Here is a 72,089-nt window from a genome sequence, read left to right on the forward strand (position 1 = left end):
TATCAAACCCAGTGTCCTGCACGGCTGCTTTTAATTAGTGAAAATGTGTGAGGGTGATGGATTGATCTCCCTCCCAAATAGAAATATTATAGGCAATAACTTCTAACTTATTTGGGTCAGCTATTGGTTGTCGTAAATCAATAAGTCCAAAGGTCAGAGAGGGGAAAGGAGCAAAATTAAAGTGAGAGATCAAGAGAAACACTTTAAAGGCAAAAGGCAAACCTACTGTACGTTCTGTGGGCAAGAAGTATGTTGATTTCCTCTGTGTGCTCTCTTTTCTCCTCTCCTCTCCTCTCCTCTGCTGTCTCTCCCTCTCCTTCAATCCTTCTCTCCCCGAGCCCTCGGCGTGCCTGACAGCCAGCGCTGCACCAAACTGACAGGCCCTCAAACCGTGGCCAAGAAAGCGAGCATTAATTAAGTCATTGCCGGACTGTAATTTCCTTGAGAAGTAAAAAATTTCCTCACACGCGAAAAGGTTACCGAGACCTTTTCTGTGTCAAAATTACCATGCGTCATGAATATTAATGCACTTAATGAAGACAACCTTTGGTTCATCAAGAATGTTCCAGTAGCAGGTGCCAAGCTGATAAACTCACTCTGTGAAGGCTGTGTTTTCTCGCTCTCTCTCTCTCACTCTGTCTCTCTCTTTCTCTCTCTCTCTCTCTTTTTCTCTGTCTTTCTTCTTTTTTTTCAGTTTTATGTCAGGCCCTTGGAAAATAGAGATTCATTCATTTAAATCAGCATCCTCCAATCAGAATTTACTGACTCATACACCAACAGTCTCTCCGTCTCTCTCTTTCTCTCACTCTCACACACATACACACACACACACACTTTTAACCACCATTTCCTCTTATTCGTTCATTTTTTTGGGATCCATGTCCTTGGGTTCGTCTCTCAGGCCTGCTGACTCGGTCATCAGGTTTCCAAAAACCTGTCTGAGAAAAGAAGTGTTGATTTGACATGTTTTTCTCGCGCTGGATGTAAGAGAAAACACTTTTACACGTGCCCTTTGCTTTTGGCAAATTTTTTGGAACTGAAATGAATGTGATCTGTGCTACCATTTGCGGTAATTGAACTGCTGTTTGAATGTGCTGTTATATTGTTCTTGTAGTTGCATAAGTTCAGTCGAGCCTGTTAGCAAGCCAATTATATCCTGTCTTAGTCATGTCTCAGACAGGCTATCATGCTTCTGGAAAAATCCTTAGTGAGTGTTAAAATGTTTTAAAATGCCAGTAGGAGTCATTATGTGTTCTCTGCCTCCGCTGGGTGGCTTTAAAAGTAGACTGATGTTCACGTAGCTGCCAAAATGCTGGGTGGCACTGCGTAATGCAAGTTTTAGCAAAAGGATAGACTCACTTGGGAAAACCAGGGCCTGAAATTTGACTGAACCTTTGATGAAATGGTCGGCAGTGTGTGACAAGTAATTGTTGCAACCAGTTTGGACTTTCAATATTTGTGTGAGACTTTTAATGTTTAATCCTATCAAATGTCCACTGTATTTGAAAAAGACTTCATAAATAGTAAACTGTGAGAGCAACATTTAGTACATTTACATGCACTTACTTTGACTAGGGCAATAGTTTGATTATGTTACATGATATAATGTAAATTAATAGGATTGTGTACATTTCTTAATTCACATGACACTGGATAAAGTCAGACTGAGGAAGTGATTCTGCCCTTTGACCTACTTTAAGTCCTTGCCCTGTGTTTTCTAGCCATGATGTCCTTTTTTTGTTTGTTTGTTATTTGCCTTTTTCTCCTTTAATTAATTTAGACTAAAAGCTGTTTCTTCTTCACTCCAGATGTGGTGTTTACCACTTGCCATGTTGTTTGAGTGCATCTTTATTCCAGAGAGGAGAAGGAACTGAGGTGATTCACTCACCGGCTGATCTCGCACACACACTATCATTCTGTGACCAAAAACGCTCTGGACTGTTTTTATTTCTCTCAACCAATCACAATCGTCTTGGGCGGCGTGAAGCACAGGATGCTCACTGGACTCATTAGAAGCACAGATAATTTAATAGCTGTATGAAGCTCTTGCAGAGTGACATGAAACTGGTATCACAGAGGTTTGTGTGAAGTGGAACGGGTTTCTACATTTGTTTACACACTAGTTCACAGGTTGGTGTTGTTTTTTGAAAGGGCAGGAAATGGCGGTTGTAATAGTTGCCGAGTAGCAGGCCAATACACACAGTCTACATCCAACGAGTCAGACCGATCACTGGCTACCTCAGCATCATTTCTAGAATCACAAAGACGACATCAGCACCCAAACTTAATTGGGTTGGAAGTTTTTTTTTCTGTCTTCTACCAATAATAGTACATGAGGCTCATTGGTTTGAGCAAATATGAGTTTATTAACCTGAAATCCGTCTTCAAGAATGATTTTCTGTGTGTGATTTGATGGCGTAGGCCTATGATTGTATACATGCTAGAGTAATAAAATGACAGTAGCATAATTTAGGGGTGCAACTCACTTCACTCATTGAACCAATTTTTGATCTTATTATACATGTACATGCACATGACATTTTAAACATCAAATTCTTATTTTCTAGTGTGCATGTAACCATAATTGATTGATTGATAGCATCTATAGCTGCTGATAGTTGTTCCTTTTTCAAAAGATCTTTGATGTCTAATTCACACTCCTGTCCTTTGTCTTTAAATCGGTTTCACTTGATCTAAGAGGAAAAACAGAGATAAAGTCAGAATGCACAGAGTTGTATTGTGTTAGGCATTTTGTTCTGAGTCAATATAAATAGCCGGGTTAACTTGACATGTAGACGAAACGCTCAGGTGTATGCACACCTATACCAGGATGAGACTTAGAGACGTGTCATCCAAATATACAGTGACTTGTCATTATGTATACTTTCTACATGTATGTTCTGGCTGGCCACAGTGATTGGTGGATCATTGTGCTCACCAGCTGCTTTCACATTCTCACCAGCCAAATTGATTTTGAAAATACCACCGATTTATAAATAGTGATGGCGAGGCAACATTTTACAAGTCACTGAGTGTCATTCCCAGGGCTTTTGATGCACCGGCTGTGAACGCTTTGCCCCAGTCCTCCTCCTCCTCCTCCTCCTCCTCCTCCTCCTCCTCCTCCTCCTGTCCCACATCTTGCACCACCGCTGCCTATTATCTCCATTGTGTAATTGAGATGCAGAAACATTGACAGAACTCATTTACTGCGATGGAGAGCTGTGTAATGTGGAAGGGAACACAGATTATTACATCAACACACACACACACACACAGACACACAAAGACAGACAGACACACACACACACACACATGTTACCAAAGGAGAATATAATTTGGCACCATGTTTGAAGAGCCCATTCAATTGTTCTGTGAAGATTTGCACTTACAGACTCATGGCTCCAGGGTGGCAGAGGGAGTAGAGGTGAGCACATCTTCTGTGATTGCTTCCTGTCCTGTTGGATGCTCTTGATGCGTGTACATGTGTTTATTTGAATGAGTGAAAATGGGAGCTGCTGGCATCCCTTATAACAATGTATGACTCTCACTCGTAGGCTACTTGAATGTGGTCGCTCAGTTGGCGGGTACTTTTTGTTTTGTCATCAACTTTAATGAAAATAATTACCAAAATCAAAAAATGTGAAAGGATTTAACATCTCAAAAAGCCACAAATTCTTGTGAAAGTCAGTATGCACTGGCAGCTGAATGTAATCTAAACCTTGCCTTCCTGTTGAAAACATTCATTTTTTGTCCCTCATCTTTCTTCCTCCCACCCCCCCGCACCAGAATGACACCGTATCTCAGAAGGTGGTTCATCCTCTTGAGACAAAGGGCCTCACTCACACACTCACACACACACACACACACTCACATATACATGGACACACGCACACACACACACACACACACACACACACACACAAGAGCACCGAGGTCTGCTGTCATACACCTCTCATTAATTCCTACCTGTCAGCCGGCTCCCCCTACCGTATCGGGCCCCCGAAAGGTGACAGCTTTCCAATGACTGACAAAGGCTCTTTAGGTGATACAGAAGATCCCTAGCAACCGCTGGCTTCTGTAAAGTGCCCCTCAAATGTCACTTTTGCTGCTCCGAGATGTGCACACACACACACACACAAACCCACATGCAGTATTTTTAAAACAGAGGCCTGCTCTCAAGTCTTCAACCATCTTTGACATCCAGAGGCTATGGATGTCACGGAGGCCTCAGCTCTTAAAGCTTTTAACATCCGAGAGAGATGCGTTGTTTGACAGTGCTATTCGTTGGATGCTATTGTTGCGTGTCGTTTTCCCCCCGAGTGCATTGGATTTGCTTGTTTTTTTGCTTTTTTTTTGTTGTAAGAGGCAGATAAGGAAGAGGAAGACACAGAACCAAACTTTCCCTCGATGTCCATTCGCCTGTCATGCATTGAGTGGCAATAACAAGCAATATTTGTGCAAGTCGATGCTGGTTGGTAAGGGGTCAGGTACACAGAGACGGTGGCCTCTTGGATTGACGTCATTCAGGTCCGTCCCACAGTGCGGCGCGCACCCAGTGACTGTAACAGTGGATGTAGACATCTGAAAGTTTTGCACTGTGGGGATACAAGATGACGTCAAACCAGAAGGAGGAGGAAGAGGCCAAGCACCTCCATTTTTCAGGCTCTTTCAGCTTGTGCTAAGTGAGGTAGCACAGACTCCCTATCGGTGCTCCACAAAGAAAGAAACAGATGTTGGTTTTCTTCTCAGTCCCAAATAATACCAAATATTAATTATCACACACAGTTTTCCCTGTGATTGTGACCTCAGCTATGATTTTTGTCCATTCATCTGTTAGTGAAATCAGATATCCAATAAACCACTGGCTCAATTTTGACAACATATAGGATGAGTGATGTGTCTTGCCACTGATTCTACTGATTGGGATGATTCGATTGTAATGACCTGAAAATTTTGTATCGTCTACCTTGTTTGAGCTGTTGCCATGAAATAATGTGCAAACTTGAATCTATCCATCCATTTTCATTACTTGTTCATCTTAATCAGGGTCACAACTGGGATAGAGACTGTCATACTTGTATTATATTATTGGAAATAGGTTTCATAAAGATACACACGTCCCACCTATTAGATTTCTCATAAATTAAGACTTTGCCTCATAATTGAAATTTTAATTATTGTTACTGATTTGCCCAAAGGGGGTGATGCAACATCTGTAGCAGGCAACGTGTTTAATGTTAGCTTGGTGTTTCATTGAACTCTGTATCTGTGTTCACATATTGATGAGCACAAATAATTACCGATGCTTTTTATTTAGCCTGATCAAAAAGAGTAGAAGTCGAAACATCCCTATCAGTAGGAGGGCTGGTGAATCATCTGGAAGCAAACTTCAAAGACTTTTTGTAATGACGAGGAGTGGAATAGTTAAGGCAAGCCTCGGCTTTATAATGGTCACGGCAGTGTAAAACAGGAAATGATTGTGTGTGTGCGTGTATGTGTGTGTGTGAAAGAGAGAGACAGAGAAAGAGCTTATCAAATTAACAAGTATTACACACTGTGAGTCAAATGAAAGTCACAACGGGATATCACTGGTTTGAGAGAACAAAAGCTTTTGCTATATTTGTACGCACCTCCACTTTCAGAAAAAGATATAACTAAGGATGGTTTTGCAGATGGAAAAGCGGCCCTTTGTAGATCAATAAGTGGAATACGGCTCAATAAATGCCATGGTTTCACTGCGATTTCTGGGTCTGCACATGCTTGAAATACACACGTATGTTTATGTAAAGCACTTTTGAGTGAAAGCATACACCAAATGGCATATGTTTAGCAGCTGACATGAAGGAAGGCAAATCATGTAACCTGAGCCTCTCAAGGTGCAAGTGAAACAAGAATATTGTCAGTTTTAGAAAACTACTCAGAATAATTAGGGGCTAATTGGATTTCTGGAAGTGTTCTTCACAAAATGACTCACTGGGCTAAACATTGTTGAGGGTGATGATAACACCGAATTCATGAAGGCAGACATTTTCTTTTTCTTGTTTAATGATCACCTTGTTATGAATTGGAATTAAGAGCTCATTATTCTCAAAAAAAAAAATAAAGAAAGAAAGAGAAAAAAAGCCCAGAGATTGAAAGTTGCCATTCTACAAAAGATGAAAGAAGCACGAGACATAAGCTATTTAAGAAAAAAGAAAAAGAAAAAAAAATTCCACCAGAAAGCGGTAATCAGAAGAAATGGAGCGAAATGGTTTTTATGTTCTCATGCTCAAAGAGGATATCATGCAAGTTTGAGATTTCTGACTCCCTGAGTTAACCAGATGATTACATTAAACAAACAACCATGATGGGGCTGGTGTCAGCCTCTTCATGGACTCAGTTACTTTGGTACCTCAGTGCAATTTATGTGACTTCATCCCAATGATTTGGCATCATTCAGCTGGAAAAAAAAAAAAAAATCTGATTATGTCTGTTTAGCCTCTTAGATTTGAATGTGCTCACACATTAAATGCAGGTAGAGTGCAGCGCATGACAGATATACACAGCCTGCTGTCCTCTATTGCTTGAACCCTCATTTTACACTTTCCTTAAGTTTGAACGGCTTTCACACACTTCAAAGATTCAAGAATAAAAATCCCTTGATGTGACAAATACTGTACAACTCGGTGTGTTTTGTAGTCTTTTAATACTAACTAGGGAAAGTTCATATCATAATATAAATGTTTGTGTACAATTAAAACTATTCATTCATGTATGGCAGACAAAAAAGACATATGAAAGTATTTTCAAACTTTGATCTGGTTTGCACCCATTGCACTCATGAATTTTGAATTCTATTTTGATTTTGAATTTCGTTCACCAGATAAAATGGAAATGAATTCAGTTGAGTTGTATTACATTAACAGTGCAATGAAAACGTAGTGAGTGATTCAGTACTTTATGAAGTATTTTGAAGTTGTAAGTCTGGGATGGGTATATATTATTTTTATTCTTTATTTTACCTTTGCTTCCATGGTTACTGTCCACTGGGAGGGGGTCAATAAAGTTAAACCTTGAACCTTGTTGCAAGATGATAGTGGAGTTTTCCACATTTTTACATTCTCTCAGACAAAGGAGCCATCACCCTTGAAGAATGGGGAAAATGCTGGAAATATATGGCTCCGGGTTTCCTGTAGGAATTAATTACGTAACCTATTGTAGCATGCCTCAAAAGTTCACGGTGCATGAAAAACTTAATATGCATGGCCTTCACCTTTACAGGCTCATAAAATTATAGAGTTGTGCTTAATTTTTTTTTTTTTTTTTTTTTATAATGTGAGAGAAAAAAAATTACTAAGACTGGCATATGTTAATAACATTCTACGTGGGAGAGATTTTAAAAATTTGGGTTTGATGTTCACTCACAGTACAATGGAAAGGTCAATAATATTTTTTAATACTTCTCTAATGATATTTCACATTCTTACACTCCACCTTTAAATTGGACTCCGTGGGTAGCCTTGATATTAAAACTGTGACAAAATTCAGAAGTGGCCCACGTTTAAGTACGTTATTATCTGGGTCTTCCTCCAGCCATACCACCGTGTATGATATAGTGTGATTTCCTGCTGCTTTGAGGAACATTTTTCTCTAATATGGAGACACTATTGTCACTCACACACTGATTGTTGATTTTTTTTTTTTTTTAATGTAGCTTTGGTGATATAGCTCATGAGTAATCTTCTTTGAGATAGTAGTCATTACTAGTCTGCTAGAAACCTGCTTGAATGTCTTACTTCATACTGTAGTAGTCCAAGTCTGATGCTTAGATTTATTAGGATGTATTTTCATTCAGTTATGATTTATTTAATTTCCAATGCACAGAAATGAAGGTAGTCCATGGCTTTCTAGGCCAGACTACCTTCCTTTCTACATTTCAGCTTATTTTGCTACCAGGTACCTGCATTAAAATGACTCAGCTGTGCAGAAGTTCTTTCATTTTTGGCTGTTATTTTTCACAAAATGGAAACAAAATCTGCCACTTGGTTGAGATCCATCTGGGTTGTTCACCACTTGTTTCCACAGATTTAACCTGAAAGCGATCTGAATTTGAATCAAAACATGTGAATTGACCCCACCCAGTTGGTGTAATTGTTCAATAAAGATGTGATTCCTCATATTTTCCCCATATATCTTCACTGCGCTGTCTGAGTCTAAAAAAAAAAAAAAAAAAAAAAACAGTCTAAATTGAATATGGAAGAGAGGTGAAATGGCCGCAGTTTGAAAAGCGCAGTCTCTATATGCACATGTATGAGCTGGAGTGATGAAGTCAGGGCTGTGCATGTTCTCAGGCCAGGGCAGGTCTGGCAGCCCTGCCTACTACTTGATTAGGCCACTCTGACAACCCAGCAGCCTGGTAAGGTCAAGCCCTACAGAGTGTCAGAGAGGTGGGATGATGATGTATTTCTCTGATGCCTCTGTTTTTCACCTCTTGACTTTGTTGTTTTTCTCCTTTGCGTCAGTGTCAACTTTTTGCCCATCTGCTGGGGACGTGTCTGCCGTCAGAGCTGGACGGTCAAACAGTTAACCCTTCACACGCCTGCGGTGCCGTGGTGAAAACGTCTCCCGCTCTCTGTTTTTGGTTGCGATTTGGTTGTCCACCAGCACTAAATTTAATGCACGCCAAAGACGGAATTTGCTGCATTTTTAGTGAAGGCATGGTAATTGTTTTCAGACATCACAAATTCATCCCACTATCTGTATAGCATATTGAACGTGAGATTATGCATTGATGCAATATAGCAATGACTGTATTTCAACTATCCTTTTAACTGGCAATGGTTAGTGCATCCTGAGTGTTAATTTGTTAGAAAATTTGAAGACTATCTAGATCAAAGCCTCAGTTTTAAAATACATCTATCTTTTTTATGGGACTTCAGAAATCTGTTTTGTAATGGAGGTCGTTTGAAAGACTAAAATGAACAGTATCTCTCTAAACCTCTCGATATCCATATTAAATGAAACATTGTTACTGTTTGCCTCAATGTTCATTCTTTCTACAATATAAACTATAATTCCTGTCCAAGCAGCCTTCTATCTGATAACTTCAGTAGCATTCAGCTGTGAGTTTTACTTTCAGCTCTGATTTTGTAAAAACATTGCTACATTTTTTTTTTGAAAATGATGGTCATCTCACATTAGAGTGAATAAAAAATCAGCTTAGTCAAAGCTTAGTATGCAGTTTATGTGTGCATGCAGGTAACAGTGTTAATAGTGCAAGCAGCGTGTCAGCTCACGCAGTCTGCATTTATACAACACAAAGCTATAGAAACAACAAAAGAAGCGTTCAGAGATGTACTCTTTTCCAGCACGACTGCAGGTGCCTTAGGTGACAAGAGCTGCTGTGATTCTGATGTCTTGCCCTTAGCTAATAGTCCTACGGTATGTGCTCCTGCTACTGTAGAGGTGTCTCTTGTTGTTAGTATAAAATGGTGGGTATTTCAACTGATAATGTTGCAGACATCGCTGGATAAGACACATCAGGGAATTGTGCATTTTCAGTGTGACCTCGGACATATCTGCTATTAAGTCTGAAAACAAAGGGTTAGCCTCAGCCACACACAAATATAATATATGAACATGTAAGCCCCTGTACTAGAGAAATGCTACATGTAGACACACAAATATATACATACATATATATACACACAAACACACATATAAATATATACACATGTATATGTAGGATAAATGGATAGATAGTACTGAACAGTTTACATGTACTGAACATATATATGTAACTTATATATGTAAACATATGAAAACAACATGTTGCCCTTAAAAAATGCATGTGTTGGTAATACATGTGAGACACATGTGGCCATACATCAAAATGGGTCAAATTTGGATACGTTTTATGTATGGGTATTAATTAGGGATATATGTGTGGGAATCTCCAATATGTACATAGATCACATTTCCATATAAGGCACAAAATGAGAGACTAGACCATAAGAAAAAAAAAAACCACACTGTTGAAAGATTACATGGGGAAAATACTACAGAAATGCTTGTTATAACTTTAAAAACTGCTTAATCACCATTATTTGTCAGCTAAAGTGACTCAGGACAACACAATAGGATGTGGTGTCAACTAGATTTCTCTCCGTCTGCCTCTCGGTGCTGCTGTGTCTCTGCATCAGCGTCTCTGGGCATACAACACAGACAGAAATAGGGAGGGAGAGGAAGAGGGCTGTGTGTTGTGTATGTGTGTGTGTGTGTGTGTGTGTGTGTGTGTGTTGTGGCATGTTGGGGGGTAGCGGTGGGTGGAGCACTGTATGTGTCTGTGCTCAGGTGGCAGATACCCTAGGTAAATCATTTCAGATCCATTTATTCAGAAGCCTGTGTGCAGACGACACCTGCACAGCGCTGCCAAAGAAGTGCCACAATGTCAGCGACTTCGTTTGCAGCTCTGACCCTCCGGCTGGTGTGTGTGTGTGTGTGTGTGTGTGTGCGCGCGCGTATGTGTGTGTATATATATACTGTATATGTGTGTGCAGGTGTTAGTATTCTTTTAACGTGTGTTACCCTGAGAAAGGGTAACCTCTTTGTTTCTGTCTGTGTTAGGCAGGTAGCTCAGTCAAATGTGTGTTAGTCACAGAGAGAAATCACTGCCAGGGGAAAAAGGGTGGAATCAATTTTGCTGTCATTTGAATAGCTGGGTTACTACTGCACTGACCATCAATTCAGATTTTAAACCTAGCGTCACTCCCGTGTATTGCACAGAATAAAAATTAAGGATGAATAGTTGATTTAATTACTTTAATGAACAACATGACGCTACAAAGGAGATTTATTTAGCTCTTAAATAGCAAATTAGTAAAAAGAAATGTCCGAGATCAAATTAATGGTATTTTATAGTCATGATTAATTTAGATTTTTCTGACGTGACAGCTGTCTAATCTGTCTTCAAAGCCAGCTTGTTTGCGTGTATCAATTTTACGTTGACAGTCAGTTGTGACAGCTGTAAAGTGTTCTTGAAAAAGCGCCCGACGTGGACACTCAAGGCAGCCAGACGAAAGATTTGCACGCTGTGATGTCTGTGTGTCAAATTACTTATCTCACTAAGCATATGCTGCCACTTCAGAATCATATACTTCAAACGGCGGGCCTTCAAAAGCGTCAAAACGGAATGTCTTATTCAACACATCAGTCATGTAGCCACCAGCAAAATGAGGGACATGTCATTTGCACTCAACAAAAAGCTTCGGAAGACATTTAAAGACACTCTTGATGACTGTTTCAATTTGGAGAGACTGTTAATGATATCGCCTCAGCTGCCTTTTGCATTTTCTCTTAAGACACAAGTAAACGACAGAGAGGGCTTAGATGTTCACTTCAGCCAAAGCTCTGCCACTTATTAATTTGAATCCTGAAGACAATTACTAATTCACTGCCGTAGCCATTACTGACTCCCCAGATTTCTGGCTTTTTATAATGAGCCAATCCCAGGGTCAATTTAGTCTGCAACTAATGACAAAACATATAAAATAATGATTCCCTCTATCAAATCAGCACAATGGTATTGTATCCGTGACCGAGTCCCATTTTTATTTCATAGGCCTAAAGTGAAATTTTATGAGAAAAAGTAACAGAAAATCCTTGCCAAACAATGCCCACTGTGGTTTCTCATCCACTGTTTTCTTTTATTTGACCCCCCTTCCCGCAACACACACACACACACACACACACACACACTGACACTCACACATGCACACAACACACCACAGTCCTTGAGCTCCGAGCAAATATCCCACTTGGTTTGTACTGTGCTGAGTGTTACAGAGGGCTAAACTATTTCATTGCACTAATTGGCCAGTGTCATTCCTGACGTTTGGATAAACAGAGGGAAAGAGGGAAAGCTGAGACAAATGGTGGCTAATTAAACTGGTGTATGTGTGTGTGTGGTCGTGTGTGTGTGTGTGTGTGTGTGGTGCAGGGAGAAATCAGCTGACAAAAAAAAAATGTAACGAAGCACAACTTGACAACAGCAACCCTATCCCTCGCAATGGAGACATACATAAAAAAAAAAAAAAAAAAAGTCCTGCTTTCTTTGAAATCCTCAGCTTCTCTCTAATTGGGTTTCATTCAGCACTGTGTGAGGGAGGAGTAGCGAGACAATGATCGGCCACATTTTAGTTAACAATTTTATTTTAAATTTAAGGTGAGTAGTTGTTTTTGTTGTATTAAGGCCAGAGGTTTTCCTTTCGGCAATTTGCTAATTAGGATGTTAATTGAAAATGTTTTCACAGTTCTGCTGCTGGCTAAGCATGGTCAGGTGTGCATCGTATTCCTGTGACATTATAGGTTCAAATCCCCTCCTCTCTCCCTCCAGCAGATTCCTAGTGCTCCATTGTAAGCTGTCTAATAAAGCAGAAATCCAATAAAAACTCATTTTAAGGGTAAAAGGAGACGGAGGCTGGAGCGAGAGAGTTAAGGGAAGCAAAATCTTGAAATGAACTGAGGCCCGTTTGAACCCCCGGCCCACAGGGGACATTTGTTTTCAGAGGTAGCGTGCTGGCCCACTGCATCATCCCCAGGGAGATATCCTCCTCACCATTTCTCTACTCCTCTGCAGCGCTGTTTCACCTCGCGTTATAGCATTCTCCCCCGTCTGACTGTCTCACACATGTGGACATGTGCATCCTCACACACACACACACACATACATGCACAATCCCTCAAACCCTTACCCAACCCCCATCCTTGCCTTGCTCGCATTTGACCACTTGTCAGGGGATGTTTATGGGCCATTGTTTGCAGTGCTGATGATCATTGTCACCAGTTGATTCCATTACCCATACCCTTCTGATGGATGGGGCCCACCCTGACGTCCACTGATACGGGTGTCCTTGACCACTGGGGCAGACGCAATGAACGGAAAGGGGTGGTGGGGCGCAGAGATGGGGAACAATGATGGGAAGTTTGACTCTTTTCTGGGAGTTAGCTCTTTTTTATTCCATAGAAAGACTGCATTTTAATCCTCTAATTTTGTCGAGCTGCTTTGTGCCATCCAGAGATGGCAGATGGCATGGGCCAGAATTGTGGTAACCAATTGCAACAGTCAAAAGATTATTGTCTCCTTTTTGGCTGTGGTCTGGCTAATGTCATGCCATCGCTCTCCGCTTTTCTACCATCGCAGTGAATTAATACAACCAATGCACACAAAAAATAGGAGTTTAAAATGAATGAAAGGATGAATTGTCCGGGAGTCACACATCACGTTTACCCGTTTTACACAGACGCACAATCTCACTACCATCTGGAAGTTGGCATACTCGGTGTAAACGGGTTAATCAGCATTTCAGTCCTGGTTCAGAACCGTGCAACAGGCCTGGGTCACTACCAACTTCAGCTCTAATCTGCATAAGTGTAAACGGGCCACACACTGACTTGCAAATGACTTGCAAAAATAATTGCAAATAACTCACCATCTTTTGGACAGGACCTGTATTCATAGTGTAGCTGTAATGAGAGACTGGGACATCGAAAATACTGTGTTTCAATTGGTTTGGAAGATTGGGACACCAGTTAGCCTGGAAGTGGAAAAAGCATTTCATGTCTTCTGTGATTGTAAATGGTGTCACCTGATGTTTTTTTGCAGGTAATCCTACATTAAACAAAACCCATGTAAAACCAGTTTATGTTGTGTGTAAAACAATACTAAATACTACAGAGTTGAGATAACATTTAAAAAGTCTAAGGTCACGATGCAGGGTCACTGAAAGACTGACCATATTTTTGGATGATGTGGATGAAGCAGTGTTGATGGTAAAAACATTTACCAGGTTGCCAGCTATCATAATTTTTCACGGAGAGGCACATCATTGATCACAATGATATCTTGCTGGAAGACCGTGCAGTTAAAGGGCCATGTTTAGCGACCTTCTCAAGCACTTTCCAAAAAACTGTCAAGTTAAGACTTACCATTATCATCCTGAACCAAGACAGATTCTGTTTATATCCCTCAGATCCGTCCCTTGTCAACCCGCCCACGCCAGACAGATTACTTGGTTTCCTTGGGAAATAGCTTCCCTGGATAAGACAAAATATTGGTCTTAAAAGATACAAGGTCTGAAGTTGCCTTAACGGGTGTAAAAATTAGCTCCATTTTGTATGGTGTTTTAATGATTCTTGAGTCTGGCCATTGCTAAAACCATCATGTTATGTAACTTCACAACCAATAAAGCTATTCAAATGTTTTGTTAAACTAGTATCTGTGTGTCGCTTTTGAGACAATGCCCTATATAGTGCACAAAAAGCAGGAAAACCCAAGCCTACAATAAAAAAAAGTCATTAATGGCACTGCAATATGCAAAGCTATGGTAATTTTATGCATACTGTCAACCTACATAGTGGCTGTTCCTCGTTCATTTCAAAAGGTATGCCTGCAATTAGACGACAATTGATTGAAATCATTTGCGTTTTATGATTCTGTTACTTTTGAGGCCTGACAGGGTGTCGTACAATTCTATGACAGTATATTTTCACAGCATGGGGAGATTAACTACTATTATTGACCTTAATGCAAACCAACGGGCATACAATTCAAACAAACTACTCTCTGTCCTGGTGATTTGCATGTGGCGTGTCATTTACCATATTCCCTGATTACCTCATGATTTATGCTTTAATATAATGCGCTGAATCCTTTCAAAGCAATATGCATACCATACCTTTACAGTGACTTAACATGTCTGAGACAGAGAAAATTTGAAATGATAGTTTAAGGTGCTGTGGGGGTAGAGGAGTCTTATCAGTTAAGACTTGCTTTGTATGTAGGAATTTTTTTCCCTCTTCTCCTTGGAAGGCAGGGGCGCAGTTGATGAATTCTTAAGCAGATCTTGCTGATAATTGTATTTCATAACTGTCAGGCGGAGAGGGACTGTCCGCTGAGAAGCTATTTGTGTCACTGCATCTCTCTCTCGCTCTCTTTCTCTCTCTACAGCCTCTTCAATAAAACTCAAATCACGACAGAGATTGTTAAGTCTACCTCCAAGATTATTAAATCCAAATGGAGAATTTATGGGTGACACTTCATAACAATTAATCTGAGATGCTTGATTAATAAAGTTCGCTTGCCCTCCTTCCCCCCTCTCTCCGCACCCTCCCCATCACTAAAGTTGTCCTGTTTGACTGGGATGGAGGAGGAGGGGAACAGACATACGGGTGGCAGGATGGTTGTCAGGGACGACATGAGTGTCATTCTTTTTGATTAATGGAGCATTGTGACCCCGCCCCTAACCCTCCTTCTTTCCCTGCATGCCCACTCTCACCTCTGTGAAGCTCCCCCAATAACAGGTAAAAATAGATGTGGGCCAAGTTATGTTCTCCATTTGGATTCTACCTAGACACTAAACCTGATAGGAATGAGATAGTAGAGGAGAGAGAAAGACAGAGTGAAAGAAAGGGAAAAAGAAAGAAAGGAAGACAGAAGGAGAGAGGGAGAGAGAGAAAGAGAGAGAAAAAGCAGGGAGAAAGACCTGCTACAGATTTTTGGAGAATGTCACCCACCTAACCTTGTCACCATGTTAAGTCAGCTGTGATTAATTAGTTGAGTGAGATTGAGCAATTAGGTCAGGAGTTTGGGTGTGTGTGTGTGTGTGTGTGTGTGTGTGTGTGTGTGTGTGTGTGTGTGTGTGCATGAATGTGTATGTGCATGTGTGTGTGTGTGTGTGTGTGTGTGTGTGTGTGTGTGTGTGTGCAAGTGTGCAGGTTCATGCATAACTTCTCAAAAGTGTGAAATGTTCATGCTTATGCATTCCAACAGTCACAGTCATGTGCAGTCTGACATACACTTTAATTGCTTTAGATTTTTTTTTTTTTTTAATGTCGAGAAAGAATTCACAATAAATTGCGTGCAATTTATGAAAAGCCTTTCTCATACAGCCACGCTGTTTTTGCTAGGTATCTCATGAACTAAACTGACTTCGGCAAAAATTTGTGGTTTGGAAAAGGTTCAGTGGTTTAGTATCATGGAGCCGTGGCTGTAGATTAATTGGGAAGAATCTGGAGATAAGAAAACCTTAGACAAATCCTCGAACCAGTAAAGGCTTACAAAAGATCATATTTAACAGTGATGGCTATATATTTTCCTTTTTGCAATTAAAGAATCCCTCTGTGTAATTTAATGCTTCTTTTCAAGTGTCGGGTCCCCTGAGACTTGGCCTGTAGCTATGCCATCGCTCTTGGTGATTATCATTAATGAATGTCGGCGAGGACCATCCCTCAATGTGACTAGGGAGGAAACACAAGCCCTAATTAAAGGTTCCTATTCATAAATATATGCCTCAAACTGCATGGATCGACCAATGCTGCGCACACAAGTCATTTTAATGTCAGAAAAGCACCTTTTTTAAAAGCATTTTCTCCTTTTATGTACACTACACCAGCAGCAATGACAGATTTTTGCAGACAACCCTGCAGCAACGGATCTATGTAATTTGAGATTCACAGACTACAATTTGGGAATGAAGCTCAAGATTAAGACGGACTAATATGACATTCAAATAGTTGATGAGCGAACACAACTGCTTGCTATTCTGCGTCACTAACATTATAACAGTTTTTCTTGCAAGTAATGCCAAAGATACAATCTCTACCTTTGATTGCACAAGCTTCTAAGGAGCACCAAAAAATATTATGTTGAGAAGCCATGCAACATCCAACCCCTATTTTACTATCCATGGATTTAGCAAAGGGAAATATTTAGCACATCAAAATCATTCCATGTGTCCTGATATAAAAATAATAATTTTAATTGCCCTAAATACAGAATGACAAGAAAACTCTGCTCATAACAGCAAGTGGTCGTACTGTCACATCAATTTCCCAGACAAGGCAAGTGGTAATTGTTTTTGAATCTCATGTGAAGGGGATAATGTTAACATTTGGGATAATATTGAGGCTGTTCTGTCTGAATGTTTTGTTGCTTCGCAGGGCTCAAAAAGTGCGGTGGAAAAGAGCCGGGTGAGACAAACATTTGGCTGCTTCCCTTTCCTCCTTAATGGCTGAAAAATGCTAATTGGAGTGCACGTGTCAAAGAAAACAAAAGGCAAGGGAGGAGGAGAGGGAAGGAGTGTGCATGTCAGAAGGCTGGTATTTTGAAACGTGAAATATGTCACTTTATTCAACCAAGCTAGTAGAGGTTTAAGCAAGGTTGTTCCGGGACCCAGGGAATCTCTTTCACACCGCCTGTGTTACCAGGCAGGTTGTGTGTCTGCATGTATGTAATGCAGCTGATCTTAAAAAAAATTAAATAAAATAAGAAATAGAATGCCATATTGACAGTTTCTTCCCCCTAAACTGTCAGGAAAAATGGAAAAAAGGGCTGCTCTTTCACCACCACGGCTTTCTAAAGCTACTCTCTGCTTAACAATTATTATACAGTTCATGTAAACAAACTCAAGTTACTTCCTCTCCTTTTAGTTTTTAGCTTTTTTTCCACAACTATGAAAATGAAGCCTTGAATCCCTCGGAGACTTGAATCCCATAATAAACTTGCATCTGTCATCGCTGCGCAGCATTTCATCAGATTCTTCGTCCAAACTGACTGAAATCAAAAAGCCCAGGCGGGGATTACAGACCTTTAATTGCATTGTCAAATTTACAGCAACATATCATTTTAAGTCCACACATTAAGCAAGTCAAGGAAAAGTAAATCTCTATAAAATATCAAAACCCTTTCTCTCTATACTTATAGTTGGCATTTTAATTATGCAGTCTTATCTGATAGATGTGGAGATATAGCTTGTGTCAAAGTATGAGCTTCTTTTTATTAATTTTTATTATATATTCTTATATTCGGGCTGTCAATGAGTGTCTGGAATCTGATAGGACCCATCATTGATTGAAGATTACTAAAGATTATGAAGAGTAGCATTATCGTGAGCTGTACGCCTTTATCACTCCAAATGTTAACTTATTTGAATGACATTAAGGGAGAAGAGTAGACTCTGGTTGAGTCTAACAAGTTTGGGAGTGCACTACTTTTGGCTTCAAATTTGTGCAAAAAAAAAAAAAAAAAAATTAAAAAGTGAAGCGATCATACAGGCTTGCAAAAAGAAATACCAAACAACACAGAATCCTGTTAGCAAATTTGCCTTACTTGTACCTGCACACCAGATCAAAATAACTTGAGTGGTTGGCCACAGGCTAAAATACGCAACTGGACATTTATTATTTACTGATGAGAACAAGTAGGCATTAACATCTAGGTGTTATCTTATGACAGTGTGTATTTATGTGCTTTGCCATGAGTAAGTTAAGTAAAATACTGCAAATTCAATGGCAATAGATTAGACTAGTTAGAAAAAGATGCCACATGAACACAACAATTTAATATGTAAAACACAACATTTTGACAAGGGGTTATGTTTTCGATGCCCTGAACTAAATCAGCCTTTTTATTTAATCGGTTTGTAAAAATAAAATTATTACATATTGCAAAGCTGGTACACACATTTGATAGCATTGTGTTGCTGAAGCAGTTTTCTTGCAAGAATGGAGCTGAATGCTGTTTAATATGGTTATGAGAAAAGGCCTGTGGTAGTGATGATGATGATGATGATGATGACGATGTTAACATGGAGGAAGACGAGGATAGATGTAGCGCTTAAGAGGATGAGAGGGAAAAGATGAAGAAGAAGGAAGAGGAAATAGAAGATTAATGTGATAATAATACTGTAATAGGGTGGTGCTTTTGGTGGTGACGGGTCCAATCAATCAATTCCTCTTTTTCTTTTTCATTTTTTAACATATACTAACTTTTTTTCTGTTCCTTTATTGTTTTTTTTGTTTGTTTTTTTATTGTGGCACGACCCTGTTACCTGCATATAGGCCTACCGTACTGTAATTCACTCAAAGTTGTCGATAATAGGTGAACACAGCAGTCACAAACCTCAAAGCATGACTTTGGTTTTATTTAACTGCACATTAGATTTTACAAAAACTGTCTCCCATAATAAAATGGCATATAGAAAAAGGCCAAAAAAAAGTAGCCCAAAAGGAATTGTAATGCAATAGAGATCTCATATAATTTTATGCCGAAATGACTAATGCAACTTATAAACATAGTAGCCAACATAATGCATTGCATGACATCTCACATGTACATAATATTATTCATATTAATGTTATTCATACATCATTAAACTTAGTGAATTACTTTTTTGGAAAATGATGCGTTAGCTGTATGTGACATGTGATGTATGATATGTGCTTTTTGATTAATGTCATCCCCGTTATTTTATTCCTACAGCATATAGAAGTCAAGCAAAAAAACGATATATATTCAATATTATTTTCATGTAAAAAAGGACAATTTTCATAAATGTGTTTGTTATGATTTGGTTATTTAATTTTGGAATGAGCAGCTTTTTCAAACCAGGTCCCTCACCTGCACTGAAACCCCCCCTGGACGCGATCTGTGTGGAGTACGATCCTGTGCATCTCACAAAATGACTTCTCTTTAGGTGGTCATGTCAGTCGACCTAGAAAGACAAAAGAAAGCAGAGAATAATGTATGCAAATGTACATGGAGTCTACATGGATAGTCTCACATGCTCTGAGGGAGTGTCTTTACTGGGAAGAGAAGGAACACAGTGACATAAAACCAGGATGGCATGTCATCATGCTGTCATTGTGGCACATTATGAGGAAGAGGTGCTTCATATACACGAGGCGGGGGGGCGGGGGGGTTGAGAAAAGACTGTTTGTGAGCGTTCGGCTTTTGCCATACATGCACACGGACACGGGATGCATGATTGCGTCACGGATAGTGGAGCATGCAAGCAATTTGGATCACATCTCGATCGCATGTGACCAGCCGTGCACAAACACCAGCAACCGTAAAAGGCATTATTCCCATTCAATGGGTCAGGAGTGTGGACTACAAATCCCCAGTCTATATTTCGTCATCTAAAACAGCACAGTGTCTGTCAGCGGCACAGTGATATCACTAGGTGACACTTTCAGAGAAAAGCAATGCAATTCCCTGGAAATTCACGTGAACGAGGAGAATATCACAGAGTGAGATGCAGCCTTGTGTCTTCTTTGTGAATGTGCTATGTTAGCAACTTATCACACAATCTACTGGTCTCCTCATGTCACAACATGGGGGCTCTAAATCATATGCTGATAAAATGTCAGCATGTGTGACCTTTCTTCAGCCGCACTGGAGGTGTTAGGAAACTATTTTGCAGATTAGTAGTTTAGCACATTATCTGATGGTACAACGTATAGGAAGGAAGCGCATTTAGAGAGCTTTTTTTTTTACTAGAAAGTCAGCGAGTATTCAACAGTGTGTGTGTAGGAGAAAGAGTCAGAGAGAGAAAGAGAGAGGGAGAGAGAGTTTGACATACAAATTAAATTCAACCAAGTTAGTGGTTTAACAAGCTATGTGGCTGTGGTGTCCAAAATACAAGTCAAAGACGATGTTACTGTGCTGTGTTTCATTATGGAACTTGACAAACTAAGCTGTATAATTGAGCAACTTTTTTGTGTTAGGCCAGGTAGAAAGAAAGAAAGAAAGAGAGAAAGAGAGGTGCAATAGTACAACTGCACATTGCACCAGTATGAGAAAAAAAAATCTGTGTGGTAACATGAAAAATGCATGCTGCTCTCGTTCTGAAAAGAGTACAATGCATCTACACATAATAAGGCAAAAATGTATTTTGCAGAAATGGTTACTGCCCCTGCCTCTTGAACCACATGTCCCCCCCTGCTGGCCCACGATCAGATCCTGCAGCACCTCCTCTGCTCTCCTGGGCCTCCTGATCTCTGCCCCCACTAACACTCACACTGCTCCCTGTTTCAGTAAGCACAACCTGTCACCTTCACAGCGAAAAACACTGCTTTAAACACTCTCACTAACCCTCATCCCTGACCAAAAATAAGTGATAATATAATTTACTATATATAGTACATTTTGGCACCATCCAAGTGAATTAACATAAGGCATGTTTGAAGTCCCTGTTTTGTTATTTTTAGTTTTCCTCAGCCACCATATTTTTCTTGAATAAAAATCTCACATTCTCAAACACAGAGAGCACTGAGGGCTCTGAATAGCTTTGAGCCAATCAAAACCCAACAGTTTTTAATTGTTAAGCTGCTCAGAACATATTGGGAATAAGTTAACATCTTATTGTGGTGTATTTTAGGTTAGTGTTGCCCTCCTGTTCCAGTGAGAGAGGCAGAATAAAATGTTAGCTTTACTTCACAATAGTGAGGCAGTAATTTACATTCACTCTGATATATAGTCTACCATTTGAATTTCAGCCAGGTTATGCTATGTTGATATACCATATAGTCTAGGTACTGCAATAATAATTCAAAACACACAATACTGCAGTACTTACACATCATAATAGTTTAAAAATAATGATAATATTCAGATTGAAAATGTCCACTCAATATTCAAAAATACAAGTTAGCATTATTTTAAAGAGTGGATTGCATAGGGTGATGTGGCTCACCAGCCCACAAAATATGGAGAGTTTAAAGCAAAGGTTTACTTATTTTTTCAGTTTGGCATCTATTTCATTCTCAGTGCATAATGTCTCTATTGACAAAATCAGCCTACAATACAGGCATTTTTTTCAGTAATATTATTTGGGAGAATATTGATAACAATAGCTCTCAGTGTTACGTGAGCTGCAGTTCACACAGACTGCTGTCTCTCTGTCTGTCCCATCCACTGGCTTTGGGATGGAAATATTAGTGACGTAGGACACAGCAGGCTACATCAATCAGTGGGCAGCCGGCGCAGGCTTGATAGATAGAGACAGACAGATGTTGGGGCGGTACTTGATATTTTTTTACTACGTTATAAGCGACCTCAGATATGTTCTCTCCATAGATAATCAATTTTGGAGACCGGTAATGGCTCGAAAACAGCGCGCGCAGCCACACAGAAATCTTTACGCATCAACTAGTTTTATAGCTTATATTTTGTATTTGATGAGGAGCAGGGCGACGCAGAGCGTTTCTTTTGTTTATTGTCTGCTACCTGGAAAGAATATTAAGGTTATTTTAAATTAGAGGCTTGGCAAAGAGGGTAGATTCAGAAACTCACCCGAATCTGAGCGGGATTGGCACGCCGGGTTGCAGAAAGTTTGTAATCCATTTCTGGTGAATCGCCCGGTTCCAACGAGCCCTCGGCTGCAGCCCGGGCTGGAGCCGGTGCATCGCTGAGGAAAAATCTCCCAAACTCCGATGGCGAGCTGCAGGATGGAATTAGAGCGTATCCAGAGTGTCCTAAACAGTTTTCATGCCGTCCAAGTTGTTTTGACTTTTCAGCATGTAATTACCACACCCTCTGAATCTCAAACTATATCGTAGAAAAAAAAAAAAAAAAAAAAAAAGTTGACAGTGTTTTTGGTTGTCTATAGGTGAGGCACGCTTGTCCCACTCAGCTCTCCAGTTCTAAATGGATATATCATGCTATCTTCATTTGTGATAACATTAGCCTAGTTGTGTGCCCTTTATAAACACTTTATGGTGGGGAATAGTTAGGATGGAGTGTGGGCTACTAATGCAGCCACTAGTGGATTCAGAGCCCCTCCCCTTCACAAGAAGCCATACTAAAAAGGTGTAACGAATCGATCTGCAGTCTCCTTTGTCCCACAAAAGAGGTCACTGAAAACATTAACATTTTAGCAAACTTTAACCCTACCATGAGCTGATCTCCACTGCAAAATAAGTCAGTTTTTTTTTTTTTTTACAATTCTCAACTCGTGATTTAGGAGAAAAAAACAGCTGGGGTGAAACAATTCCACTTGTTTCCAAGGCAGTTTCTCTTGTTTCAGGAGTTTCCTAGAAAATAACAGTCAATATTTTAAAGATTGCACCTCTAGCATCCTGAAAATGATGGTTAATTTAAGAAAGAAAATATATACAATTCCTTTTGCATAAGGAAGCAAGTGAGACTGGCAGCTTCGCACTTGTTAGATGAGAACAGTAGCTTCTAGAAAAGGAAAAAACACTGTTTTTGCAGTGCATAATGGTCTGTTAATTTTGATATACTTTTGGCAACACTGTGTTACTTTGCCATGCAATATCAGCTATAGATTTGTGATTTATTTTTAAGAAAGACTGACAACTTTTTAAATTTATTCTTTCTTTCTTTCTTTCTTTTTCTTTCGTTCTTTCTTTCTTTCTTTCTTTTTCTTTTTGTCTCTTTACCCCAAATGGATCCATATTAGCCCCCACACTGAGAGGATATTTGTTTATTTTGTAGTTATATGATATAGTAGTTAATATAGGATCAGGCCTACAGCTGTCTATATTGCAGTGTAAGTAACACCAATAGTGGAGAGAGTGAAAGGTATGCATTAAATAGCCTCAGTCTCATACATTCACTAATTGTGAATGCGAGTGAATATTTTGCATTTTGCTCTGTGACACACACACACACACACACACACACACACACACACACACACACACACACACACACACACACACACACACAAACTAACCTTAACCCTAACACACGCCAAGCACGTCAACTTCAACTTTGGGGCAGCCTCCTGCTTTAACCCCATCTGCTGTAACCTTGCGAAAGAAAAAAAAAAAAGCAGCACGTGTGTCCAGGAACGGGATTCACACTCCTCCTTGCTTTACTCGGGTTATAAACGCATGAAAGAAAGGCAGAACAATTAAAGGAGCAGATTGACAGGTGGGCTCTGACTGTCAGGGTGACGCTTGTGGAGGGGTGGAGTAAAGGAGAGGCCGGAAAGGCAGCTGGATGTGTCTGTCTATCAGTGGGAGCTGTCTGAACGCACCGCGCATCACCAATGTGTGCACATTTCACTGCGGAGAAAAGAGGGACGCTCGTTGCGCTCTTTAGAATAAAAAAAGAAAACAATAATAACAACATATAGTCCGTCATCCGCACAGCGGGCCCGAGTGCTATGTTTGTTATGAGTTTCTGAGTAATTCGTCAAGTGTCCATGTGAGAACCGAGCGGACACCATTTGTGAGTATTGCATTATCCCTAAAAGCGGCGGGGGTGTTTTCAGAGAGATGGGGTGTGAGCTAATTGCTGTGGGGTATCTCTGTTTGAGCCGAAGCGATGCGCAGACTTGACTGATTGACATAACCGACTAATGTGACACTCTTTTCTCTTCCCTTGTTTCCTCCTCAAGACTAGCGGAGATTTGAAAACGGAGCAGGCACCTGAACGGAGAGAGGGCTACGGTACAGTTTGGACTGATATGCAACATCGTCGAGGGAGTTACCGTAAAACACAAGTGGAGTCCCTTTTCGTTACTTTTTACGCGGGTATTAAGCTTGAAATAGTCGATTGAGGGGTGGAAACCTCTTTTTGATGGAAACGCGGCGCGGGGCTCTGGCAGCTGTCCATATCCCTCCCTGCTACGCTGAAATTTGCACGGAGGTTTCGCCAGTTTTTGACAAACCCAGCTGCAACGAGTTTCTAATCAACAGAAGTTACCAGGCGAAACCCTTTCATTCTAGAAGCCTGATTATTTTTTATTAGTGTAATTTTTGTCACCGGACACGCGATTGCAGAAATGATAAGAAGCGCCTAGAGATAAGCCACTTGCACCGATAGAGAGACTTCTTACCCTGCGGGGAATCTACGCTTCCAGTGTCATTATACCCCGCTGAAGAAAACCAAGGAAACGATATCGGCTTTGATTTTTCTCCGTTGAATCGGTTTCCTCTCCAGCTCGTCCGCTATTTTGAGCTCTGCATGAAAAGTCAAGCGGAAAGTCTTGCAGCAGCATGCCGAGGAGAAAGCAGCAAGCACCGCGGCGGTCAGTAGGTAAGCCCGGCTCTGCAGCCCCTCGCCTCTCCACACACCCAGCACCAGCACGGCCACTTTATTCCACAGCCACAGTAAATAGCTAGGATTATAACCTGGTGCACAGACATACCGAAAACTTTACATAGGGACACACAGGCCTGATATAGACCAATGACACAGCACAGGGGCAACGGGACCTCACAAAGCCTGTAGTGTGCAAACGGACAGGGCAAAACACAGCACAGACTTTATATCACTGTACTAAAGTGTGTGTGCATATACAGTAATGCGTTTAAACTAAACCACATATCAGGTTATACCCCAGTTGAGAAACATCAAAGTAGCTAATCATTTCTAGGAACCCGATTAAGTGTGTCTGATAGGAAACCGGCTATGTTTCATTTACGCAGCCATGCTTAAATGTCAATTTCGCCACTAAGAAATGAACTCTCTCAGTTGCACTTGAGTGTCAATGCTTTAAAGTTGATTCCCACACAGATTGCCAGCATCCAAGTTTTCCAAACAAAGATACCAACTCATCTCAAAGCCTCTTATCTCATTTTTACAGCTTAAAGTGTTTGATGTTTAGTGCCAGTGAGGAGAGAAGGAGAAAAAAAAGAAAGAAAGAGAGAAAAAGGAAAAGAAAAGTGGCGTATTTTCAGCTTGTGTTCCGCTCTGGGATTGCCATCCTTGATTTGATGCTTGATTGATCGCCTGTCATGCGACTGCCTTTGATCTATTCATTCCTGATAAACATCAGTAAATCATTCACCATAGAGACACGCATGCGCCCGGCAGCTGGACTGGCTCAAAAGGATAACTTTTTGCCCCCGTCGAGGAGCAAAGAAAAGACAAATTGAAAGAAAAGTTCTCAAGCGGGATAAATACTTTGCGATTAATACCCAGGGGGGAGGGACGAGGGGGGAGGCAGGGGGAGGGGAGAGGAGGGGGTGCTGGGGCGTATCGAGATCAGAGAGCAGCACTCAAACAGCAAGGGACCTAAAAAAAAAAAAAAAAAACTACAGGGTGGACTAGGTAGGCTATACCTCTAATGGTCACTTCATGTTTCAGATCTGATCTCTCTGCACTTCACTGATCACAAACAAACATTATAAAGCCATTGTGTTTTTTCTTAACATACCAAGATATAAACACAGTTTTGCAATATCATATAGTGAACCATGAGAAGATAAAAATACCATAAAGTGTCATAAGAGTATCATAAACTCACTATTGGGTGCCACAGACTCACTTTTAGTCCTTTTAAAGAATATTATGATACTGCAAAAATCAAGTCAATTTTGTTGACTTTTCAAAAAACTCACTACATCAAATACACCATCACTCCCTAGGAATATTATTATTATTATTTTATTTTACATTTTCCTATTATAAATTGTACATGTCCATCTGAGAAGTCATTTGTTATTCTTGGTTTCAGTGGCTGTCAAATTGCAGCTCAGGGATACTTAAGAGGGTCCCAGGGGATCTTGAGCCAAAAAGTTGAATTTCTTAATCTAATTTCTTATTATTACTCTTGAGATAATATAAGAAGCTGACCATTGCAACTGTGATCATAGATAGTCAGTATTATCAGTATTTTATTTCTGCACCCTCAGTGTTAGGAGGTATGCGGCTGTGCACCACTTAGCACATAAAAACATTTTTTTATTTTTTGTGAGAAAAAGGTCACCTGGGGAAAAAATAATTAAATATATACATATTATTCTTAGAGCTTTGTCAGTATTTCTGCTAATAGATATTATCTTTTGTCAAACAGGCCTTCCATGTAGTCTGCAAGTTGACCAGACATGAACTGTTCTGTGAGAGAATCATATGTTTGCCTGAATTAATTTTCTGTCCCTGGGAGATGTGAGTGATTGACAGGCATTTCCAAATGATGGGAGATAGCCTTTGAAGTTCAGGCGGTAATGACCAAAGCCGAATAAAACAGCTGTAGAATGTTAAGCAGGCGATGGAAATGTGAGGTTAAGCAGACTTAATCAAGGTTGTGACGGCAAGACTTTGAACTCGGTAGGGTTGTAATTTCTAATTGACGCGAGGCTTTAGTGATGGATAGAGAGAAATGGGTTTGAAGAACAAGTCGGAATCATGAAAACGAATCGTGCAGGCTTATACTTCTACCACAAATGGTGATGAAATCCCAAAAGAGAGCGAAATTTAAAAAAAAAAAAAAAAAAAATGTTGGTTTGTCTGATCCAGCCTCTTCTGGTCATTCAACCGAGCTACAGAGTGGCCCCATTCCAGCTCAGCTTTTGAATATTGATTTAATTGTCTGTTTTTGTGACAGACACATACATCACTGGCAGGACTGGTCAATCCCAACTTGGCAGGCATTGTCTCTACATTATTTCCAGTGCTTGACATATGGTCAATCAAAAAAAAAAACTTTTAACAACTCTATTTGCGTGTGTCTGTCTGTGTTAGATTGTGTCTGCTTTTTATGTGAAATATTGCACACACCTATGAATGCAGGCTATTTTTACAATGCATTACTTCATATTTCCACAACCCAGATTTGTCACTTTGGAGTTCCACTGAAACAAAATGTTGCATACACTCCTCAGAGGAAAAAAAAAGGTCTCAATGGCTCTTTGTATGCTACTTCAAAATGGGCTGTGTTTCATCAGTCACAGTGATGATTTTAGTCCCTGTAATGGCGCTGTAGCCTATCTAGTTTATGACCGGTGACAATACATCAGTGTTCTTTCATTTGGAACCGCATTACTGCATCTGTTAGTTTTGGCAGTTCAGTTCAATGCAGTGCAATTTGAGCAGCAGTGAGTTTTGCTGCAGTCATTTGTCGTCATTTTCATAAAAGTGCAGTTTTGGCGTGGAGGTATTTCTCACAGGACCTCGGGATATTAATGAAGTAATATCAAATAACAATTAAGATAGGAATAAAAATGGGGGAACAAGTAAAGACTAACAACAGTACTGGGACAGCAACTTCAGCTCTTGATTATGTGCTATACATTATGGCTTTGGCCTGAAAGCAGTGAGGGAAATGTTTCTGTTAAATTCATGTTCAACATTCTGGGTTAAAACAGTGACAACAGCAGAAAAAAAAGGTCAATTTAATGTCATTGCCCTAGTGACACCTTTGGCTATGTGTAATTGAAATGTTTTGAGTGTTGCCATCTAGTGCAGTGTGAAGCTCCTGCCCACAGGGAAGGGGACTATATAAAGGCTTGAGTCATAATTGCTTTAGTCTAGGGGTTATGTGACCTTTGAACCACTGGCACTGCAACACCTGTGCATAGGACAACACACTGTATGTTTTATGGATAGATAATCAGCAATTAATTTAATTAGCAGTTGTTGGTTATTGATTAGGGAAGGGTGAAAAAGTCAAAGTTCTGTATTTGCCTTGGTATTGAGGTCAGAGTTTGGGGCATTTTAATTGCTGTAGGGAAAAATTGCTATTGCTTTACCAATAGCAAAAGTAAAGACTTTTGCATTTGGCAACACTGGAATGGACTAGCATTTTTAAATGCTGTGTTTGTCGAATTAAACAGTGTCACTTCAAGGATTGAATATATTAGTGATCTTAAAGTTATAATAGAGTTACATTATTAGTGAAAACGTAGCAGCAAAAGATGTTTTTCTACAATTGCTTGTTTTAATAGTCATCCCACACCAACGGCCAGTTCAGGCAGAGAGGAAGAGGTGGAGCAAACACTGCGCAGGATGATCAAATGATGCAGCCTTATAGCAGCTGCCATCTTTATGGTCATGTAAATACAGTATGTTGAAGCAGACACTGAGAAACAACAGCTCACTTCCCATTCCCCCCCTAACAAATGTTGATTTGCCCGGCCACTCTAAGAGTTCAGAAATATTTCATCCTGAGCTGGACTCTCATCGGTTCTGGCAGCAGAGAGTGTGGTTCCTAGGCCGGCGGAGTCAGTGCAGGTCATGAAGGCAGAGTAAGTGATACGCTGTGACACCCTCAAACTGCCTCTACAAAGTGGAATTATATTGTTTCATACCTGCAGAGAGAAAACAGTTCTGTGTTTGTGTTTTCTCACAGGCAAGACTTTAAAAGTGAGGAGGCTGGCTGGGTTTGGCTACTCGCACTGATGCCACTAATTAAAAGTTTAACGCTCTGAACATGAATCAACTGAACTGTATTTAGGTCACAGTCAGAGACTCTTGATGCCGTTCATTTTTTTTTAAACGTCTGTCATTTGAGATCTTTTATAAATGTGCTTTAAAAACTACATTTTGGTGGTATGTTTTTACTTGAATTCTCAGTAAAGCCTGGCTTAGCTCATGTTTAAAGTACTCTGCAGGATTTGTCCAAATTGAAGCCACAGTGTGGTACACGCTGAACAGAATGCACAGACTGCCTCGCGAGGAACGGCTTCTTTATTGACATCAGCGGCTCCCTTATTTTCTCCAAAACAGATCCCCCTTTACACCCACCGCTACCGTCACCACCTCTATGCAAAAGGAGTCTCTTAATTATGACTTGAGGAGGGGGAAAAAAAAGTTGAGCTTCCCTTCTTCCCGATGGCATCGTTAGTCGTGGTCCCTAATTATCCAGGAAGCTGACGGATCAGTGACAGGGCCCCACCGATTAATGCTGACAAATTCAGCAAGGTGTCAAGTCTGCAAGCTGCCTTGATATAATCAACTCGGTGTTAGCCACTTCCCATATCCCCACCTCCACTTGTTCCAGTATAAACTCAATTGTAGTGGGTGCTCACAATGTGAAATGTGACAAATGGAAATCACCTGCATGACTAGTCAAGCCGATATTTCGGTGGGCACAAACATCCTTGTTTAAAAAAAAAAAAAAAGGTCATGAATAGGCTGCATCCTCAAGTTTAGATGTAAACTTTGGTGTTACATAAACTCTGTGCAAGTTTTCCTACTTTGCATTTCCTTTTGATTTCTTTCCCTCTAACAGCGTTTTGGTTTGCTTGACAGACCAGGAGTGCAGTTGTAAACCAGGCAGCAGTAATATCAGTTGTTGTTGTTACTTTCCATTGTAATTTCTCTGCAGAAATTAAACTCGTGGCACCTGTCTGCTAAGAGGCAAACTTTTGGCGGATGACTGTAAGAACTTTGTGTTAGTTTTATCGCGCTAAAGTATTTGATGACATTTGTCAGGAGTTGAGGCTGTGCTGTGAATTTTTTTTTTCTCTTGAAGTCAGTAGTGAATCTGTAGAGAGTACAGATGAAGACAGAGTGGAAAGTGGAAGAAAGGCGAGCATGTTTGGGTGTGTGTCTGTATCACAGAGCAAAGTGGGGAGTTTGTCAAAGTATGTGTGCATGAACATGTGAGAGTATACGTTTTGTCTGTGCGTTGTATGCAATCATGCATGCACGTACATGCATGATCTCACCGGATTTGAGCATAGGTCAGTGTATGTGAAGTATCATTAACAGGTGACATTGACTTAGGGAGTCAATGGACGTATTTGCTGCCCCACACTCCACCACACCAGTAGTTTCATTTGCATCTGAGGTCAGAGCCAGCAGGCCTTCAGGAAATCAAACACAGAAACTCTTACACACACACACACATACACACCACACACTCTGTCCTCATCTTCGTGGAGGTTAAGTGACAAATGAAGATCGATGACTGCTCTTATGGAAAAGAGAGAGTCGCACTGAAAATATGCGGGAATTAGGTTCGCCAAGAGGGTGACGGTGCAAAGGCATTCACCACTGCACCACTGAGGTAAAACTATCCCTGGGCTTAATGAGGGTCTAAGGAAGCAGGAAAACCTGAATTTCCACTCAAGCACATCATAGAAAAAAAGGTCATTTTTAACAGGAATAAATCTCAAAAGCATCTTCACTTTAAATATACCCTCCACATACAGAGAGATAGTATGTGCACTGTTGTAGTGTGTATGTGTGTGTTTTTCATTCACAAACACATCTTTGGTTTGCCATTCCAAACAGAACCGCACAACTGAAACCAAAATCAGTCAAGTGGTAATATGAAAAATAGTGAATCCACGAGAGACAAAAGACATTTTGAAAGAAGATGCACCGAGTGGAAATCACAAATCACTTTTGCTGCAATTGTGTCATATATATATCTCAAAACTAACTTGCCATTGACGCTGCCATGCCTATCATAAAGTGTACGTGCACATGTGCCTCCATGGTTTCTTACCATGATTTATCCAGAATTCGAGGATTAATCTTGCCCAGTTCTTTTGTTTTGCCACATAATAATATCACTATTCAAAGTGTGAAGTTACTGTGAATTGTGCTGCAACCTGAGTGCTATTAAAGCAATGTGACACTATTATCACCAGCCAACTTTATATGGTTGACCTTACACTGGGATGTTTTCACATAGTCACTGTCCTTGGTGTAGCAAAGGATTGTGGGTAGTGAGACATCCAAAGTGGGCCAGCTGCCTTTGCTCTTGCAGACATTAACACTTTGCTGTGTTTGGGCCGATCATTCTGTCACTTTACAGAAAAAGAGGAGCAGAATCTAGAGCAGAGAAAGAAAGAAAGACAGAAGATTGACCACAGTGGTAGAATCACATCAACGTGAGAAACTTGCTGCATAGTCACATGAACAATGGACGGTAATCGCTTTCTGAAAAAGTATCATGCATGTGCAGACATTCAGGCAAAAACATGAAAAGAAACAGGGTCAGAACCTAGACAGAAAGAAAGAAAGAAAGAAAGAAAGAAAGAAAGAAAAAGGAACGGGAAGTCGCGACTTAAACATGGGAAGACTGGAGGCTACAGCACACTCAGAGGTCAGTGTGTACTCAGGGGAGTCCCTGTCTCAGCTGCCTCCGCACTGTGTGTTTCGTTGTTTTCCTTTCTTTTCTCTTTTGCGTGGCATACAGCAGCCCTGCACAGAGCGTAAATACATATTTGTGTATGCTATCATCTGCGTGTGTTAGTGCATGCCTTGTATTTTAGTGTGTGTGCAGGCTACGATCCATTTTGAGCCAGTTTTTTGAACAGCGCCTGCATCCCCGGTGCTTTGAATCCAAAGCAGCGCAATGCATTGTGTTTTCTGCCATTAATTTCTGTGTAAAATGATCTCAGTTTGCTGTTGATGTGTGTGTGTGTACGTGTGCACTGTACACTGTGTGAATGTGTGCTTTTGTTTGTGCATATGTGTGCACTCACTCACATGCCTCTCATCAGACCGGGCCCTTTGTTGACTGATGCATGCCAGACAGATGCAGTTGTTGGACAGAGTGAGTAAGCCTGGGTTGTTTGATGTGATCAGATTCGTCCAAAGCAAAGGGACTCTCCGATTCAAATATTGGTTTCCGCATTTTGCTTGAACAATCGTAGAAAATGCATGGTGGCGACTTTCCCGGTTCTGGACTTGATATATTAGGCAAGAGGTTTCTCGTGTGGTGATCATATAAAAGATCGCCAAATGGCTTTTTAGCAAGAATCGCTCCCGCCTTTGGATCAAACATAACCTGAGCCTGAGGTGTTGCCACAGGAAGTCGTACATTTCTGGGCCTTGACGTTGTTTTTATTTTCTGTCATGAGACAACCTTTGAACATCTAGGTTGAACTAGGGCCGCTAAGAGAGGGTGATGGGTGAGAGAGATGTAGTAAGGAGGGGGAAGAGAGAGAAAGAGGGGCTGTGAAGAAAAGGTATTAAAAGTGACAGATGAACAGGACTTGGGTAGATGTTCTCCTGCAGCAGCTGCGACTGCTGCCATCGCTCTGACAGGTGTCAATTAAGAATTACTGCCGAGGCCCCGTAGTCATTTTTTTCCCAGCCCAGCTGTCTGTCTGTGTGCCTTTGTGAGAAATAACACTTTACCCTTGTCACTGCGTTAGCGCTTAGCCATGGTCGCCCCAGAAAATGAGTGCATGGCGGGCACACTAATCGATAACCAGTGTATTAGCAATTATTTTGGCCATTGATTTACGGTAGGGCAGCGACTCCCACTGTGCTCTTATTAGGTGTTAATTATATGTGCCTGTGCTATGCTACAGACACACATGCATGCTCTGACTTGCAAGGTATATTTTATCCTTAGTGCTATAGATACTCACGAAGACAAACACACACACACACACACACACACACGCAGGTATACATCGTTCAGCTGCTGTTGCTAAGTAGAGTTCCTTCTTTCGTAATAGTCAAAGCGTGGTCCTTGAAAGTGTCCTAGAGGGTGCCCAGAAAATAAAGAATAGTTTAGTGTTAAATTTAATTGAATTTTCCATTTAGGACAATTAAATAATGTGTTGTAAATTAGGAGTTGCCACATTATAGATGTCATTACTAAATTATTATGTGACTTTGGGAGAGTAATATACCATTTTGTACTCAGTTATATCTCAGCGTGACAAATTTTCTCAGATGGAGCTCCGTGGCTACACGTGTGTGTGTGTGTGTGTGTGTGTGTGTGTGTGTGTGTGTGTGTGTGTGTGTAATTTGTGGTTGTCAGTGTGAAATAGTTTGAAACACAGTGTTCTCGTGCACTGTGCTGCCTGGCATGCCATTAACTCCAGCAACAGCAGGGCTCCTCCACATTAGGGACCCTGCTAACGCTTTTTCAAATTTAGAAAGTTTTAATTTTCCTCACCACAAATTTGTCACATGGCAGAGAAACTATTACTGTAATGGCACTTAAGTTTAGTGGCATGATTTGGTAGCCTTGTTAGCATTCCTTACTTACTTTCCACACGATAGCTATTGATGTCAATTGGGAATACTAACAATGATATCATTTTCTAGAGAATGTGTGAATAAATAATGTCTGGTAAAGTCATATTTGTAAAAGCGAACTGCTTTAATTGTATTTTAGGCTCATATTAGGTGCAGGCGTGGCTCCCAAAGTGTTTTTCTGTTTAGTTTTTTTTGGAGAATCTAAAAGAGCTCATAAATTATCTTAGCCGTAATGTGGTCATTTGCTCCCAACAGTTTACTTTTTCCTAACCAGAATAGGAACACTGGGACTGAATGCCAAAGATGGCAAAAATTTGGAATAAGTACATACTCTATTGGTAAATTGGCCCAGTGGTGAGAACCATGTAGACTGAACCATCAAATTGCATGCTTATTCCTTGTTTTTTGTCAGTTGCGTCCAAAGGGTCCTCACATCAGCCTTTGAAAATTTTGCAAAATAAACCTTTCAAATATAGGTGTAACATTTTGTCACTTCAGTCAGCCAGATTAAGAAATAGTATCCTGGGTAGTGGGGGCCATTCAATCTGAAGTCATACACATGCAGGCTCGCGCACATTAATTTACTCATTTATTTGGCTCACGTCCCAATGGAAAAACATCATGTAGCCTGCAATGTAGCCTACAGTCTGTCTACCTCGTTGCCCAGTTTCAAGATGAGGTCTTACAAATGCAGGCTCGACATATAAAATAGCCTACAATGTAGCCTGCACACACCAAAACACACCTGCCCCTCAATGAGCTGTGATCTCAAAACAGAAACTGCTCCTGCACCACAGATAAATATTTTGAATTTTCCCCAATGCATCACAAAAACAATGTATTTGTTCTTGCAGCCATCATTATCGAGTACACAGCTAAAGGATGTGTAAAACAGCTCGCAGCAAACACAAATAAATGCCTGCTGGCACACACAGCAAAAATATAAATAGAGAGATGGATCTTACATTAAAAAAGAATGGATAGCGGCACCGAGGCCTGGGTCTAGGTGCTTAATCTAGTTTGTGTCCTGGTATCCACGGCGACGAGGAGAGGTTATGTCCTGCTTTGTCACAGGATGTTGCGAAGGAATCTGGAAAAAAAATTGCCTATTTAGATCCACAAACAGTCGAGCAGACAGGCTCTTTTGTGCAACTTGTTGCTTTTCTGGCTGGCGGTGTCATTTACGGCAGAAAATCCTGCTTTGCACTCAGCAGACGTGAAACGTAACCCCAACTGGCTACAAGAAGTCTTTGCACTGGTTTGCCCGGAGACATGCTCTGCCCTACCGTCCCACGGCCTCCCTGGCTGGTCCACCTAGTGCTTTAGTTCGGCTGCATATAAACTCAAGGCCTCCAGCTCTCGTGGCCAAAAGTGTCTATCGAGAGGCTTTAGGATCTGGATCAAGTCCAGCACCGACAGACGCCTGGTTAGACCGGTAACCACCACCTCATAAAAGCGAGGCCTGTTAATTTTCCCTCTGCTGTCTATCAACTCTCGCGCACCGCTCAAGAGCTTTGCAGGATATAGCTTGATATGACAGACATAAGTGAAAATTAATGTATTTTTGAATAATTATTTGCTCATTGAATACAGGTCATAGTAAAGTTTTCAGTGTAATTTGCTTGCAACAAATTATTTTAACAAAAGGAAAAGCCTGAGGATGCTCACCTTAAATCAAACTCCTTTACTTAGGCTTGTTTTACCAATGAGCCTTCTTCAAGATTACCTTAATTTGAAAAAAAAAAAATTCTTGAGACTTCTCAAATGTTACCTTTTAGGGCTTTCAGGGGGTTTCAGCTGTCAATCAGAGGGTCTCAGACCTCCTGGGACGCCCCATATTTCACACTATACCTATATGTTTTGGTAATTGCACACTGCTGGTGTTTTGAAGAAGAAGAAAATGAACATATACTAAATCTATGCAAACAGACCACCAACTAGTGGTAAAGTTTTTTTTTTTTATGGCTTTAGAGCAGGGATGCATATATGTAGAGCATGTGGTGCAGACTTTGGCAAGAGCTAACGCTGTATATCACAAGAAGAGAGGGCGTTATTACATGGCAGCAGATAAAAGCTGGCCTCAGCATATTGAAACAGCACTTGGCGCAATTGGACAAAAGTCAGGAGGTGGAAATTTCTGTCCCCCCCAAAGGAGTGTTTATTTAACTGATAAGGTGGGTTGAAAAGCAATGAATATCATTTTTTGGACAACAGTTTACTGGAGATAAGCCATCTGGGAATGGGTACAGTTAACAGATGACACTTCGTCCTTGAGAGCGGACGCAGGGGCAGGTCATGCTGCAGCCTGGTGTAGCGCCACCGCCATCTCTCTTTCCCCTCCTTCCCTCCTCGTCTTTATCTCAGCCTACTCCCTCTCTTCCCTCCTCGTTTTTTGGGATTACTGGCCCCCTCTCTCTCTGTAAGCCTTTTCTCATCTTCCTATCTGTCATCAATCTCTATCTTACTGACTCAATTCTCCTCTACCCTACTCATATTTTCTTTCATCTCCCTCCCTCCCTCCCTCTCTTTCTCTCTCTCTCACTCACTCTCTTTTTCTCTCTCTCCCATCTATCGCTTTCTCACTGGATGCTCAAGAATCACTGAACTGGCTACAGGAACATGAACTCAAAATCGAAAACGGAGAGCATAATCCACTTCTCTTTTAGGCTCGCCGGCCTTGTTCTCATATTTCAAGAGCCCTTTTTTTCCCCCCCAATAGTCTTTCAGTGACATTAGGCACATGCAGTCACACACTTGAGATGTAAAAATTTGAAAGGTCAAAAAGCAGTTAAGTCTTGTATTATCTCAGTTGGAGGCTAAACACATGACAGTCACATACTTGCCACAAACTATTTCCACTCCTGTTATACAGTCAGTTATTCATAAAACGTGCTGCACTGCAAAATGAATCAAAGCCTATTTTGTTGGTGTGACATAGGAATTAGATAGTGTTCAGTGATGTATAGTGCTTTCATACAGAGAGCACCATACATGGGTGAGGCTAGGCAAAACAAAAACTGTAATGTGGACGGCTGCTGCACACCACTTGATAGGCACTTGAAAGGGGATATAATGTCATGGGGTCTCAAACGAACAACACCACATGTTCCTCTTAAATTCCTCCCAAATCTTTCTTGAGCCGCTGTGTTGTCTCAGACAGTGACAATCACAGGGGGTATAAGCCCAGCTCTGTCCCTCTAAGTCGTCTGTCTCGCAGAGAACAGCAGGGGGCCTCTTGTAGGCCCAAACCCCTCCCCTGTCAGTCCGTCTGATGTCTGCCACTCTCGTCACTCAGACCTGCACACCAGACCAGCAGTCTGTCTGTCTGACTGACGGACTGACTGACATCTGTTTGTCTGAATGGAGATGCAACTTTTGTCTCGTCTACCTGGTCCAGCTGCCTCTGGTGTTACCGTGATGCATTATTATGGGGTGTCAAGGCCCTCATGGTAACCACAGTGACAGTGTAACTACCCAACAAACACTTTGACGCTGAACAGATGTTGATACGGTGGTCTGCAGCCACACTGAAAACACGTTAATATACCACCAAAATGCAGTTCCTCATGTAAGGTAACAATATTGTCTCATCCTGGTAAGACCAACCACAACCACATGAGTAAAAGCATGTCATGTTTTGGGACTGAAATAATCATGGGTTTTACTAGCACTACAACATGTTAGCTCATGTTTTCATAGGTACTGCTGAAGAGTCAATCAAAAGGGGCGGGACAAATAAAAGTGAGGTTCTGATTGTAGCGCTCCACTCCCTAATCCCTGGCAAAACTGCTTGTTTGATTCAGGAGGAAAGAGCCGTTTGGCTTCTCTCTGCATAGAAAAAAGATACTTACAGCTTCATGATATTTTCAAATCCCAGTGATGATGAAAAAAAAAAAAAACATTTAAAGTTACATATTTTGGTTTACCATCCTTGAAATAGATTTTTTTTTGCTGCACCATAATGTAAAACTACAAAGAAAATCAGAGTTTGTTTGGGTTGTTGTTGAACTTAGCCACTTTCTCCATGTCAGCATTCGTGATGTGTTTCTGGATACTTTCTAACTAGTCTATTTCTGTGTGTCTGGGAGTCTTTTTTTTTTTTTTTTTCTACTTTTACCTGCTTGCTGCTGCACCTTGCTGAAGGTCTGTCTAATATGGCTGTCATTGTGCTGCATACCATACATATATTTGGAAGTTTCCATTCATAGTCCAAGAATGGACACTATCCCAGTTTATCCGCGTCTGTGTTATGAATCATTCCCACTCGTGTGTGTTGTTCTTTTTCCACACCCTCTTTTCGGTTTGTCTCTTCGTTTCTCTCCAGACGTGACTCGAAACTCGGGGCCTCATTCTTAAACAGGTTGAGCGACTGTTCTCTCATTTTATGAAAGGGACAAAGAGCCATGGGCCAGCCATACCAGGCCAGTTGAGCTGCAGGCCTACAGACTTGACTCAGCAACAGTGCTTGACATCCAACTGGACTCTTAAAAACCATGGTTATTTATGTAACGTCTTCCACGGAGTAAAAAGCGGGGGGGAAAAAAAACTTGTTTCGCTGCTTTTTTTCTAAGTGACAAAGAATGAGTCATGCGCTGTATGCAGTTTGGACAGGGGATCTGATAGTGACCAAATACCAGAGGGGGCTCCAGTATAATCGATCCAGCAAACAAGCTGAGGGCGGACAACTAATGGCAGCTTGGAAAGGGAAACATGGCTGGAACTTCCCATCACTGGCTGATATTGTAAGCCTCTCTCTCTCTTAAACAGAGAAGCGATCCTGCTCTGCTGCCAGCCTCAGCACATCGCCCCAAAATAATTTCTCCTGCCCCGAAAAGAAAATTTTAGACCATCCAAACTTGCCTGCGAACCTGTGCTAAACAGCAGGCCATGTGAGCAAATCACAAATGGTGGATTGGTTCTCAACTTTCATCACGAGGAAGGAAATTAATTGTGTGACAGGCAGCTCTGCTTGGGAAGAAAATAGTTTCACATATTTTGTTCTGCTACACCGTTATTGATCTTTACTGTACATGAGCAGCAAAACAAATTATGCTTTCATAGCGTGCTACAGAACTATTTTTAAAACTACTGTTGGACATTTTTTTGCCAGACAGGGGAAGTTACTGTGGAACTAGTGCTGATCACATAATCCTGTGTGAGTGAAAATGTGTATCCCCCTCCTTCCCTTCTCTCCCTCTCTCTCACTTGCTCTCTCTCTCTCTTGATATGTGTGGATCTATTATGTATGGAGGAGCTGAGTGTCTACATGACCAGGGCCAGAGAGCTAGACAGGACTGAGTGAGGCACCATTGTGTGTGTGTGTGAGAGAGAGAGAGGAGGGCAGAAAAGAAGCCATGGAAGGAGGGGCATAAAGGGGGTGAAGAAAAAAAGAGGAGAAAAAGAGAGTGACAGCAGACAAAAAAGAACCGGGGAGGAAGGGGCAAGGGAGGGAGGAATGAGGGAGTGGAAAAAGAGGAGGCAGAGCGACTGAGAAAGAGCGAAGGAGTGAAAGAGAAATGACTTGAGGGGTTGAGGGATGGAGGGAGAGGTGAATAAAGGGGAGAGAAAAAAGTATGGAGATGATGGTGAAGAAAAAAGAGACAGTGAAAGCAATAGGATCGAGGAGGGGAGAGCGAGAGAGAGAGAGAAAGGGAGAGAGAGAGAGAGGGGAGGATGTCACCCATGGCTGCCACTCATCACTCACAGCTTAATGACGCTGTTTTTTTCCCCTCTCCCGCTTTTTTTTTTTTTTTTCCATGGGAGAGGGGGAGGGAGCTCGGCCTGCACCCAATCAAACGGGGTCATTCAGAGTTCACAACCTCCAGGTGGGACCGTCCTCCACCAGGACAGTGTGTTTTTGTATATATGTGTGCATCTGCGCCTGGATGGGGTGTTTTATACTTTGAAGGGATCCGGTCTGGACCAGGAGTGTTTTGGGCTAGTTAGACCAGTTCTTTTTTTTTTTTTTTTTATTCTATGGTTTAGGTTAACGTTTAGGGTAAGGGTGTGAGGTGGAAGTCATGGTGAGCAACATTAGGGAATGTAGTTATAAAAATAAAGCAATAATATGAGAGAGATGGGCGGATTAAATGTTCTATGCAAAAGTGAAATAGAAGAAACATAAGACATTTTGGTTAAGTTTGGGCAGTATCAACCCAGCATTCCAAAGAAGTGACTCATATCTTATTCTAAATTGTTCTTCTAAAACCTCCTGAATTAAATGTTTTATGTACAGTCATACCACATTAGTCAAATTTGTTGTATGTGTAATCAAAATGACCTAAGCACAGTGTTACTGTTAATGTGCATCTGTTCAACTTTTATAGGTAACTCGCCTCAAGCTGTAGTGTAACTTTTTAAATCAGTATTGATATAAAAAAAAAAATTTAAAAAAAGGCATATGCTATACTGTGTATACTGTATATTGCATGTGGCCACAAATATGGCAATAATCAATATTAGCTGGTCCATGGCTAATTTTGTCAGGAAATATCACAGTTGTTTTCAAGTTTTTGTAGACGGTTCTTTAAACACGGTTAGGGTTTTTATGTTTTCTGCTTGTCAGCCTCTGTGTGTGTGTGTGTGTGTGTGTGTGTGTGTGTGTGTGTGTGTGTGTGTGTGTGCTGGTTTGCAACAGCAACCAGTGTCTGCTGCTTCCTTCTGAGGTTGGCCTGATTGCTATTGCAGCTTTGGAGTTTTGATTTTATTTGTGTAATCTGTGTGTGTGTGTGTGTGTGTGTGTGTGTGTGTGTGTGTGTGTGTGTGTGTGTGTGCGTGCGCGCGCGCACCTGTGCATGTGCTCAGCTTCACTTGTCCTCTCACTCATTCCCGTTTCTGGGAAGCATCAGCCGTTTAAAACTCAAACGGCAGGCTTTTTTCCCTCACTCTCCTCCTCGCACCAAATTTGGGGAACAGCTGGGGAGGCCATGACGATGATTTGTCTCCCTCTGCCCGTCTTCCTGACAGGTTGAGAGCATGCACACTCACACACACACACACACACACACACACACACACACACACACACACACACACACACACACACAAGGATACACACATACAAACAAATGCCTAGGCACATGCACACTCTCACTAACTCAGGCATTTACAGACACTAAAACAGGCACATAGACACACAATTACACATGCACTCAATATCAAAGACAGACAGACACTTACACACACACACACACAAACACACAATCACAGACACATACCCCATATAAGAGGCCATGTTCTCGGGGGCGCTGCCAAAACACTCTGATTTCCTTTAGCCTGGGCGGCCATACATCAGCTCGGGGCCTCCCAGCCCGGATGGCAGGGGCTGACAGAATGACATGTGTCATTTATCAAACGAGGGGCGCCAGGCCTCAGGAAAAGAACAGACCGCCGCGTGACAAAGCCCCCCGAGAGCTAGCTCTCCTCCACTGCAACGAGAGGAGTGTGTCATGGGATAGACACTGACAAATCTGCAGAGATAGAATACACACGGATACGCGCTAACACAAACACACAACGCGGAGGAAACACACACTGCGAGGTGCTTCTAACACAGATGCAGAGCGGTGATTACATATTACGTGCAAGCTGTTCGAGACACATTTGAATGCCTTTAAATTGAGATCCTTTTATATATGTTAAATATGTGTCTTAAGTATTTTTCATACACTTAGGTGGTACTGACCAAATCAAATACCTTTTTGAAGGGATGACTATGGGTGCTTTTGATAAACAATCATTAATAATGTGGGTATGATAACCAAGCAGGTAGAGGCAAATAATAGAACAGCTAGTTACTAAGTTCAGAAGACTGCAGCCTTTTAATCCAGGAAAAGACAACACTTACATGTGTCAAAAAATTATATTCAAAATCCCAGATGATATGTAGTCATGATTTGATATAATGTTGATTTATCACCCAGCCCCTCACTTGCTAAACCAAGGTTTTGAGTAGGCTGGCAGTATACTGTACATACAAATACAAACAATATGCTTACCTGCACGTTTGCCCACTCACACACGCTCACACACACACATATTGCTGCTGTAGCCAGGAAAGGCACAGCCAAAGCCTATCCTGTTGCCAAAAGCAGGCCTGACTGTGTTTGTGTCCTTGTTAATGAGTGGTCACCAGCCACCGAAAGCCACTCTCTTAGTTGGCAAAACAGCTCCTTTTCATTTCCCTTCATATCTGCGCCCCCTCCTCCCCAATATCCCTCTCGTTTTCTCTTTCTCTTTTTCATCATCTCTCCCTCCTCCCCTTTTCCCGTCCCTCTTTGCCTCCTCTCCCCTATTTACTCCGTTTCTCTCTCTCTCTCTCTCCCACAGCCCCCCCCCCCCCCCCCGCTTACTCTCTTCTCTCGCCCATTCATTTGTCTTCATAAGCCTAATTTATTTTCACTGCCAGATGCAAGCTGACAGGCATCAGTCTCTCTCTCTCTCTCACACACACACACGCACATGCAATACACACACCTGACCTCCTGACATGCATGCAGGCAAATACACAAACACAGAGTGCTCTCCCTCTCTCGCTCGCTTTTCCCCTGTCTCGCTCTCTCTCTCTCACGCACAGATACACACAGTTCATATTACCTCACACTGTTCTGAGGTCAGCCCTGCAGTCACATACCCTCTGTTTTACCCCTGTCCTCCACCCCTCCAACCCCCCAAAACCCTACCATTAACATTACTGAAGATGGATGTGTCTTTATAGCGGAGATTGATTGCGGATATCAGAGTTATGGTGCCATTTATGTGTGTGTGTGCGCGTGTGTGTGCGTGTTAGTGTTAGATAGAGGGCACTTTGGGAGGCTGCACTGAGGCTGAAATGTGAGGGAGGCAGGCTTTTCTCCCATCTCTGTTTCCAGAACCTTCCAGCCGTTCGTTGTCTGTCCTCGGTCTGATATTATACTCTGTTGAAGGATTGCTTCCTCTCTTCCCGTCTCGCTCCCACTCTTTCTCTCTCTCCCTCTCTCCCTCTCTCTCTTTGACTATGAAGCTCTTCATACCCATTGTGCACGCACACACATCTGCGTAGACACAGAAATACAGTAAGGACAATTTGCATATGGATAGTAGTGCTTTCTGAAAGCAAACAACTTAATTCACTGACTTTAACCAGCCGCCCTTTTTTGACCCTTTCCTTGTTAGTTTATTGCCATGGTCATCAAGAACAAAAAACATACACACTCACACAACCGCTGCATATGTGGGTTTGTTTTATTTTCATCCTATTCAACATGCATGAGGTCTTAAAACATTCAAATGAAACAGTCCAATCATAGTAAAACCTTGCTTAGCAGAGCGTCAGACTTCAGCACTAACTAGCCAAAGCGACGGGCAGAATGAGAAAGAAAATGTGGTGATGCGTAAAGAATATTAGATTGATGGCGCACAAATGTTTTTGAATTTCCCCAGCGACGCATTCAGCTAAAAGCATTTAAATGTTTTGGGATCTTTCTTCGTCCTGAGGGTTTGTGGTTAACCATGTTCTAATTTCCCCAAAGTGTTTTCCTCATTTTAAAAGTCGAGGATTTCTTTGATTTGTCTGTCTGAGCGCAGTTGGAAGGCTAGCCGCGATGTAGAATCTGTATGCTCTCACGAAAATCTGGAGCTCAGGCTGCTGTTTTTTTTTTTTTTTTTTGTGGATCTGGTGTTTGGGTTGTTTTTGAATGCCTTACCATGAAGTTCATAAGGGTCGAGTGGACTTGATGGGATGTTTTGCTCCAGCAGGACTTGTGTGTGTGTGTGTATGTGTGTTGGTGTGCGCTCATGCACGTGTGTGTGTGTGTGTGTCCACAGTTTTCGGGGGCTTCCTTCCTGCAGAGAGTAAACGCTTAGGTTTCATGGAAGTGTGTGCACATACACATCGCTCTCTGTCTCTCTCTTTCTGTTTTGTTCCTCAGCAGTGTACAAAGTGGATGGCCTCTGTGAATTGAGGGGAGGGCTGACAGCACGGAGAAGGTTGATTGATAGCTTATTGTGCAACCGGACTCGGCTAGACCGAACTGGTTAGGTTGTGACCCTGTTTTGGCCCTGTGCCCTCTCATTTTCTCTTTTTATTTTCTCTTTCTCTTCCTCTCCTCGTCTCTGTTCCCTCAGTATCTCCCTGTTTGGGTCATTCATGGCCACACTCACACATAAACAGTGCATACAGTACTACACGCATACACATGTAGACTATAAACGCTCTCCCTTAAAACCTTCTCCCACTTTTTTTTTTTTTCCTCCAGCCCCCCTTTCCCTTTTCTTTGCCGCACAAAACTCATCATTCCCGCCATCATTCATTCTCTCCTGTTTCCTTTCTTCCTTCCTCTGCCCACTTTGTTTTCTTTGTCTGTCCTCCTTCGGGACAGGTTTTGTCCCATGAGTCATTTCATCAGGTTTCATTTTACAGCCCCTATTCATACAGTCTGTGACTATCCCAAACACTGGCCACTCTCAAGAAACACCCCTAAAAGAAGCCTCCCAGACAAATCTAATGTCACTTTTGATTCTTTTTGTTGACTGTTGAGTTCGCTGGTCACCAACCAGCTCTCGCCTATGGGGAAATTACTGATGACCTTGTATGGCAAATTCAGGAAAGGCAAAGTTAGTTCAAACACAAGGCACACTATAGTTTCTATTGTGGTGCAGTGTGTGTTTTTTTTCCAACAATGATTTTCTGCTCCTATTCTCCCCACAACCATAGTGATTTATGGTAATTATCTATCTTTGGGGTCATCCATCAACTGGTTGTTGCTAGGCGATGGGAGCAGCTGTTGTTTGGTCAGGGAAGCTCCACTGTCAGGGGCAATGCAGGTGAATAGCCTTATGTTTTGTTAGCATGTTGATTTCAGTGCTCAACATTTCAGCGGCACACTTTCGCATTATGCAAGTAAAGCCTGTCTTTGACTAAACTGAAATGGAAAACGTTAAATAATCTGGGTGTTCAATAATTACAGATGATCCAATCAGTCCCCAAACCAGCAGATTATGAGATTACTCAAATTACAGGATTGGCAATAGCCATATCCCGATTGGCCGGTTTGAATTTCATAAAGCTCAATCCAAAGTATTTCAACTGAAATCTGAATCCAAACACTACAGCTTGCCCAAAACAAACATCTTATCAATGGTAAAGAGGCCAACAACATTTTTTCTAAAAGACGTCAATTAAAAAACTGGCATCTGGCTGACATACATTGAATCAGTACTTGGCATTGAGTTAGTAAATCTCAGCCGCATGATCCCTAATTAGCATTAGCAATGCTTTATCTGTACTTTGCCTAAAAACAAACCAGATGGTTTGAAATGTCGCTGTAACACCAGAGCAGTGTTAGATAGCTGGGTGTGGGGTTTGGCAGAATCAAGCAGAAAGGGGAGGGATCTGTGGTGCCGATGATCTAATGGCAGTTGTTTCATCTCAAAACAAGCACGCACTGACAGTCCAGGGAAAAGGTGATTTATAGACCACAGTCACTGTCACGGCGTGTCAAAGCTGGCTCACAGGAGACCTGGACAAACAGACACAAAGAGAAAGACAAATAAGATAAACTTGCACAGCAATGCAGGGAAGAGCTGGAAATGCTTTTGCTCTCCAGAAATAATGGCTGCGGTTCTTCCGTTTTTTCCCTTTTTCCCCCTTCATCACTGATCTGTTGTGTGAGCTGCTATCATTTGATCTCTCTGTCTGTATCACTTTCTCTCTCTCTCTCTCTCTTACTCATACACATACATACACACATGGTGGACAAATGAAGCTAAGCCAGAGGTAAAATGCACCGTACATGACACTGTTTAAATAGGCTATTAGCATAATATGAGTTCAAGTAATTGCAAATGACTGGGAACGTATGCACAGGCCCGTAGGACGTTTAAAAGTTTAAGGAAAAGTAATTTAGGTCTCACTTTGTGTCAGGATGGATGTGATTGATCAAAGGAAAGGACAATGATGGGTGAGAGTGAGTATCCATTTTCCTTCATTTTGCCCTTCATAGCTCAATCCAGTGCAGCACCTCATAAGAACCTAATGCAGAAAGAAAAGAAAAAAAAGGAAAGTGAGAAGCATTCAGTTTTAATTAACCTTTGAAAATTCATTTCATGTACGTTGCTACCACCAAGGTGAGCAGACGCCAGCGCTCGTCTGCCCGGACTGAATGTTTTGTTTTCCCCACCGGAAGAGTAGTGGAAGCTGAGAAGGTGGATTTGTACAACACAGCAGCTATTAAAAGCCCCGGAGCTATTGTGCCATATGGTGGACTATTCACTATTCCATGTGGGCAGGGGAGGGCGGGGTTGGGGTTGGGTGGGGGGTGGGAGGTGGGGGGCTGTTAGGTAGGCTTTTACATGTCTGGTCAAAGAAGCCGCTGGTTAAATTAGGGCTCCTACACGGTATCCGTGGCAACACCTATCAGTGTAACTTTGCACGGTGTTGTGGGGTTTGCTCTGTGTAGAACAAGCACCTGCATCTCACCCTGCAGAAAGATTGACAATCAACATTACAATGGATCTGTCTGATTATTAGCATTTATTAGATTCTGGCACATCTTTGGTCATTTAAAAAAAAGGGGGGGAAACAGAACATTAATTTGATTGATTACTCTATGAAGCAGTTCCAAAGGTTTTTTAAAAAATTATAATAGGGGTAACAATGCAGATCTCCTCAAATAATATCTCTGATGTCTGATGAAAAGCCCTGGTAATTGGTAGTTCTTATGTCTCCAGTCTGAGAGGAGCATATTGGTCTGTGCCAGCTTGCCTCAGTGAGCGTAATCCACAGAGTACTCCAAAGATACGGTGTCAGTTCCTCTGAAACCCCGGCTACGACTATCCCAGAGAGAAAAAAGAGCAAGAATGAAGAGGAAGGGGGAGAAGAGAGAGAGAGAGAGAGACAGAGAGAGAGAGAGAAATTGCCTGACATACTAAGCATTACCATAATTGGCTTTTCTACATGATAGGACAGACAAAATAATAATGTCATTTTATTTACAGCCATCTCTCTCTCTTTCTGTGTCTCTCTCTCTGTCTACTGAAACACACACACACTCATGCACGCTGTACAGGTCAATGACACACACTGATCAGGCCTGTCCAAAGCCATCAGAGGTGAGTGGCAGGGAATGGAGGGGCCGGTGACAAAGCGAAACGGGAGAGAGAAATAAGACTGCCACGCCAGAGCTCCCGTTTTGAAGGGCCGCTAAACGGTGTGAGGGAGCCTCGCCGTCTGCCCGCTCGGAATAGAGCGCTCGGCCACGCAGGGTAAATCAGCAGGGTGAAAGCTGGCGGAATTGGACATTAGCACTGCAAATGAGAGCCGGGATTGCCCTCTTCTCCGAGACAACATGAATAAATGAAGAAGGTTGAAAGGGGGCAAGTGTGTGTTTGCGTGTGTGCACACATAGGTTTGTATGAGAGACACAGAGAGAGAGAGAGAGAAAGAGAGAGATAAAGAGGGAGAGAGTTGTGTTGATAGTGCCGGTGCTATGTCATATTAAAGTTTTCTCATATTCTCGCATGCTGTTTCATAAAATGAGTCAGGTTATGTGTGTATTGTTTTAATTTGGGGTTTGGGTCTCAACATCTCACAAAATAGTCATTTAGGCATTACTGTTGATCAAAAAATCCTCTAAAACCCCATGCAGATTTTGTGCTATGGAGCAGTAAAAACCTTATTGCACCTTTTATTTAGAAAACTGTGTATGTGTGTGTATTAGGAGTATTTAAGCAAAGTCATTGCTGTCGATCTGCAATTAAGTCAAATCCCTGCAGGTATTATACTCATGTTCTGCTTTGGAACAATAAAAATCATATTGCACCTTTACATAGAAAATGAATACGTTCTTATTTGTTGCAGTGTTATCGTTTTTTCCCCTGTGTCTCCCCGTCTCAGTTGCGGTTGTCATGCTTGTATCAGTGCATGTGATATGTGTGTGTCCTGCCTGCTGCGTTTGTTCATATCTGTGGCAAATCAGAAAGTGTACAGGAGCAAGGTGCTGTGTTTGCATGTGTGGGCCGCACAAGGCTTCCTGCCTTGTGGGTGGGATGGAGTTTTGAGGCGAGCTGGGGGTGGGGAGGTAGCGGGAGCGGGGGGCAGTTGTGTCCGACTGTGGTGTCACCTGTCTGCAGCAGGAAGTCCTGGGCCCTGGGCACAACAATAGTGACAGGCTCCTCTCCAGACGCAGATGGCTTCGCTTTCCCCCCACCAGCCAGCACGCATCCCCTCCTGCACCTGACACACTGTGACACTGACACACACACACACACAAATACACACACCACACACACACTGAGACATACCTATCTCTCACACATCTCACAAACACAAAGACATGGCACAAAAAATCCACTGCTTTGTCTTTTGTCTCTCCTAATATCTTACACTTAGTTTGTTTGATGCTGTTTAACTTGTTTCCCTGTCATGTTTTTTTGTCAGACATGCACGGACACACACACACACACACACACACTCTCAGACGCGCGCACACACACACACACTCACCTCTTGTTAGCTGGTCTAAACACATCTTTTCTCCTCTCTTTTCAAAACTTCCCCTCTTTTTCCCTATCCTCTCTGGCAGCACAAAGTGGGCTTACGTTTTTGACTGACAACCACAACAGACACCTTCCCCCTCGAACCCGGTTTTAATCCCCCCCCCCCATCCCTCACTCCCTCCCTCTTCTCTTCCTCTTTTGTTCTGAGTGACGCTCGAAAGCCGCCGTGTCAGCATCTTTTCCATCTCTGATTGCCTTATTAGCCGGCGGTGGCACCCGCAGCTTTTCTGACACAGATGGTGAAGGAGGAGAGTCGAGCGGGGGAAAAATGGCTGACTTCTGTTTGTTGTTGTTACTTTCCCCTCCCACCTCTTCTCAGGCTTGTTTGCGTGGACACTGACACCTCAGGCTGACACTGACACACTCCTGACACTGACGCCTGTCAAGGAAACATACGGAGGATGGCAGGGAAAGACTAGCATTTTTGTGCAGTGTGTGTGTGTGTGTATGTGTGTGTGTGTACTGCTGTCAGGTTTCTTGCACATTGTCAGCTGCTTTGTCTTTAGCTACTCTCACCATATTGACTTTAAATAAGAGAAATTTTGCATCTACTGCACATAGATAGGAAGGACAAGGTGGGATGAGGGAAATGTGTACAGTGGTATTGGCAATCGTTCAAAATATTGTAATTTAATGGATAATTTAATGAAAATATTACATGTTTCTGTAACATTATAACCTGTGTGTTTTTTATGAGAGCAAAACAGGACTTGTTTAAGGATGTCTTCATCTTCATATAACATAGCTACTTCAGCATGCATGCGCACGCTAATTGTGCTCTCTCTCACACATACACACACACACACACACACACACACACACACACACACACACACACACACACAAGACAGAGTTGCAGCTGTTGGACCTCCAGGTTTTCCCAGGCAGCAGTAACTGGCACCTCACAAACATCAGGTATTATGTCCATTCCGATTATGGGATAGAGAGCTACATGCTGTTTGAAGCTGACAGCACATCTGCCTCCTCACTGGAGACTGATTCTGGCACCTCAGACAAGCATCTTATGAGGGATGGATTGGGGGGAGCTAACCCTCTATTTTTTCCCGCTCTTGCTGCCTCTCTGTAATATTTTCCTCTCTTAATCTGCTCTCGCTATCGAAATGATTTTATGTAAATGAAAATATTTTCTCTCTACTATTGTAGCACAACTATATCAAGAGCTTTAAATTGCAAACATAGCTTCTGTTTGTGTAGGTCAGCTTTAAGACTTGGTTGAAAGAGAAACAGGTCATTTCAAAGCAGTTGTAAATGGGCATTTTATGATTTGTGTGACATTGAATGATATGCTAGATTAAAAAAAAAAAAAAAAAAGGAGAGAGCAAGGGCAGCCATTTTCTATTGATACTGTAAATCCCTCTCTCTTCTTTTAAAATGGCACACTTGACTCTGTGAGTACAAGGGGAGCATAGCAGTGACAACATGACTTGTCATGTCCACTGGCCATTTCCTAGCATCACGCTGTGAGGACTTCCACAACTGATGCCAACTTGACTCCAGCCAACCATGGTTTGGCAAGCCTGAAGCAGCTGGCATTTTCCCCTACTATCTCTTATTTGTGAATCCGTACTATGTGTGGCATGTTAGTAACATGGTGCAAATCAAAGTCACAAACAGATCTATAGCCTCCTGACAGCAGCAAAATACATAATGATATACTGGATGATATACTGGATTCAACTGTGTAGACTCTATGACTGTGGGTTTGTGTGGCGTTTGAATCTGCTGATAAAGGAGAAAGCCATTCATAATTGACTTTTGTTTTTGAATATTGTACTGAAATTCACATATGCATGTCATTAAATCATCCATAATTTATATTACTTCTTGGTATATCCTGTGAAGGAAACATGAAATTGAGTTTCCACATTATATCACTGATGCAGTTTTTTTTCTTGTATTTTTTCATTTTTATCACGATCAGAAATGTCCTCAGTTCTATAGTGAAGTCAAAGACCTTACCACATGATTAATACGTATCATCTCTTTTGAGGAGTTGTTCTCTGCGTAATTTGAAATTTTGCTTGTTTTATAGTTTCTAAACTAAGGAGAAATATTTCTGTAGCACATCTCTGCTTTCTACCCTTGCTGAGCTGTAGTGTTCAATAGCTTCATTAGGCCATGCAGTGAAGGGGACTATCTATCATTGTCAAGATATGGATGTTTGCCACTTTATTATTGCAAACCTGTGTCCTCTGCCGGGACTATTGACAAAAATCTCTTTAGGATTATTGCACTTACCACCCTCACATAGTGACGGAAGCAGTTAAACAGAAATATGATTTCAAGGCAAAATAAATATGCACAGTTTGAAGCATTGTAGTCTATACAATATGTGTGAAAATATTTATAAATGGATATCTAATGTAAGCTTACCCCTCTGTTGTCTTTTTTTTTCAGCTTATGGGCCTGAAGATGATTTTAAGGTTGACAAAATCGATGAGGAGGAGCACCTACCAGATGACGGCCTTTCTCTAGATGGCCAAGATGCAGAGTATCTTTTCAATGACGATGAGGATGCAAGAGATCGCTACAGCTGCCAGAACTCTCCATTCAGCAATGGCACTAATCCAGATGCTGGATACGCCTCTCCCCTCAGCAACACCAGTGATCAGCTGGTTGACTTTAAGACCGCTTCCTCCTTCAGAGATGTTCAGGACAAGGTAGAAGAAAGGCTGGTTGGGGAGAGCAGGGAGTCCATCAATGGTATGTCATTGCAAGATAGCCTGGCGCAAATGAAAACTGTCTATGCAAACCTGATTTCAGATGCCTCCTGGTCCAGCCTTGCCCTGGACATGCTCAAAAGTAAACAAGTGAACAATTTCAGAGCTAGCAACAGCAATGGAAGCAATCACAAAGGGAGCAATGGTTTCCTCAACAGTCACAGCCAGGGGAACAGCCATGTGAAGAACAGTTGTGGCAGCAGCAATGCCTCAGTCACCACTAATAGTACCACCAGCAGTACCACGACAAGCACTGCATCAAGCAACACCAACAGTGGCAGCAGTGTGAGCTCTGGCAATACAGGAGGTGTTGCCTATGATTGGCACCAGGCAGCATTGGCCAAGACCCTACAGCAAACTCCATACCATCTCCTCCCTGAACCTAGCCTTTTCAGCACCGTGCAACTCTACAGGCAGAACAATAAGCTCTATGGCCCTGTATTTACAGGTGCTAGCAAGTTCAGATGCAAGGACTGTAGTGCAGCCTACGACACCTTGGTTGGCCTGACAGTGCATATGAATGAGACAGGCCACTACCGTGATGACAATAAGGACACAGAGGATGATCGAGGCAAGAGGTGGTCCAAGCCACGCAAGCGCTCTCTGATGGAGATGGAAGGCAAAGAAGATGCCCAGAAAGTTCTTAAATGCATGTACTGTGGCCACTCTTTTGAATCTTTGCAAGACCTGAGTGTCCACATGATCAAAACAAAACACTATCAGAAAGTGCCTCTAAAAGAACCAATGCCAGCCCTTGCCTCAAAGCTGGTACCCCCAACCAAAAAAAGAGCATTTCAAGAGTTGATGTCCCCAAGTTCTCCAGAATCTATCACATCTGGTATAGCCCTGGGAGAGAACCCTAAAGACCAAAAATTGGCCAATCCTTATGTTACAGCTAATAATCGTTATGGTTACCAAAATGGTGCCAGTTATACTTGGCAGTTTGAGGCACGCAAGGCACAAATTCTCAAATGCATGGAATGTGGCAGTTCACATGACACCTTGCAACAACTGACAGCTCACATGATGGTCACTGGACATTTTCTCAAAGTCACCAACTCAGCTTCTAAAAAAGGTAAGCAATTAGTTTTTGATCCAGTCATTGAGGAGAAGATTCAGTCAATTCCTCTGCCACCAACTACTACACGACTCCCAGCTCCCAATGGGAAGTCACAGTCTGACTCACCCTTGCAGCCCTCCAGCCCTGAGGAGAAAAACGAAGAACAGAAAGATGAAGAGGTACAAGAAGAAAAAATAGAGGCAAAGGATGTAGAGAAAAAAATAAAAGAGGAAAAAGAAGATCCTTCTGAAAAAAGTGAGAAGGCTGGAAAAGCCAGATCATACCAATATCTCAGAGAGGAAGATTTGGAAGAAACGCCTAAAGGTGGCTTGGACATCCTAAAGTCATTAGAGAACACTGTTTCAAGTGCCATCAGCAAAGCCCAAACAGGCACACCAACCTGGGGTGGATACCCAAGCATCCATGCTGCCTATCAACTCCATGGGTCTTTGAAGTCTACCTTGCCTTGTGCACAGGTTCAGCCACTATTCAGCACCAGCAGCTTAAAGGTGCTGTCTTCTGATTTAGGAACTCTGATCCACTCCCCAAATAGTCCCTCTCCACCTCCCAATCACAAGAGCAATGTGCTGGCCATGGAGGAATTAGTGGAAAAAGTGACAGGGAAAAGCTCAGTAAAGATAGAAAAAGAGGATAAACCCCTAGAGAATAAATGCAGACCCATGTCTGCCAAGTCACCTTCACCCAGTCCTAAGGACAAACAGTCTTCACCCAAGTCAGAAAACCTTTCTAAGCCAGCAAACAGCACTGCAGTAGAGGACCAGACTGAGTCTACAGGCAAAGAAGGAGAGTGGACAGACAGTCAATCAGATGCACAGGTAAAGAGTGAAGCTAATGCACCAAAAATGCCTGTTAGCAATGGCTGCAATAACTTGAGCATCATCACTGATCACTCTCCTGAACAACCTCTTGTCAACCCTCTCAGTGCATTGCAGTCTATCATGAACAACCATTTGGGGAAAGCTGCAAAGGTGGCCACACCCTTCGTAGACCCCTTTGCAATGCTTTATAAGATCAACAGCAGCTCCGCTCAGGTCAAGCAAGCTGAATCTCTGAGTCAGTACAATGACAGTGATGATCAGCCCATGGACTTGACAAAATCCAAAAACACTAGTGGAAGTACTACTAAGGGTACTTCTGCTACACCAAACAACAACAATATAAACAACAGCAAACCTGTTCTCAAAAATTTTTCCCAGTCTGTATCTCCACCCTTACGAGAGAATGCGTTGATGGATATTTCGGACATGGTAAAAAATCTGACTGGCCGTTTGACACCAAAGTCCACAACCCCATCTTCCATTTCTGAGAAATCAGACATGGATGGCTGTACTTTTGAGGACGGCTTGGAGGAGCTGTCTCCCATTCAAAGACGGAAGGGTCGACAGTCAAACTGGAATCCCCAGCACCTCCTGATTCTCCAGGCCCAGTTTGCATCCAGTCTTCGGGAGACCCCTGAGGGAAAGTTTGTCATTACTGACCTGGGACCCCAGGAACGTGTCCACATCTGTAAATTCACAGGTCTCTCTATGACTACTATCTCACATTGGCTGGCCAATGTAAAATACCAGTTAAAGCGGACAGGCGGCACAAAGTTCCTAAAAAACATTGACTCTGGCCAACCTCTGTTTTTGTGCAGTGACTGTGCATCCCAGTTCAGGACTCCCTCCTCATACATTAATCATTTGGAGTCCCACCTTGGGTTTACCCTGAAGGACCTCTCAAAGCTTTCCATAGATTTCATAGAGCAGCAAGCAGTCAGCAGATTAGTGGACAAGAGTTTTACTTCACCTGGACTTACAGAGGAAGACACTGGCTCGATATTTCAGTGCAAGCTGTGCAATCGGACCTTTGTGAGCAAGCATGCAATTAAGCTGCACCTTTGCAAAACACATGGAAAGTCACCAGAAGACCATCTCATCTTTGTAAAAGAGTTGGATAAGTTTGATAAACCATGAAGGTGGATAGAGCTGACAGCATGACAGATTACTGTTGCACTATATCTTTAAGCTGCAATCTGTCATTACGGATAGTGCCACAACTGTATTAAATATTATTATGAGACAAATATTATAATTGAAACATGGTAGCTTTTTTGCCACCTAATCAGTATCCATAGCAGCAGGGGCTCGCACTGAAGAGGTGCCGAGCTATGTTGTATAAGTTGAATTTTGGCAACATGAAGACACAAAATTCAAATTGGTGCGGCAGCCATGGCACTATGTAGTCACTGACTGATTGTTGCTTTCTTATTTTTAATGCACTGCATCTTATCTGAGCCTTTGGAAATAATCCATCTGTTGTTTTGAAACTGGATCACACTTATTTTGATCTGTTTTAAAAGATTGTTTTTTTTTATTATTTCAACATGGGATTTGCATATTATTTATAAGAGACAGTTTGTGCATGTTTTTTATGTAAAGCAATGAGCGTATTGTTGTTCATAAAATTTGTTCCCTGTTGACGAAATTAACAAATTTTGGAAATTGAAGTTTATATGAAGGTATAGTAAAAATAGCCACCTAAGATTGTGTCCTCAAATGTCAACTTGATTTCAGCACTTTAAGGAAGTGTAAATGAGTAAAGAAATGTATGGATAAAAATAACAACACATTACCTTTTTGACTTTTGCATCCCCCTAATGAGTTCAACGTTGCAATATGGGGGAATATAGAACATATTAACTACAACATTGTTTTGTATTTGCTGTTAAATTACAGAAATTCTTACAAAAAATATGTTTAGAATCTTTGTTTCTCTAGTATACTCATTTTATGGTTGTTTCAACATGTACAGTGTTTGCGTTAGTACCAATTTTATTATCGTGAAGCTTCAGTTGTAAAACTAATGAAGTTTAAAACTTATTGTATGAATAATCAGCAAGTATGTATACATGTATGTCAGCATATCTTGCTCTTTACAGTTCAACATTATTTGTACTGTGTGCATTTTTATAATGTTATTTTATAGACAAATATGGGGATAAATGTATAGATCTACAGAATACTGTAGGACCGCCATGTCCTTTTTTCAATGAAAAGTAGGTCCCTCAATATGGTTTACGTAAAATGACAGAACTCTGCTGGCATCTCCTCTGATGCATGATGGTACTGTACATAAAATTGAAAAAGAACAATTCTCACAAAATGATAGATTTCCATGTTTTGTTGTCAACCCTATTATTCATAATGCCATTCTTTTATCTTCAATTGTAAAATAAACTTCCATGTTCTGGATTAACCTCTGGTGTTGTTTGGGTGACTTTAGGAGGGTGTTGAACTCAGCAGAATGCAAGAAACCTTGCAATTCACTATCATTGTGGCCATATTTCCCATAGATAATTTTCAATTAAAACTTAAAATGACAATTTTGGAGGTTTTGTAAACTTTATTGTAAATCCAGATTACTTACCACTTACCAGATAAAATAATCCTGTTGTATTTATAAGTTTGAATATATAGTATAGTATAACATACTAACATATTCAAAAAAAAAAACAAAAAAAAAAAAAAACACAATCATTTGATTAGCTTTGCTGGCAAATAATGTTTCTTGTTTTGTTATATATGAAGACTACCTGCCTAGGTGATGCTGATAACCAACTTGCTTGCTGACCCAAGTGTGCCCCATGTAAACTTGAATGGAGTCACTGGCTGTCATGATTACCAGATTTATGTAGAGGCTGGCATTTGACTTGAAACCTAAAGAATGACACAAGATTAGAGGAAAAAAGCACATGTGAACAATAGACTTAGAGTGAATGTAAGGCAGAGGACCTTGTATTCCAGTAACTTCCTTGAACTTAATTTTTTTTTTTTTTTTTTTTTTACTGTGAAAGCACTAACGTGCATGCCAGCCTCATCTGAAACAGAGAAATGGAACATGCACCAGGTGGATGCTGCGTTAGTGCTACAGTGTCTTCCATTTTCATGTCTCGGGCTGGTTTTGAAGTGCCAGTGTCCAAGGCAATATTTCACAAAGCAGCATCAGCAAGTCAGATAATGTTAACATGATAAAACAACATTCAGCTTCAACACTGAACTGCAACATTCAGATGGTAGAATCTGAGGAAGGGAGCCTGTCTCCTTCTCTTCATCTAAGTGGTCAAAATACTGTGGGTAGAGAGCAGCGCATCCTCGGTACAGTTGGCTTGACCGTTCACATCTACTTTAAGGATCATAACTACAGTCCAGTGTGACAGTCAGGATTTTGACAGCGCTCTTACAGCCTAGGCACTTCAGCATGAAGCAGACAAACAGCTGCTCTGACTTCTTCCGCATCTGTGCATAATAAATGAACTCCTACAGAGGATTGCCTCTGCTCACCCCGTCCAGGGGGAGGCGGAGTGGAGGAGTGGGGAGGGGGGGGCTACAGGAGGAGAGCTATAGCAGCTGATGCAACTCAAAGAACACTTCAGGGAGGAGTGCTGGGTTCAAATGCAGTACCACCCCACCCCATTCCTCAGGCAGGAATCACAGAACTCCGCCAGAGCCACCCTCATGGTTGATGTTACCGGGAGGAAGGCAGTGACATTCACATCAAATCCCCTAAATTTTGCAGCGCACTTAGCACCTTTCCCAGGTCCCGCTGAGGGAACAGCAGCTTTCTCGCTGACTTGTAGCTCACACTTTGAGCAACTCCTCTAAGAACTGTACCACTGGAGGGTGTTTGAAACAATGTTTTCTGCACCTAAGACCCCAGAGGAAACCGCTCTTACCCACCCTGCAGGGTCCAGATCTCTGACTGAGACATGGCTTTAAGAATCGAGTTATATGTTTTGGGCCAATTTGGAGTCACCAGAATAAGCCTCACCTCTTCCATCTGCACTCATATAAAAGCATTGAAGGAGGCTCAGTGGGGGAGAGCATGCTGCAGGTCTTGTGGCCTCTGGTGTGCCAATGAATCAGTGCAAGGAGGAGAACGGTGAGACAGCTCATAGCCGGTTTGTCTTAAAGAATTATCCACACCCGTTGGCTGGCAGGTACAATTATCTTCATCACCTAGCCACATAAGGTCATGTCCAAAATTATGGAAAATGTAACTCAGAACCGAGATAGAGTCTTGACTCTGAGAATAAGGGTTACATTGTAACTATATAAGCCTCTTCATCCCCAGCAGCCCTTACCTTTGGTGACAAATTTCATCAGTCAGTAATTTCAATGGTTAGTCTAAGTACATTACAGTAATTATAAAGGCACAATGCAATTACGAGTTGAGCACAGGACTAATTGGGAGAATGACAACATTTACATAATTCTGAATTCATATAGTCCAACACGGATTGATATTTTTTTTGTTTTTTTAATTGGTAATATTTAATTGTTGCAAATCCATTGTGGGTCATTATTGTGTGAAAAGGTTGGGGAGGCAAATAATAGCAGGGAGCATTTTAGACTGGAATGTGTGTTATGAGGCCTGTGGGGAAGGCATAGATGATATGACTTATAGCAGTCTCTGTGTTGATGAGACAATTTTTGCAAATCTGCACCCAGGGATTAGCAAAGTATCTAATAACAACTTATTGTCACTGACAGTCAATCCTAATTCTACTCAGACAACAAAATTAGAGTTTTATTGTTTATGTTTGAGAAACTTGGAAGGTACTTTGGGGATTGTCTTTCAAAATGTCTGATCAAACTACCAATGTAGAGTAAGTCTTCTCTTGAAAATAAGCCTCTTCAGCACTATAAATCTGGACAGATCTCACGGTTATACCTGTGCCTGTTAACATCCCAAAGGTCAGCAGAAAGACAGTGAAAATAAAGAACATATCCTTGAATGAAAAGTGAAATATTGTCTCATGCTACTTGTGGGCATGTCTTTGAACATCTTTTGCATATCCCTAGTGCGGGATGGCGTTCTGTTTGTTAAATGTTATATGAATATGAGGGGTTTTGCTCAGCAGCCAGAGCCTATGATGGGCCCAAAATCAGTGTGTGAGTGTATGTGAGACTTAAGCAATTTAAAATATAGACATAATCCCTTTTAGAGAAAAAAAAAATGTGAATAAAACACATTGTCATAAAAAATCAGGATTTGTTAAGTTTATGGTTTAACACTGAGCTAAGCTTTATAGTTCACCTAGTGAGACACCTGATAAAAGAGGCCATGGCATGTCTCCACTGAAGGTATTTAAGTCGACATACTCCCACCCCACGCAGCTCTTGAACACTAGCCTGAGGCATTTTTCCCAAGAAACAATAGAGTTCCAGTGCCTTGCAGCACGCTCTCTGTGTGCCTGGAAGACATAAGAAGGAGCAGTCAAAAATACAGGGATTAGTCACATACAATAAAAGGCACATATGATAAAAGGCAACATGGTGCATGATATGCAGAAAATTAACTGATGTGTGGGGGGGAAAGAAGACTGATTCTACCAGAACAAACAGACAAACACAGAGTGAAATCAGCACTATAGAATTTCAGCTTCTTATGCAAAAATATGATTGTGTCTATTTTCCCCTTCATAACTTTTTACAGTCACAAAAGGCAGAAATGTAATATCAGCAGAATGGACTTAATACCACAAATATACCCTTTGGTTTTTGAATTCTGCACCGATGCTCACAAGCAACGTTAGGTAATAGCCTGCTGAGTTTGTTAGAAAAATAATATTAATTTAATAGTATTTATCTGACACCAGGCAGATATCTAGCCAATTAACTTTACTAGCCAAGTGAAGACACTGTCGCTTTTCATTTTGCTCTATCAAGATTACGCAGGATGTATAAACTCAAGAGAAATCTATGAACCAAGGACACCATATACAAGGCTGGGAGCTTCCTTGAGCTATAAATGCATATTTGCCTCTATAATCAGATGGTGGAGGGCATTATTAAAAAGATTTAACCAGCAAGATTGCTGAATGTAAAGCTCCAGTTGCAGCAGTATTGTTATTTGGGGATGGGTCAAATCAGTGCCACTTAAAAGATCAAACCATCATTTGTAGAACTGCTTTAGAGCGACTGCTATGGCCTCTTCAGTCAAGTGTCCAATTCAGCATCGCTCAGTCAATAAATGTATCATGATGTTGCAATCGCACCACTGGCACGTCCCAATCTAAAGGAAATATGAGTGGTTGTTTCAAACATGGTCTTGCTGAAACAAGTCATCTTTGCCTTGTCAAAAGATGCCACAACAAATACAAAACCTCTACATGTGACTTTGTCAGACAGGCAATGTTTTGTTTGTTCTCTCATGACTCTTGTTTCCTTTAAAGCAAACAGAAAATAAATTGGCTCCATGTCATCGCCATTACCAGGCAAACAGAGGCTCACAGGCAGCAGCACAAATTTGATGTTAAACAAAATGGTGTTTATGACAAGAGGCCTTGTGATGCACTCTGTTATCCATTTATAATAATCAACATGGAAAGCTCCAAGCAGCTCCAGCAGACTGTTCTGCAACCGAGTAGCAACATCTGTAAATCCATGAAGTATCAGATGCCAACGAAATGCACACAATGGATGCAGGGAGTGTTTGAATCTTTGTGACATGCATATCATGTTTACCCATGCTGACAGCAATGATGCAATGAAAACAGAGCACACTGCATCAACCATATCCTCTCTTGTCCCCCTCACTACTTCATGGGTAATCTACTGTGCATTGCAGCTCTGCACAATAGTTAATGACACCTTGCATCCAAAAAAAGAGAATGCGCTTCACTGCCAATCTGTCCCTTCTGTACAGCACTGTAATTGAATTGGAAAATGTATTCACCATCAGGAAACATGCTTTCATGGAGGATGTTGCTTGTGAGGGACAGTGGCTAATGCACCATATTTCTGTGCTTCTCGTTCATTTTTCAAATACAAGCAAAGATGAAAACATCGTGTGTAATGCAAAATCATCCCATTATCCAGATTTAACTCCACGCAGTTAAAGTTATTCAGGTGTGCACATTTGTCCGTTCAACCATCATGCATCTGCAGGTAATACACTGCATGTGTCACTTCACTTTTGTATTTTCACATGCTTACTTGTGCTATTTGCCTCATTCAGTTTTCTCAAATAGAGAATGTTCAGGTGTTTTTAATGTTAGAAAACATAGGCCACAGTAATTGTATGAGTCTTGCTTGCCTTAAATTAAAACAATGGCTCTATCTTACTTGTAATAGTGTTTTCTTAAGTTGTAAGGCAGTGTAGGATCAGAACTGAACCATGTTTCTCACATAACAAATAAATATACCCGAGGTGGTAGACGTACTTCTCTCTGCTACAGCCACTCTGACAGCAATACAATATAGCACCTTAAAATTTGTAAAAACATTAAGCCTTGATACTGGATTTGAAGGGAGAAGCTGAAGGTTTTAAAACCACCTGAGACATCTCATCATGGACAGAGAGTTCAATCCGGCGCTAGTTGACACATTTGTCCCCGCCGAGATCTGCGAGCAGTCAAAACCATCTAGTAAAGTGTTGTGTACCTGTCAGGAATGAGCCTTGTTTTGGAAGATATGGACGACATAATTCATCAGGCTGAGGGAAACACTCTTGAAGAATGGAGAAGTGACAAAGTCGATTCTTTCGAGAATAATGACGGCTGACAACCAACTGAATGGATGTAGTGTCTTTTAGGATCTATCAAAAGCCTTTTTCGATGGTGCCAGTTTTCTGCAAAGCCCACAGGTGTGATGTGCAGCGCCATCATTGTTGTGTCAAAATAATAGATATATTGAGACACAAACTGTATATATTATGAAACATTATTTATCAGTATCTCTCTTTCTGTGGATTTTCTGATCTCGCCAGCAAATTGTATCAAGTGGACTGGACCTGTTGTATAAAATGGACAAACAATAAGATATCTGAGGAAAAAGAACCATTGGATATTTGTGATATTTGCAGCAGGCATTTCACTGCAGGGCTCACACAGCTGCTCTCATTTTCCATATTGCTGAATTTTCTTATCACCAAAAAATGATTCTCTCTCCATCTTATTGCAAATATACAGAATTTTTCAGATGAGCTATACAGTAAATATTACGTGCTTTTGACTTTATGTAATAAACACATCAGCATGGACCTGGCTCATGTGAGGTAGTACTTTCCCCTCTGTGAAAAAAATAGATACATATATATATATATATATATATATATATATATATATATATATATATTTTTTTTTTTTTTTTTTTTTTTTTTTTTTTTTTTTTTTTCCACCGGAAAAACTTGGAATTCCATGGTGTGTGTGCATATCTTTAATAACGCAGACTGATGCGCTCCCATTGGAGTTAGAATATGTGCTATTTAGGACCTAAGAAAGGTAAATAGGTTACACACATAGTACTGCACTTCCACTCACAAATTCCTCATTATTTTGAACTATTCCTGGTTTTGGTTGCCAGATTTGAATGTCAAATGTCGTATTTATTTCATCTTGAGCTATGTGAAAAACCACTGTCATGCGGGTCGGTTTTAGGCCCTTGGACAGTGTGATGAGTCTCATTCACATTCTGTCCAAACCTGACATCATTTGCATGAGAATAAGCCCAAACTCTGCAAACGTGACACGTCCCAGACAAGGGATCACAACTTGGCTGTCATATTAGGCCGGTAAATTCAGGTGACATGGATCCTGTGTCCTCATCTGGGCCAACTTGACAGTGGTTCATGTTCCCTGCTGTCTTTTTCTGAGGGGTTTTGGAGGGGGGGGTTGCTTTTAATCAGCATGACGAACCAAGCCACCCCCTACACACACACGCACACATACACACACACATCTAAGAGTGGGCATATGCTGAGGGGCAGTGGGCTGGCCGGTGTGCCATCATTAGTCCAAGCCTACAACTGCAAGCTTCTGACACATGTCGAAGGAGGTTCACTCGACCTACAGAAGGCGCATCCGCATTATGCAAAGGTAGCAGTGTCTTTATGTGCAGCACTACTGTCAGAGGTTTGAAGGAAGAACTAAGGAAAGAACTCTAGGGGCTTGGGGGGAGACGGGTAGAGACGGCAGACAGAGAGAAATGGAGAGAGAGAGAGAGAGAGAGAGAGAGGGTCCAAATCAATAAGGAAAGTGGATGGAGGGAGAGACTCCTGCTTTAAGGAACGGTCCAATTCATTTAGTCTTGCATTGAATCGGAGAATCTTGAATCTTAGTGGGGGAAAAAAAATATAAGATGAGGTAATTTCACTTTCCAGTGCAAACCAATTTGTTTTAAGATATTTACTGAGCCAAGTGACATCATCTTAACACAGAGGGTGTGATCTGCTTTAGTTCAAGATGTGTTCAAAAAGTGAAAATGACAATGAAATTATCCACCCCTATTGTGGGAAATTTTGCAGAGAACAAGTTTTTACAACTCAATACCTGACTAAAAGATTTAAGATGGACTTTTGTATGAAAACGTCACCACGAAATGTGAGAAGCACACCCCCCATACACAGCACCATCAATGATTTAAACGTATTTTCCATGTAGATTATGAGGCTTGCTGTCGAGCGGTGTGTCAGCTTGGCCCAGGGCGCCAAAGGAAGTGAATTTGACAGCGAGTGGCGCGGTCTCTTTATCACCTCAAAAGCTCCAGGCCATTTTATTACACAGTTTTAAGGCAACTACAATATCTGGCTACTACATTTCTACCTTTCTGATTCCTTTCCCAAAACTGACTTCAAGAATATCTTCAATTAAAATTACCAAAAAAGCAACATCTGGCGCAGTCTCCCTATCATTATTTTAATTTCCAAGAGGACTGGAGGACACAAAAGCCTGTATTTAGATAAATAGCTGCTAAGTGTTACAGAGATGACGGTGCCTTTTGTGCAGCAGACACTGATATTTTTTAAAGTCAGTTAATTTTACAGTGCTCTTTGTAATTATTTTCCCAATTAGAGGTTTGCTGCCATCCTACTTCCCACATATAGAGCATACATATTCTGCTCTCAAGCCAAAATCTGCTCGTCAACACAGGCATGGAGGTAGAAGTTTGAAAGAGTCACAGGGTGAACAAAAGCAACCGAGTCGTAAATTATAACGTCATCTGTGCTCCTCTTCCCCGGCTTCAAACAGTATCTCAAAGACTCACACGTCTTTAAGAGATGTATTAATAGAGGAACAAACAATCCACTTAATGCCCAAAGTGAAGGGTAGAGTCATTTTTACAAGTCCAGAGATGAGATTCTGCTTTCATTGCCCACGTCAATATGATGATTTAGTACCCAGGCCTGCCAGTCCTTTGTCACTTGGGCACTGCAATCTTTCTCTGTCAGTTGCCAGGGGGAAGGACTGAGATTCTGTTTTTCCAATAACGCTAAATGCATCGCCAACAGCGCATGGTCCAATAGCTCATGAATATGAATATATATATAAATAGACAACTTGAGGAGGCGGATGGATGTCGGCCTGTCACTTTTGCCTTGCCTAACATCTCCACTGAGGGTAGGTCGTGTCCTAGATCCACAACAGAACCAACTTCCTACAAAGTTGGCAAGGAGATGGAGCAAGCTTCCTTCTCTCCTTCTTATTCAGTATTATGGAGCACTGGTGATATTTCAGCTTCATGTTGTTATTGTCTTTCCAGATATGTGGTTTACACTCTGCAAGCCAAAAAAAAAAAATGGGTTCATATCAGTAGGCTAACAACAGTGGCCACAGTTGGGTTTTTGAGACTATCAGCATCCCAGCAACATATAGCTGTTTACTGGTGGAAATTCTGTATAAGGTTTACTTGACATATAATCAAGCAACAATTAGCCATGAATAAGCATGATGATAGCAGGAAAGGGGTGACAGAGATGTGACAGGGGGGCGGCAGAGGAGCAGCAAGATGATGACAAGGGAGAAGCAGGAGGCTGGTTTTTGTGCTGTACAGTAGTCAGTGTGATGAGGGAGCATGCCTACAAAGCTGCTCTCATATAGAGGGCCACTGCATCGTGGTAGATTTAACTTGAGACTTACAAATCGACATTAAAGAACCAGTAGCAACAAAGGACAACTGTTGTATCAGCTCAAGTCGCCTGAGTTGGGGCAAAAAAGTTTCCTAATCAAGAATATGTTTGATAAGTTTTTGCAAATGGCACTGGCATTGTCAGCTATATTGGTCGTTTGTTTGTGGAAGAAGAAAGGAAGTGGCAGAGGTGAAAAATAATTGCGTTTCTCTTCTTGTGCATTGATTTGTGAGGCTCAACAGCCAATCAGAGTGATCTCTCTCATGGACTCTCTCTCAAAGAGTCCGACTAGTGCCAAATTTGGCTGAAGCTAAAGTGATTTGGTTTGTTATGTTACCTGAAAGCCATGGTCATGATCAAAGATTCAGACTTTTCCAAGATGAAGAAAGTTCCTCTCCCCTTACCTCAAAGTGTGACATTAACACAGTTCAACACAATATCCTTTTCAAATAAGCTGTAACTAATTCAGAAAGTTTAATGCCACACTGTGCAAAATCAAACAGTTTAGACTCAACAGGCAAAAAACACAGAGCATGTAATTTATTAGTAAGCCAGGCTCATGATAAGAACCATAAACCAACAAACTCCATGCTTATTCCAATGTTATTATAATAATAATTTAGTATTTTTTTTCCAGTTGGTCTGGAGGATACTCAGTGTCAGTCCCATGATGACAACCATACAGACTCAGATTTATTATTTCAAACTCAGGTTATTTCAGGGTTTTTTTTTTTTTTTTTTTTTTTTTCGGTTAGGTTTAAAATGCAATCTTATATAGTGCCCCATTAATGAACACCCTACCATGCAGTGGGGAGAAAAAAAAATGTTTTTTCCTAAATTTGTCTTTTTGTTAGCATTCCGTTAATTCATGCCTACCGGTTGCATCCCCTCTACAAACAAAATAAATGAGAACTTCATTCTGGAATTTGGTGATGCACCATTCAGGGCTCGTGGTTTGGGCATTCTTTTACTGAAAATACATGTATTGCACTTGTCATATCTGTCCGGCACACAATGCGAGGAGCAGGCCTTGTTTGTCAAGACACTCACCAAACCCGGCTCTCCAACTGGTGGTTTGACTCCCACATTGTCACTATCTGGCTTGCTTTTCTTCCGCTGTGGGAGTCTTAACGTGTGACATCTACAACGGCCTTAACACAACACAGTGAGATTGAGTTCCTCACGCTGCCTGTGCGTGTCTCTTCTTACCTTCACTCTCAGTTAAGCCAGCCCCACTGCCAGGAAACAGAGATGTGACAAAAACAGGGGGAAGGGAAGTGGAAAATAAGGCAGAGCCATAGCACATGCCAAAGTCAACCTGCCACTCAGCGACAGGCGTTTTGACAATCATAGGCTGTCATCACTTTCTGATCAGACTTGTCAGCAAGAAATGCGGCAACAAGACAGCGCCGCAGAAGGAAATCCACATGCCCCCCTTTTCCCACACACACACACAGAGCACATTCACATATTTAGAGTTATGTTATTTATGTACACACACATCAAATTGAGATGTGCCAACACATCAAACATGTCAGAAAGTGCTAGAAACCACCCCTAAGAATAAAATACATTTGGAAAACGTATTTTATGCGACATACAGTAAATCTGGTCTTGCGGCTCTGCTCTCAGGCAGTGATGTGGATACCCCAAGGGGGAAGACAAAAGATTTGAAAGATTTTGAGGCATTTTGGTCAGTGCAGCAGCACGGTGAATGGACACTTTAATGGAAGATAGCATTTGTGATAGAATCGAATCTGATGCATCTGCCAGTCCACCAGCAATCAAACCCCACCAAACCTTTCAGTGCAGCGTTCTCCCCGTTCCACTGAGCGATTTGTCTGGAGAGTGAAACATCCTAAAATACTTGTTTCTCATTTAGGCTCCAATGTTTAATCCAGACATCAAAGAATAACTAAAAGATGCAGTAGTTAAAAAACAAAACGGATGAACTAAAACAGACAATGAGACAAACCGAGAAAATATTAGTGAGTTCTATTCAATAAACCAATACTCAATGTTCATAACAAACAAAAGCCTCTTTAATATTCACAGGGAAAGAATGCACGGTCGGTATACAGAGTACAATGAACAAATACACATTCAATATAAGAATTAAAACAACTCCAACACTCATGCAAACGCAGTGCTTCTCCTCTACTCAAACAGAGGAGAAAAAAAGACAGGGAAGTGAAATAACATCTGTCATGTCTTTGTAGCTGCCAGTCACAGAAGAAAGATGCCATTTATTTAAATGACGGAAAAGAAAGAGAATCTCTAAGGCACTGTTTACTGCAACTATCCAGACACAAAGTAGTGAGAGGACATTTGTCACTTCTTCTCCAGTGTGATCATTTATAAACGCATGCTTATTTCATTTATTTATTTCATTTAACCTGATTTTCAATTGTCTTTTTTGTCTTAAATATTTTTATAACCTTTTAAAGCTTTCATCCTCGTTTTATCCATTAATACCACACCGGTGCAGGTAAAGAGTGCTGTATCCAATTTTTTTTTTTCAAGAAGACAGATGAAACACCTTTTTATCGCAAGCTGTGTGCAAAACTCGGCGAGGAACTAAGTGGAAGCACAGCTGATTATTGCTCGTTTTGCAATAATTAATGTGTTGCTTTCAGAAGTGACACCGTGAGCTGAGCTGACAGAGAATACAGAGCCAACCAAGAGAGTGACTCATGGACCTGTGGACCTAAACCCAGTATGAGACACTCACACCAGTTCACATCTAACCTCTGTTACAAGGACCAACTGGGACAAATTCTTTGTATTGCACTTAGAAGCAACATTTGCAGAACTCATAAAGATTTTTAGTATTATTAATTTGTTAACGCATGCAGGAGCAATACAATATAGCGTGTGTCACTCAAAGCAGTAATGACATCAGGAGAGACCCAAAAGTGTGTGTTTCTGCATGCGTTTGAATTTTTTGCGACTGCTCTGTTCATTAGCCAGCCAATGAGACCCTTCATCTGTCCATGCTGTTGATCATAATAATACTATTAGCTGCTAAAGCTGGAAAATTATATCAGATTGCAGCAAAGACACATGAGAGCGGAGTGACTGGCAGCTGTCATCACTCTCCATGGCTACAGAGTGGGTGGTCTAAACGCACAGCATGCATGATTTCCTAAAATGGTTCAGTTAATGGATCTAACACTGGAAGTATCTGGTGTTTTGCTCCATCGTGCGCTGTTTGTGATGACTCTTCCGAGGCATTTCCACTACATCACATTAGGTTTTGCAAAACATGAGACGCAGCAAAGATGGGAGGACGGGAGAGAAGACAGTAAGAGATAAAAAGGTCAAGCTTGAGCCCTCTGAACCACCAAGGCTCCTGCATTTTCCCAAACCTGATCACAAGCTTAACAAAAAAGATAACCAAAAGCCAACTTCAGTAACACCGACACACACTCAAGATTATCCCGCTCTGTCAGTTTTTTAATGTGACATTTGTGGTGAGCTGGCCTCCAGGAAGATTAGCCAACCGTCATGCCATCAGCTAAAGTGGGTACTTTTGATAAAAAACAAGAATAAAATTAAGACCGCCTTTGAAATGCAGGTCAGACTTTTTGGTTCGTGTTTGACTGTTCAACGCCACTCTGGGTGCTAATTAGTTAGCAATGAAGAGATTACCTCTGCACTTGTATAATGAAAAATCAGCTGTGTAGTGGCACTGCAAATGAAGCTTTCAAGAGCTGTGTTGCCATCTGAATTTTGGAGCAGTGAGGGGCTAATCACTGTGTACCACCACCATGTGCTACCTACAGGCATGACTGAGGCTTTGTGGTCAGTTTGATGGAAATGTGCAGTCATATTACCAATATTATACTTTTTTTCTTTTTCTTCAACTCTTCTTTACATCTTGTAAGCTTTCCACCATCACTTCTCTGTTTCTTTCTCTCACTCTATCCTTTTCAGCACACAACTTTATTAATCTCATGTGGAAACTTGGAGATCATGCCAGTTGCCTCACTAGGGCCTGGTTGCGAACCTGAGGAAATTTCACCGAATTGCCCAAAAGTAGTCCTTACTCTATGAAATGTGGGAGTGAAAGAAAGTCGACACAGTGAGCAGAGATGAAATGGACAACAGATTTCCCACCGGAGGCTCACATGTGTTACTCAGTGCAGACAACGTAATGATTTTGCAGATGAGATTTTAAAATGTTTGCTTGTGGAGTTTCAAACTTCATGGTAAAGGACTGCTGTTGGTTTGTGCAGTGAACCCTTTTTTTTTTTTTTTTTTTTTTTTTTTTTTTTCTTTACAAACTGACTTCCAATATTATTGTGCAAAAGTGAGGAGTGGGAGCAGGAAGGAATGAGGAATAAATTAATTTCACTATAATTTAACTCACTTGAAACTGTTATGATACAGACACAATATTAAAGTAATTATTTTTACATTATGTCTTAATCTTACCACATTAAATTTATTTGCCAGATTTCAGGTATGATGTCTAAACAATCTAATATTTGACACAAACCCAAAAATCCTTTCATATTAAGTTCACTATGAGCGCAAAATAATTTCAAGTGAAGGTCTGAGGCATCATGAAAGTCAACTTGAGTGTCCGGAATAGGAAAAAGTTTGAAAACCCCTGCACTAAAGGTTTGAGTACAGGTATGCAGAGCATTTAAGAGTTTTTTTTTTTTTCAAAGTGCTATCAGATTATAGCTCAGGTGTATGTACATGCTGTCATAAGTGCTAATCCTTGTGGCAGGCATCCCATAAAAATATATGCATGTCATTTCAATATTAGACCATCTTGCTTATTGGAGTCATTTTACATTATAAATAAGATTATGTCACATGGATTTCAGAATACTGTCTACTCTGTCTCACGCACATACACACACACTCTCTCACACATACATTCGCGATGAGTTTTATTTGTTTATTTATTTATTGTCTGCTGCTCATGTTACTGGAGCGTCATGGTGGAAAAACTGACTGTTCATAGGAAATCAAGGTAATGGAAGAAAAGTGTAATCCCTCCTTCCAACTTCATATAATTGAAAACATGTCTTCCTGGGGGCCATGCCGCCCCCCGCCCCGAGCTGCACAAACTACCAGCAATGCCCCTCTTCATGTTGTTATGGTGAACCATTTTCGTCTGATAATCACGGCGATGCTTCAACGTGATACAGAAAAAGAAACTTGTACACAATGTCCTGGTGCCACAAGCTGCGTGGTGAGTTCAAGTCTGGCACACAGCGTGAACTCTCTCCCTCCTGTCTCTCCTGTCACCCGATAATGTTCACTATCTAGTGCGGGGAATAAAAATATATATATATATATTTGTGCAAAGAAAGGAAAAAGAAAAAAAATGACACCGAGCAGTCAGGATCTAAGTAAGTGTTGTGTCTCTCTGGGATGTTGCAACAGCCTCCAGTCGCGGAGCCTTTGTCTGGTTCATATTCTTGTTTTGTTCCTCACACGAACAACAAACACAGCTCCCACAACCTCTGAGTGACTATTACCCTTCTTTCTTTTTTAGCTATCTTCCTCCCACTCAGATATCACTCTGCCACACATCAGTGTTGTGTAACTTCTCCGCTGTTTGATGATCCCGTGTAGCTGCAGCGAGCCGGGACTTGTTTGTGATGGCTGCACATGCCCGTGTCAAGGTGTTTGCAGATATTAAGTGATTGTTACACTTAGCCTAATTAATAAGGTGAATTTCAAAAGCAATAAATGAATATGCAAATGATCTGTGTTTGCGCCTAATTTTCTGAAGTGGCGATAACAATGTGGCTCTAAGCTCTTCTCTTAACTGTAATTTTCTTGATCCACCATGACAAACAAACAGAAACGATAATCCTATTATATTTCTAATGGCACGGTTTTGTTTTCTCCAGGCATTTTGTGAGAGATGTTTGTTTTGTGCGCGCTGTTTTTCTTCCCTGACACTGACAGAACTTGAAATCAATTTTCAGCCATTTTTCATTTCACTCCACACAATTTTCCAGTTAATTCCCACTTCTTCTTGTCTGCATTGTTGTGATATGTGTATGTCCTTGTACCGGTCAACTACAGAGAGCACCGTTTTCTTCTTTAGGACAGAGTTTACATTAAGGAGCTTAGCATCATTCTAGGTTATGATACGTTGCCATTTTTCATTACTGTGGGAAAGATATGTGCATTTGTTTGAGGAGGTTTTCCAAACCTTTACTTCTGAATACTTTGGTAAAAAGGCTGAATTCATATCCCTCAGTGAAAGCATGCAGGGTCTGGGGGCCTGCTGCACTCTGCTGCACTGCACCCAAACACAATGTGGGATATGTGGTGCACTTACAGTTGACAAGTAAGCCCAAACCAAAGCTTCTTCCCACCACAGCAATGTACGAACAGCATTATAAATTACAGATGGTGCTTCAGTGAGCTCTCTGGGAGTCCGTTAGGGTAATTATTACTGGCAAAAATAAACCATCTGTATTTTAAAGAGCAGCGGTGGGGGTGGTGATTAATATTTTCCTAAACTTCTAAAGACCTGTTTTTTTTCTCCATGAAATTACACCACACAAGGCTTTCATATTCAATGAATAAGTAAATAAAATAGTAAAAAGTATAAATAATACAAATACAAATAAAATAAAGAGACCAAAAATGCAGGACAGTTTATTTCATTTGACAATATTATAATTTTCAGTGTGGGACGATTTGTCAACGAGTCATGTTGGATGACAGGAGCCGTGCTGACTCATCAAATTCCATGCTGTTTCTCCAGTTTGGTCAGTTGAGTCTAAAGGGTCCTCACTTCAGTTAACTCATGGCAAGTTATCAGTGCACCTTAAATAGTCAAGATATTTATCAGATAAAATACTGGATGTAACAGTAAAAACAAATGTGGTGGGACTGATTGAATAAAACAACATTTGTTTTAGATTTGATTGAATTTTATATCACTTAAAAAAAAAATACCATCAGGAAAATTCCTCTAAGACACAAACATGAACAGGAAAACTTTTTTCAGTGTACTAGGTGGGAAATTTGGTTCCTAATAGTGGCCCTCTAAAATTCCTGAGGCTTTTTTTTTTCCAGAAGTGATTTAAAAATACTACTGAGTGCCTTTTACCATGTTTTGAAAACAGAGCCATGCTATTTTTTTGTCCCCAAAGGACTTTCTCCACAAGGAGGACAGAAACTGAATGCACGCTCCCTGAATATCTCCCCTCAAAACAGGTCGCCACTTCTGACAGTCACCTCTCAGCCTGCCAAGTTCATACAAATGGCCACTCATGTTTGCATTCAGTAGCACCAGTCACAGCTGCTTGGACTTTTGACAGGCCCGTCTAGAGTTCAGCCACCTTGTCTGTGTTGACAGCTACTGCTATTAAGGGCATCGGCAGTCCATGGCTTCCCACTGTGCAACTGGCTGGTTAAAAGAACATGGTCGTTTATGTGTGTGTGTGTATGTGTGTGTGTGTGTGTGTGTGTGTGTGTGTGTGTTTCCACTCCACATTCTGCAGTTTAAATGTACTGGACATGAAACTCGCAAGTAGCAATAATATTTGCAGTTTCTTGATCCCCATGGGAAAATCCTCCTTTAGGTCAGAGGTCAGAGGTCAGACTCAGGTACAGCACAACACCCTGGCAGAGATTCAGTGCCCTGCTCAAGGACACTTCAGCATGAATGGTGCTTGCCAGTCACAGATTTGGTTTGAACTTGCGTCCTCTTGGTGAACAGCAAAGTCCTCGTGCTCATTACATCGCCATGTTGCAACTGATTGTAAAATTGATCAAATTAGTGGAACATCTCACCCAAATTGCAAAGTCTCATGCAATTTTCTCTGTCTCTCAGCATCCCAGTACAATGGGGAACTCAACAGCAACAGCTCTTTCCAAAGACAATGACACAGATACCCGGTATAATCCAAAACCCTCAGGGGCTGAGAGTTTATATGGGAACTATTCCTGTCAAGGAACACTGGCAAACTGTATCTATTCACCTCTAATTCATTCTCGCTGGGGCCAGAAATATAGATATTTTTTAAGTGTACTGTTCCTTTACTTCTGGGGTGAACTGTTCCTTTAATATTAAACTTCAGTGTTTTGACTGGCTGACCTTCTACCATCTCAACACCATGTAGCATTACTGATAGTAATTCTACACAGATGAAGGATTTTAGTGTGGCTCTCTGACACTGGAGTGCATATCCAGATTGTATCCAGAGTGATTTTAGAAAGTCTGGACAATCAAAAACCACATGAAATGTGATTTTTGCAAATTGGATACAAACCACATTTGGAGGTGGTATAAAATGTGATATCAATCACATTTCCACAGATTAATCTCAGTCAGGACACTCTGGCCGCTTGAGTTGGATTCCAAACTGTCTTTTGCGTCACTTGCAATGCA

The 72,089-nt window shown here is 41.3% G+C and overlaps 1 protein-coding gene across 1 annotated transcript; it reads left to right on the plus strand.

Moving 5' to 3' along the window:
- Positions 1 to 23,811: 23,811 nt before the first annotated feature.
- tshz1 (teashirt zinc finger homeobox 1) lies at positions 23,812 to 55,056 on the plus strand. Its single transcript, XM_030064224.1, has 3 exons — positions 23,812 to 24,016; positions 24,186 to 24,826; positions 50,420 to 55,056. Exons 2-3 carry the CDS (start codon positions 24,787 to 24,789, stop codon positions 53,776 to 53,778), a joined length of 3,399 nt encoding a protein of 1,132 aa, XP_029920084.1. The 5' UTR covers positions 23,812 to 24,016; positions 24,186 to 24,786; the 3' UTR covers positions 53,779 to 55,056.
- Positions 55,057 to 72,089: the final 17,033 nt, after the last annotated feature.

Source organism: Myripristis murdjan, chromosome 11 (genome assembly GCF_902150065.1).
Source record: "Myripristis murdjan chromosome 11, fMyrMur1.1, whole genome shotgun sequence".
In the NCBI taxonomy this organism is placed as follows: domain Eukaryota; kingdom Metazoa; phylum Chordata; class Actinopteri; order Holocentriformes; family Holocentridae; genus Myripristis; species Myripristis murdjan.

What these genes read in the sequence shown, in the direction of transcription:
- tshz1 (XM_030064224.1), top strand. Translation starts at nt 24,787, where the DNA reads ATGCCGAGGAGAAAGCAGCAAGCACCGCGGCGGTCAGTAG. An exon ending in AGCACCGCGGCGGTCAGTAG is followed by an intron (nt 24,827 to 50,419) that starts GTAAGCCCGGCT and finishes TTTTTTTTTCAG; the next exon opens with CTTATGGGCCTGAAGATGAT.